Source organism: Bufo gargarizans, chromosome 9 (genome assembly GCF_014858855.1).
Source record: "Bufo gargarizans isolate SCDJY-AF-19 chromosome 9, ASM1485885v1, whole genome shotgun sequence".
In the NCBI taxonomy this organism is placed as follows: Eukaryota; Metazoa; Chordata; class Amphibia; order Anura; family Bufonidae; genus Bufo; species Bufo gargarizans.
Genome location: NC_058088.1, coordinates 168,785,696 through 168,857,784, shown reverse-complemented (window position 1 = coordinate 168,857,784; position 72,089 = coordinate 168,785,696).

The window sequence follows — 72,089 nt, the reverse complement described above, 5'->3', positions numbered from 1 at the left end:
GTGAGTTTCAACTGGTTGATTGTCGGGTGCCAGGCTGGACCTTGAAGCAGAAGGTCCAGGATCTGAGGAAGAATCCAGTACCTCTTCCTGGAGAGACTCAAAAGCAGGGGAAACCACGCCCTTTTTGGCCAATATGGAGCAATTAGGATTATGTGACAGTGTTCTTTCGCAATCTTCGTTAGGACCCTTGGGATTAATTGGATTGGTGGGAAGGCATACAGGAGACCCTGGTGGCCAAGGCCCTTAAAAAGCATCCACTCTCGTTGGCTTGTCCCCAAATGAGAGGGAATAAAATAGATCTGTTTGTTTGTTCTTCTGAGAAGCGAAAAGGTCCACCGTCGAATGTCCCCATTTGTTTCAAATTTCTAAAAAGACTGATCTTTTGAGGCTCCACTCTCCTGAAAACAATCTCCTTCTGCTCAGAAAGTCTGCCAGAATGTTCTCTTCGACTTTTAGATGGACTGAGGAGATTGACTATATGCGTCTCGGCCCAGGAGAAAATCCGGGAGGCAATCTGGCACAGAGCCCTGCTTCTCGTGCCCCCCTGTTTGTTTAGGTATACAACAGTAGTGCTGTTGTCTGAGAGGATTTTGACATTTCGGAAGCAAATGTCTGGTAAAAAGGCTTTTAGAGCCAAAAATACTGCCAGAAGATCTTTTGCATTTGAGGATAAAGGGAGGACGTCCGGGTTCCATGTTCCTTGTATCAGCTGTTCTTTGCAGTAGGCTCCCCAACCCGACCCACTTGCGTCTGTTGTTATGACGACTTGGTTTGTGGTTCGCCAAGGAACTCCTTTGTTCAAGTTTGGCATGTTCCGCCACCAATTCAGGGAGCTTTTCACTTTCGGGGAGAGGGTTCCAGTTCTCTACCTCATCTTCGAGTGACAGGAAACAACTGGAGAAGGTAAAGGGGAGGCGGCTTTTAAACTTTGTTCTCTACGTTGTTTCCTGTCCCTGGGAGGCGGGGTACCCTCCTGCTTAGTGCCGTTGGGGAGGCGTACTGGAAAAATGCCCCCTTTTGATGCTCCTCTGTTCAGCTAATGTCCCCATAGTGCCCCCATAATGTACCAGTATAAAATGCCCCATATGTAGTGCCCCAGTAGATGCCCTCAGTGTCCCCCATAATTTGCAAGTATAAAATACCCCTTCTTAGTGCCCCCTGTAGATAGCCCCATAGTACTCCACTCCCCCTTCCCAAAGTACCCACCATAACGTGTCCCAGTATAAAATGCCCCTATACAGAGCCCCATATAAAATACCCCTTCTTAGTGCCCACCGTAGATAGCCCCATAGTACTCCTCTCCCCCTTTCCCATTGTAACCATTATAATGTGTCCCAGTATAAAATGCCCATATACAGAGCCCCATATAAAATACCACTTCTTTGTGGCCTCAGTAGAAGCCCCCATATTGTTTCTCTCCCCCCTTCCCCCATAGTGAACCCCATATAAAATACCCCTTCTTTGTGGCCTCAGTAGATGCCTCCATAGTGTTACCCAATAATGTGCCAGTAAGAAGTGCCCCCATAGATGCCCCCATAGTGCCACCCAATAATGTGCCAATAAAAAGTGCCAACCAATAATGTGCCAGTAAGAAGTGCCCCCATAGATGAGCCCACAGTGCCCCCCCCCCCAATAATGTGCCTATCTGACAAACACAAGGTGCAACAGCACTCTACAAACCAAAAGTAGAGTACAAAAGTATATTACATTGCAAATACTATGCTAATAACTTAGAGATGCTTAGCAAATACATTTTGTACAAAATCATTTGAGCCCGTCTGCCGAACGCCAAGGCGACCTCTATAAGACGGGTCCTAACACTAAAACTCACCTGTTGGGTGCCATAACTGCGACCATGAATCCAGAGAGTGCAGGTCCCACATGCATGCTGGGCCCCCTTGATTTACGTCTATGTGGAGCCAAAATGGCCTTCATTAAATCCAGGGGCTACAAGTACCAGCATGCATGCTGAGCAGACTATATACTCAATCTAACTAAAATCAGCCTGCGAGGCGGAGGAGGGGCAGGAGGGAGTGCACGACCCAGCATACAGGAGTCAGCCACTACTCCTATATATAACACTAGAAACGCAAAAAGGGGGGGGGGTCAGCTCATCCCAATATGCAGGTGCACGTTGCGTGTGGCTGCAAATATACATATCTGACAAACACAAGGTGCAACAGCACTCTACAAACCCAATAATGTGCCAATAGGAAATGCCCCCATAGATGCCCCCAATAATGTGCCAGTAAGAAGTGCCACCATAGATGCCCCCCAATAATGTGCCAGTAAGAAGTGCCCCCCCATAGATGCCCCCCCAATCATGTGCCAGTAACAAGTGCCCCCATAGCGCTCCTCTCCTGTATTGTGCCATATTAAAAAAATAAACACTTATGCTTACCTCCATGTCATCAATGCAATGGAGGCCTCTTCCTGCCTGTGTCCTGCCCTGTATGGCTCAGGAGGCGCGATGACGTCATTGCGCCGCCTGCCCTGGCCTCTCATAGGCTACAGGCCTAGTACCTGCAGCCTATCAGAGGAACTGCCCCGCTGCAGCACATCCATCTGTATCGCTGTCCTGAGGACGGCGATACAGATGACTATGAAGCGTTCATTTCCCTGTGCCCTGCTGCCGTCGCCTCCCACTTGTCCCCAGAGTACACCGCCTGAGGCGATCTCCTCACCTCGCCTAATTGGTGTTGCGGCAGTTGCTGGCGCCCCCTGCAATTTTGTGCCCGGGGCAACGGTCCCCCTGCCAACCCCACACTCTACTCCACTGCACGGCACTGTGCTTAGGTGAACACGGAGAAGGCTGTGGCGCTACAGGAGCGCTGCTGCCTTCTCAAACTGCTAATTGGCGGAGGTCCCGAGTGTTAGACCCCCACTGATCAGATATTGATGACCTATACAGAGGATAGGTCAGTCATCAGTATTAAAATCTCGTAAAACCATTCCATCCCATTCCTCTCCTCTTGGTGAGAGTGGATTGGTCCTACTTCCTGCCAGGAGGGGGGTTCTACAGAATTCTAGGGAGAGTTAGCTCAACAAGAATGCTCCCACGCCAAGGTCCCTGTTACTAGAGATACAATTCATCTGTGAGGACCACAACTCCAGGGGGACTTCAAGGTTCCAAGCTATCAAAAGATCTGCAAGCTACACCATTTACAGTGAGCAGAATGATCAGCACTACAGCGATACAGACTCTGTTGCAGGTGAGAGGATAACAAGTTGACACCCATCACCAGTAGTTCATGACAAGCATACTCAAACCACAGGGAGCAATAGCCTGAGGGAGTATACAACATCTAATCAGGGCCACTACCACTTCCATCCTCTGCACCGGCTCCTCGCGGACTCAATGCATGAACACATCTTAAATTGACATGCTGCAGATTTAGTAACCACACCACAAGTCACGTTATGGGCAGATTTTGTTTGCAGCATTGGGATAAGATCTGTTAAAACCTTATACACTTTGCCCGTGTTAACAATCCGGATTTACCACATGCAATTTTGCTATGGAAAAGCCGGTGTTTACCCTACGTGTGTGTGCCCATACCCATAAAAATCAGGAGCGATGCTCTGATGCTCTTCTACTATAATGTCGCGGCACTGGATTGGCCAATTTCCGATCCAGCTGCTCCCTGTATAAAAGCCAAGGGCAAAACTTCTCCTATGCTTGTACCAGTGGTAGAATATCCCCTGTAGGTTTCACAACTTGAATACCCCTTTAAGGCCTCATGCACACGGCCGTTGCTCGGTTGTTCTGTGCATTGGGGACCGCAAATTGCATCAAAACATCTCTGTGGATTCCGCAGATGGATCCGGACCTATTCAACTTGAATGGGCCCGTGATCCGTCCGTACCACAAAAAAATAGAACATGTTTTTTGCAGTGCAGAGGCACGAAGAAAAATCCCACGGAAGGACTCCGTAGTGCTTCTGTGGGGTTCTGTGCCTCCGTTCCTTACCGCACCTTCTGGATTGCGGACCCATTCAAGTCAATGGGTCCGCATCCGTGATGCGGGGAGCACAAGGCCGGTGCCCGCATATTGCGGACCCGCTGTTTGCAGGCCGCAATACGGGCACGTCCGGGCAACGACCAGCGTGCATGAACCCCAAGTATCTTTTCTTGCACTTTAGAAAGCTACTTAGCTTTACAACAGCCTTTTATTTACAGTGAAGTGGGAGCGCCCCTTTAATTATTTTTTTTATCAGACCTTTACAAAGCATATACATAGCCAAGCTGAACGTACGAAACGTGTGGCACAAGAGCCGACGCTGAGCGCACACGCTAGGTGTCACAGCCGGGTTTCTGGTCGTGGTCTCCACAGGTCGGTAATATATAATAAAGTCATAGAGAGAGCTGAATCCATAACTTCATGTCCAGCAGATCAAAGTATCGGCATGGTAAATGAATGGAACTGGATCATACGCTTCCAGTGTCAGACAGAAGAGCGCTCATCATCTGCTGATTAATTCACCTCTCACTGGTATCGAGCTGCTGTGTACCAGGTCACTGGCCAAAAAATGACAAAGTAATTGACTTGCGCGAGCATTCGGATCACTCTTGATGTTGTAAAAGATAAATCTATTCCTGGACATGTACAGTAGACATTGTCCGATATGAAATATATTTTTGTACAGACATTGGGGGTCATTTATCAAAGACTGGCTTATTATGCTGGTCTTTGTTTCCCCCCCCCCCCCCCATGCACTAGCGGAGAAAGTGACTCCCCTGTCTTCATTTTCACTTGTACCCATAGAGTAGAGGTGATTGCAGTATGTAAATGCAGCCCTTATCACAGAGGACGACCAGGCAATCATTGGGAACATTTAGTTTGTTCCTGATAATTGCCTGATATATCGGTTTGGGTAGAAGGACGTTTACGTGCAGTAGATTTGTGAATTTACAGTAGCAGTGAAGTGTAGGAGATTTCAGAAATCTCATCCAGAAGCTGTGGATAAAACCTACAGCTTAGGCCTCCTGCACACGACCGCAAAAACGGGGTCCGTGGGTCCGTGATCCGTGACCGTTTTTTCGTCCGTGGGTCTTCCTTGATTTTTGGAGGATCCACGGACATGAAAAAAAAGTCGTTTTGGTGTCCGCCTGGCCGTGCGGAGCCAAACGGATCCGTCCTGAATTACAATGCAAGTCAATGGGGACGGATCCGTTTGATGTTGACACAATATGGTGCCATTTCAAACGGATCCGTCCCCATTGACTTTCAATGTAAAGTCTGGAGTTCTTTTATACCATCGGATTGGAGTTTTCTCCAATCCGATGGTATATTTTAACTTGAAGCGTCCCCATCACCATGGGAACGCCTCTATGTTAGAATATACTGTCGGATATGAGCTACTTGTGAACCTCAGATCCGACAGTATATTCTAACACAGAGGCGTTCCCATGGTGATGGGGACGCTTCAGGTTAGAATACACTACAAACTTTGTACAAGACTGCCCCCTGCTGCCTGGCAGCACCCGATCTCTTACAGGGGGATATGATGGCACAATTAACCCCTTCAGGTGCGGCACCTAAAGGGGTTAATTGTACTATCATATTCCCCTGTAAGAGATCAGGGCTGCCAGGCAGCAGGGGGCAGCCCCCCCCCCTCCCCAGTTTGAATATCGTTGGTGGCACAGTGTGCGCCCACCATCGCCCCCCCTCCCTCCCTCTATTGTAATAAATCGTTGGTGGCACAGTGTGCCAACCACCATCGGCCCCCCTCCCTCCCTCTATTGTATTAAATCGTTGGTGGCACAGTGTGCCAACCACCATCGCCCCCCCCCCTCCCTCTATAGCAGTAACATTGGTGGCAGTGTGCGGTCTCCCATTTCCCCCCCCCCCCCCATCATTGGTGGCAGCGGAGTTCCGATCGGAGTCCCAGTTTAATCGCTGGGGCTCCAAACGGTAACCATGGCAACCAGGACGCTACTGCAGCCCTGGTTGCCATGGTTACTTAGCAATAGTACAACAGTAGAAGATTCATACTTACCTGTTTGCTGCTGCGATGTCTGTGAACGGCCGGGAGCTCCTCCTACTGGTAAGTGAAAGGTCTGTGCGGCGCATTGCTAAAGAACTGTCACTTACCAGTAGGAGGAGCTCCCGGCCGTTCACAGACATCGCAGCAGCAAGCAGGTAAGTATGAATCTTCTACTGTTGTACTATTGCTAAGTAACCATGGCAACCAGGGCTGCAGTAGCTTCCTGGTTGCCATGGTTACCGATCGGAGCCCCAGCGATTAAACTGGGACTCCGATCGGAACTCCGCTGCCACCAATGATGGGGGGGGGGGGAATGGGAGACCGCACACTGCCACCAATGTTACTGCTATAGAGGGAGGGGGGGGGCGATGGTGGTTGGCACACTGTGCCACCAACGATTTAATACAATAGAGGGAGGGGGGCCGATGGTGGTTGGCACACTGTGCCACCAACGATTTAATACAATAGAGGGAGGGAGGGGGGCCGATGGTGGTTGGCACACTGTGCCACCAACGATTTAATACAATAGAGGGAGGGAGGGGGGGGCGATGGTGGGGGCACACTGTGCCACCAACGATTTATTACAATAGAGGGAGGGAGGGAGGGGGGGCGATGGTGGGCGCACACTGTGCCACCAACGATATTCAAACTGGGGAGGGGGGGGGGGGTCTGCCCCCTGCTGCCTGGTAGCCTTGATCCTCTTACAGGGGAATATGATAGTACAATTAACCCCTTTAGGTTCCGCACCTGAAGGGGTTAATTGTGCTGATCACGGCCCCCTGTAAGAGATCGGGTGCTGCCAGGCAGCAGGGGGCAGTCTTGTACAAAGTTTGCAGTGTATTCTAACTAGAAGCGTCCCCATCACCATGGGAACGCTTCTGTGTTAGAATATACTGTCGGAAATGAGTTTTCACGAAGTGAAAACTTAGATCAGAAAAAGCTTTTATGCAGACGGATCTTCGGATCCGCCTGTATGAAAGCAACCTACGGCCACGGATCACGGACACGGATGCCAATCTTGTCATATTTTTTTGATGGACAGGATACACGGATCACGGCCTCGGCTGCAAAATGGTGCATTTTCCGATTTTTCCACGGACCCATTGAAAGTCAATGGGTCCGCGAAAAAAAACGGAAAACGGCACAACGGCCACGGGTGCACACAACGGTCGTGTGCAGGAGGCCTTAGGGTCCATTCAGACGTCCGTAGTGTTTTGCGGTCTGCAAATTGCAGACTGCAAAAACACTGACACTGCACATGGCCGGCACTGTATAGAGGATTCCTATTCTTGTGTGCAGCTGCGGACAATAAGGCTACTTTCACACTTGCGTTAGGTGCGGATCCGTCTGGTGTCTGCACAGACGGATCCGCACCTATAATGCAAACAATGGTATCTATTCAGTGCGGATCCGTCTGCATAACAGGTTTTTCAGATGCGAGTTTTCACGATCGTGAAAACTCAGATTCGACAGTATATTCTAACACAGAGGCGTTCCCATGGTGATGGGGACGCTTCAAGTTAGAATATACTAAGAACTGTGTACATAACTGCCCCCTGCTGCCTGGCACCACCCAATCTCTTACAGGGGGGCTGAGATCCGCACAATTAACCCCTCAGGTGCCGCACCTGAGGGGTTAATTGTGCGGATCTCAGCCCCCTGATCGGGTGCTGCCAGGCATTAAAAGCATTGGTGGCCAGTGCGGCCCCCCCTCCCTCCCTCCCCAGTATTAAAAGCATTGGTGGCCAGTGCAGCCCCCCTTCCCTTTCTCCCCAGTATTAAAAGCATTGGTGGCAGTGGCCACAGGCTAACAACCCCCCTCCCCCCCCCATCATTGGTGGCAGCGGAGCGGCATTTCCGATCGGAGTCCCAGTTTAATCGCTGGGGCTCCGATCGGTTACCATGGCAGCCAGGACGCTACTGCAGTGGCTGCCATGGTAACCGATCAGAGCCCCGCTCCGCTGCCGCCAATGATGGGGGGGAGGGGGTTGTTAGCCTGTGGCCACTGCCACCAATGCTTTTAATACTGAGGAGGGAGGGAGGGCCGCACTGGCCACAGATGCTTTTAATACTGGGGAGGGAGGGGGGCCTGGCCCCTGCTGCCTGGCAGCACCCGATCAGGGGGCTGAGATCCGCACAATTAACCCCTCAGATGTCCACAGTTCTTAGTATATTCTAACTTGAAGCGTCCCCATCACCATGGGAACGTCTCTGTGTTAGAATATACTGTCGGATCGGAGTTTTCACGATCTAACTAAAATCCGATGGTATATTCTAACAGAGGCGTTCCCATGGTGATGGGGACGCTTCAAGTTAAAATATACCATCGGATTGGAGAAAACGCCGATCCGATGGTATATTAATAGGGACTCCTGACTTTACATTGAAAGTCAATGGGGGACAATCCGTTTGCAATTGCACCATATTGTGTCAACGTCAAACGGATCCGTCGCCATTGACTTGCATTGTAAGTCAGGACGGATCCGTTTGGTTCCGCACAGCCAGGCGGACACCAAAACGCTGCAAGCAGCGTTTGGGTGTCCGTCTCCTGAGCGGAATGGAGGTGGAACGGAGCCAAACTGATGCATTCTGAATGGATCCGCATCCATTCAGAATGCATTGGGGATGTACGGATCCGTTTGGGGCTGCTTGTGAGAGCCTTCAAACGGATCTCACAAGCGGAGCCCCAAACGCAAATGTGAAAGTAGCTTAATATGACATGCTCTATTTTTTTGCGGAGCTGCGGACCGGAAGTTTGGGGCCACGAACCAGAAATGCGGACATGTGAATGGACCCTTAGAGGGGTCTTCCAGGATTTTGATACTGATGGGCTACCCTCAGGATAGTACACTTATATCAGATCAATGGAAGTGCAACGTGCCAAGCGGAGTAGTTCTAGCACCGACCTCAGAAGCTACTCCTAAACACCTGGTGTCTGCAGGAGTGTGTGGTGCAGACCACGTTCGATCTGATATTGATATCCTATCCTAAAGATAGGCCATTAATATCAATATCCTGGTCAACCCCATTAAATTGAATTGTGCTGCAGTTTTGCAATTGCCAGCATGTCAGTTTATACAGCGGGTTTCACTCACAGCTTTCAAGCTTTGCTATGTAAAGGTTAAATGCAGCAGAAGACCTGCTGCGATCCCGGTAGGAATCAGTGGCGCAGCTATAGCTGTCGCAATTGCGACCGGAACCCTAAGCCGATGGGCCCACAGGGTATTCAGTCAGGTCACAGTGCAGCGTGGGCCCAGAGAAGACCACAGAACATGACTGCAGGTGGAGCAGGAGAGGTTCATTTATTTATTTTATTTCTATTGGGGGACTGATTTGAGGTCTGATGGGGGTCCTGTCCTGTCTCCAGGCGTAATGTTCTAGCCCCCCCATTCCCAAGTGGCGAGGACAGCATTAAAATACCCATGCAACAAAATATTATCACATGGGCGTATAAAAAGTTGCAAAATTGAGGTCTTGCGATTTATTTATTTTATGTCGTCAGAAATTGGCTTATGAATTTTAGTAAATTATCCCCCCCCCATGTATTTCACTGCTGAAAATGATTTCCTAAAGCATCTTCTAACTACGATCATTCAAAAAAATCACGGACCAAAACGGAGGATCCCATCTGTGTTGTGTCCACGGTTTTCATAGACCCACTAGGGGTCATTTACAACGGACGCTATGGCAGTTTTTTTTTTTTTATAAAGAAAGTTGCAAGCCCCCGTTTTGCGGCTTCTTAAATGCCTGTGCCATATTATTTTATACCGTGCTCGCTGCTTGGGAGTGGAGAGTACAGGAACATTAGGCGCAACACAGTTACTACCGTTTCCAGTCAGGCGGAGTCGTTTTTACTCCAGGTGCAGACAGACTGGCGGTGGTGTGCCTAATGTACGACCTGCGCAAATAACCCCCGTAGACTATTATATGTGAGGAATCCGTAACCGCAGACAAAATAGGACATGCTTCCGTGCTGTCACCACAAATACACACATTAAAGGCAATGGGTACGTGAGCAGACGCACGTGAGTCGCTGACGTGTGAAAGTGGCCTAAAATAAATGAGATGTGCTCCTTCGCATTGCACATAGTGGGAGTTGCTCCAGCAGTCGGGTCTAGTCAGAGGTAATGGGGGAGGGTTTGTCCTCAGCTGCAGCTTCTATAGACCCAGGCATTAATCAGGGGAAGTGCAGGAGGTCAGTGCGCCCCCTTCCCAAATTTCATGATTGCTAGTGATCACTGCTGGGGATGGACTGCCACAGAGCTCTACTTCCAGTGCTGTCTTGGAGAGGAGCAGTGGTATAATGGTCCCACCTACAAGACAGAATTCCAGAATGGAAGGTAAGTGCTTTTTAGGGATGAATGAAACATCCTAAGTCGATTCGCTCCGTACAGTATTAGAATGCATTGGCTCAGATGAGCCGAAGTTATTACTTTGCGAAGTTTCACGAGACGTCGGGTAATAACTTGCAGGAGGGCTCCAGCATAATGAAAACCGGACTGATAAGAGACTTCTCTCTGTTCGGTCCGCTGGTCATAGACTTCTATTATGACAGAATGAATAACGGAATGCCTCTAAAGGCATTCCGTTATGGTCCGTGGTAACGGAATCCATAACGCAATTCAGATTATATCACAACCCAAACCCGAACTCGAATTTCAAAATATGAAATTTGCTCATCATCTGCGTACAGTATATTACTAACAGTATAGGTTCCATTACACCTCAATAGCTTGCTTGGCCGAAAGCTGACTTCCCCATACACTGTCGGCTCAGCCAAACTATATGGAGGAGATGATCAAAACTGGTGTGAAGTAGAACTTGCTGAGTTGCCCATAGCAACCAATCAGATTCCACCTTTCATTTTTCACAGCTCCTTTGGAAAATGAAAGGTGGAATCTGGTTGCTAGGGGCAACTAAGCTAGTTTTAATAAATCCCCCCTTTGTGTTTTTAGTGGGGAGAGATGGAAAAATGTGTAAACGTTACCCATTTTCTGACTCTTTTCCGAAAAGTGGCTATCTTTTAGTGGGAGGGATGTGGCCTACTCTGGCCTGAAAGGTTTTCTATAAGTTACACCAGAAACTGGCATGTATTATAGCGCAAGTCTACGCCGGGTCATGGATTTGATATTCTCACACACAGGCAGGCAAAGATGCAACACATCTAATTAAGAGGCCTGCGCCTTTAATACATTTAACTCAATGACAATATAGACTAAGACTAGCATACGAAATGTCAATTTTTACTAAATTCCCCCCCCCCCCTCTCTAGTTTCATTTTTTTTTTTACTCCTCATACAAAAAGTCAACATAGTCTTCATTCTGTGATAATTCCAGACGAAAAAATTTCATGGCACACTCAAAAAGTTTAAGGCTAAGTCTACACGACGACATTTGTCGCGCTACATTTTGTTGCACCAATGTCGCGCGACAATTTTTATGGCAGTCTATGGTGTCGCACTGCAACATGCGACATACTGCGACGTGACAGTCGCAGAAAATCCATTCAAGATGGATTTTTCTGCGACTGTCGCGTCGCAGTCGCAACATGTCGCATGTTGCAGTGCGACACCATAGACTGCCATTATAAAAATTGTCGCGCGACATTGGTGCAACAAAATGTCGCACGACAACTGTTGCGCGACAAATGTCGTCGTGTAGACCTAGCCTATGAGGGTGATTTGGCATTGTTCACATCTTCCTGTTCCAACACAGAGCAGCTTGCTGGATCCCTATTTACTGCAATGAGGTCCGGCGGTGATCTGGCTGATTTCCGTTGCAGGGAACGTTTTTTTTTTTTTGTCCGGCTGGCAATTGTGTCGGACAAGTGCGGCGGGCCACCTACCCCTACCCCCCCCCCCCCTTCCTCAGGGGCAATCCAGTCTGAGTGTTTAGGGAATGCCAAGAGGTATGTTGTGTCACGGTGCTCCTACCTGGATACTGTCGCTCCCCGGGGTTAGAATCCATAGCAACAAAGGAGTTGTAGTTGGTGGAGTAAGTAGAGTCCAGACTTGGTAAAGTTCAACGGTTTTACTTGAATAAACTTGCAATAAACTTGTGTCATCTAAACAATATTAGATCTTTCTCTTGGCTCCAGCAGGCTAAGGGTAAACTGGAAGGTAAACTTGAATATTTTGCTTTATCTCTGCTGTGCAAATCTCTGGTTTCAGTCCAGCTACTGCAGGAATGGCCAACCTGAGGCTCTCCAGCTGTTGCAAAACTACAACTCCCACCATGCTTAGACTGCCTAAAGCTATCAGCCTGCAGCAGGGCATGTGGGAGTTGTAGTTTTACAACAGCTTGAGAGCCGCAGGTTGGCCATGCCTGAGCTACTGGATTTTCTAGCAGGTCTGGTACCTCCGAGTAGGATGCCTTTGACCGTTTACCCCCTTGTAATACTCCGTCTTTGAACTGATGGGAGCCATGGCGTCTTACAAGCTCCTTCCCGGGGCTCCCTTTGGACTCTAAAATTCAACTCCCTCTCCAGTTTCCTGCAACCTCTCAGCAGTGGGCTGCTCTCCGAGCTACTTTGCCAAAGCTCCTGCAGCAGGGAGTGGAAACGCTCCCTCACCACACCATTCTGCTTCACTCTCTCGCTCCAACTCTCAACTGCACACTCCACAAGCTATAGCTTCCTCCAACCCCTCCTTTGGTAGGAAGCAGCTCTAGCCCACCTCTTCCCAAATGGGGGAGAATGGAATGGAAAGTTCCATTCTATCTAAAGGTACTCCCTACCACATACACTGCCACCTGCTGGACAACCAGGCACATTATATGTAATAACAGTTGCATAACAATATTATTAAGACACAGTAAAAGAGTACCTGGAAATAAATACACAAATGTCATTCTCTGCTAGCCATTAGAGACAGTATATAGGTGTAAGAAAGGTAGTGCCCCCTCTGGGGTACTACACAAGCAGTCAGATTTCTGAAACTGAGTCGTGAATGCAGCCTAAGACCAGCTTTTTAAACCTGTCTTGGATTTTCCCCTGCATTCCCGGACGATTCCGCTAATTTATGACGAGGCGTGCGCCTCATTATAAATTAGGAAAATCTAGGGCAGGCAGTGTGCCTGGAAAGAACATTTTCAACAACATTTACATGATTCCAGTCGCAAATGTTAGTAAACGCACCCCGAAAACCAGCAGTGTGACTAAATATTGTTTCACAGCCGGTTAAAATAGTCGCAAGGCCCTTCATAAATGATCCCCTAAATGTTTCATTGGGTTTCTTGAGATACCATTATCCAGGCAGAGACCATATGAAACACAAGCCACTTGGTTAGTATTGAACGCTTCGGCACTTGGACCTTTTTCAGCGGTAATTAAATAAGATAATGCAAGAAATTTTATGCTAGTATTTTTAGTCAACTAAGGGTACTTTCACGCTAGCGTTTTTCTTTTCCGGCGCGGAGTTCTGTCCTAGGGGCTCAAAATCCGGAAAAGAACTGATCAGTTTTATCCTAATGCATTCTGAATGGAGAGCAATCCGTGCAGGATGTCTTCAGTTCAGTCTTTTTTACTGATCAGGCTTTTCAGAAAACCAGTAGCATGTTGTATTTTTACCTCCGGCCAAAAATCCGGAACACTTTGACTGAACACCGGATCCGGCTTTTGCATGTTAAACCCGAAAAATGTGCAAAAAAAGTTCATGTCCATAAATGGCGGATCCGTTTTTTCCAATGCATTTTTTCATTGTGATCAGAATCCTGATCAGGATTTAAATATAATCCATTTTAACACGTTTTTCCGGATCCGGCGGGCAGTTCCGGCGACGGAATTGCCCGCCGGATTCAAACAACACTAGTGTGAAAGTACCCTAACAAGAATAGGACATGTTTGCTAATCTCTCCATTTTAACATCAGTTTAAGGGCTTAGGAAGATCGCAGAGTGCACCTGTCCTTGTTGTGATTAGATTGTTATATTGGTCATCACATCCACATAATTAGTATTTTTATTCAACATGTAATATATATATGGTGAAAAATGGCGGCACCAGCTAAATGAGAAAAATGTGGGTACACGTTCTCAAGGAAAGAGACTTTTTACCCCAATAATGGTCCAGAAAATGAACGGCACTCCTTTTAGATGATAAAAAAATAACTCCTTTATTCACCCGTGCGGTGCAAAGGCTCAGCACTAGAGCCTATATATATATATAATATATACACACAAATATAAAAAGCCCCCAAAAAAATCCATTAGAGCAGGGGTCAGCTGAAATCTCTTACATTCATATCCACTTTGATGATACGACAGCATTCACGCCACATGGGAACATCCTCTTAGAACTGAAAGGAGTAGTATGTAGTGGCAGATAGACCTATAGAGTATGCAGCATCAGTAATGAGGCCGGTCAACATCAGTAATACAGCCACTTAATGATTCAAGGGGTATCACCAGCTTTGTACACCCCCCCAAACCCCATTACACCTACACAGAGGTGGTCAGTGCTCTGGAAACATCCGAGTTGGCTGTAACTAGGCTGTTTCTCTAGCTCACATGTATGGGAATGATGAAAAATAGATTAACACAGCGGGCTATGCAGACTCCACATTTTGCTAGTTACGTAAGCGTAGTTCGTCGCTTTTCCGTAACTGCCATTCACTTGTATTTGAGCTATGGAAACAGTGTAGCACAGATTCTTTGACTATTTCCATAACTCTAACTGCTTGTGACTAGGGATTAGCGAATCGGATTTGGATGAAACATCCGAAGTCAATTCGCATAATAATTTGTTTAAATACTGTACGGAGTGAGCGCTCCGTACAGTATTGGCTCAGATGAGCCGAAGTTATTACTTTGCGAAGTCTTGCAAGACTTTGCATGATAACTTCATGGATTAATTTCTACTTTTAAAAACCATTTCCCGAACTCGGGTTCGGTTCCAAGGCAAGGTACCACTTGGAACCAAACACGAGTTCGGGAAATGTTTTTTTTTTACAGTAGAAATTAATTTATGAAGTCTCGCGAGACTTTGCGGAGTAATAACTTCGGTTCATCTGAGCCAATACATTCTAATACTGTACGGATCGCTCGCTCCGTACAGTATTCAAACAAAGTATTATGCGAATCGACTTCGGATGTTTCACCCGAAGTCGATTCGCTCATCCCTACTTGTGACCATGGCATCCAGACCTGTGGATGTGCCATAAATGTATGAGGTGGAAATACCCTTTAAGGAATCAAGGTTACCAGGGTTCACCTTTGTGGTGGTCCACATCGTAATAGCAGTAACTATTGTCTTTGAGCTTCACTACTAGATGGGCAATATTTGCAAGTGGAACCCTTTAGGGTCCATTCACCTGTCCGCAATTTCGTTCCGCAATTTGCGGAACGGAATTGCGGACCCATTCATTTCTACGATGTGCTGCCCGGACACAGAATTGTGGACACGCACTTCCGGGACCGCAATTCCGTTCCCAAATAGAACATGTCCTATTCTTGTCCGCAAAGAATAGACATATATAATTAGTGCTGGCAATGTGCGGTCCGCAAAATGCGGAACGCACATTACAGCTGTCCGTGTTTTGCGGATCCGTAAAACACACGACGGACGTGTGAATGGACCCTTAAAGGTAATTAATATGGCCCTACATGAACACTGCTATTTAACAGGGGTATTGTGTTTAGATCATAACTATGCTTGGTTCTAGAAGTGGGACCTGCAGGTGTGTAGGGGCGCCAAGATGCAATCCTAGTCCTTTTAATACTTTCCGGCATAGTAAAAAGATGTCCCTGTGCCGTGGATGTGAAACTAGAAGGGAAGGACCTTTCAGACCATCTTATTCACAGGAGACAAGTCCAGTACCAGAGAACGTGGTTATAAACTGAGTTGCTTCTGGTAGGCCTAATGGCCTTGATGTCCTATATACCTTCTTAAAAGGGGGAGCCTACCTCCAATTCTGCTCTATGGAGAGGAAGGAGATGCTGCTGCTGCAAGCTAGTGCTGTAGTGGAAGATAATGACCTGGACTGAAAACAAAAGGAGAGTAGTCTGTGAGGGAGAAGGAAATCAAAGGGAAGAGTCTCTGTGAGAGAGATAGAGGGACCATGTGGAGCAGTTAGTGAGAAGATGAGGCCATGAGGACAAATCTGTGAGAAGGGAGCATGGGGAAGCAGTCTGTGATAAATGCAGGACCACGGAGAGCAGCCTGTGTGAAAGAGGGGGTATGCTATGGAGAGAAGTTTGAGACAGGGGCCATGGGGAGCAGTGTGTATGAGAGAGAAGGGGCCCTGGAGAGCAGTCTGTAAGAGAGTAGGCCTGGGGAGAAATCTGGAAGGCATGGGAAGTATGCCAGGGTATTACCCAAGACCTTCTTGGCATTAGAACATGTCTTATTTGGCAAACACGTCACATGAGAATTAAAGGAGTTGCGCAGGCCATAAATATTGATGACCTATTGTCAGGATAGGTCATCAATATCTGATTGGCAGGGGTCCGACACATGGCACCCCCACCGATCAGCTGTTTGAAGAGGAAGCAGTGCTCCGTGCGAATGTTACTTCCTCTTCATAACACTGCCCTTCGTCTAGGCTTCGTTTCGGCGGTAAAGTGTAATGACAAGTACTCACTTCATTCACTTGAATAGAGCGAGTACTTGTAATTACACTAGACCACCATTCCAGAGGAGACGAGGCGTAGTGTAATGATCAGGAAGCAGTGCTCGCATGGAGCAACGCCTCCTCTTTAAACAGCTGATTGTGGGGGTCCTAGATGTCGCACCCCTGCCGATTAGATATTGATGACCTATCCTGATGATATGTATGGCCTGCACAACCGCTTTAAATAGTACAGAGATTACATCTCTTGTAGACTTGGTGGACTACCCCTTTAAGGCTGATATGAGTGACCTACAGCGGTGATGTGGTCAAAAGCAGCTTCAGTATAGAACCCACTGATCCTCACTGACTATAGGATCCTCACAGAACACTTATGAGCATTGTACTCCTATAGTACTCCCTAGATCTTAATTCATTTGTGCTGCTGTAGATGCTGGAAATGGCAGCAGGAACAAAAGACGTCCCAGCAGGAAACTCTGCAGTTCAAGCGAATGACTCCAGTCTAGTGATGAGTGAATTTCTTGAAATTTTTTTTTTTTTGATCCGATTAGCTGAATTTCTCAAAAAATTCCGTTCTGACTTAAATCGATTCTCTGCGAATGAGAAAGACCAACATTTAACACTTATATTAAGGCCTATTGCACACGACCGTATGGCTTTTTCAGTGTTTTGCGGTCCGTTTTTCATGGATCCGCTGTTCCGTTTTTTGTTTCCGTTGTGTTTCCGTTTCTGTTCCGTTTTTCCGTTCCGTTTTTCCGTATGGCATATACAGTATACAGTAATTACATAGATAAAATTGGGTTGGCCATAACATTTTCAATAGATGGTTCAGGAAAAAACGGAACGGAAACGGAAGACATACGGATGCATTTCCGTATGTGTTCCGTTTTTTTTGCGGATCCATTGACTTGAATGAAGCCACGGACTGTGATTTGCGGGCAATAATAGGACATGTTCTATGTTAAAACGGAACGGAAAAACGGAAATACGGAAACGGAATGCATACGGAGTACATTCCGTTTTTTTTGCGGAACCATTGAAATGAATGGTTCCGTATACGGACCGTATACGGAACGCAAAAAACGGCCAGTAAACGGGAAAAAAAAACGGCCGTGTGCAATAGGCCTAAGAGACATACAAACCCATTTTCCTTCCAAAAAGGTCAAGAAAACTATGTCTCACACCAGTAGGTGTAACATAGCTATCAAAAGTCAACACTTATGCTTTACAACCTGTTTAAAAGGCTAACTTCACTAATTTGCAAATAGATCTGATATGGGTGACTGCTTTTTATCAGTTCAGAGCAGAGAAAATTGGCTTAACTAGGTGAGAGGCCTTTCTTGGGGTCTGGTAGGGGTACTCTTTTTCATTATTGAGAGCGCCTAGTATGCGTGACGAGTACTCTAGGCCAGGCAGCACGGCTGTGGGTTTCTGGGAAAATATATGCAAATTTGCATTTCTTACTTCTGCTTTCTTTTCTTTTGGAAGAACAGCTAATTTGCATATTTTTCGGTTTCTTGAGAAGATATTCAAATTGGCTTTCCTTCCAAAAGGAAAAGAAATCTAAGCCTCTGGGGTGCCAGCAACAGTAAGAGTCACTTGTGAGTCGCTGGATTTAAAGGGGTTGTCTGGGTTCAGAGCTGAACCCAGACATATCCCCATTTTCACCCAGGCAGCCCCACTGATATGCTCTCCCTTGCCCTGCGCTGTTTATTTATCACTGGCACTGATGGGCAGGCTTTAGTGCTAGGGCTAGGGCAGCTCTAAAGCCCGCCAATTAGTGCCGGTAATGTCACTAGGGTTACTAATAGGCGGAAGCCTCCACCTAGCTTTACCCATGGAGAGCCCAGTACGTCACCGAATCTCCAGAACAATTATCCAATGCTCGAATAAGGGGGTCCAGAGGGGTGAACATAGGGATATGTCAGGGTTCAACTCTGAACCCGGACAACCCCTTTAACTGTACTGTAATCACCTATATGGTCAGCAGAGCGCTTACGTGGTGTACTCACCATGGGGGCAGACCATGCATCAGCTATGGGTCCCCTGGTGAGAAAAGGCCTCAATTTGTCTAAAGTGTGTTATTTTTTCTATTTCCTCTACTTCATTCAAAATGTACAAATCTCACTGTTGGTTACTGAGTTTTTCTACAGGGCATTAGAACATTTTTACATGTCCCTGACTACTCTATGGTCATTGTATTGTGGTATCTCAAAATTCCTTTTCCCGCTCCCTATTGTATAACCATGCACATTGAGTTAGCGGATAGCTCCACCTTGGCTGATGGATCTGCCTTGACTTTCCCAGACCCTATAGCTTGGGGAATTTTTTTGGGGTGATCAGTTCTTATGCTATGGCTATTGTGGAGCATCCTTGTGTTTCCATGCATGGTGCTATCAAAAAGCTTTCTTGTTATATAACGTAGCCTAAGAAGAATATTAAATTGTAAAATGATATAATGCCATACTCTAATTGTTGGTCAGCAAGCGGTAATACCTCCAAGTCCAACATCTCCAGCAGTCCACCTCCCGAGCTTATTATACGTCATACCCGGAAATATGGATTAAAGATGAATGCTTTTCATTAAACATTTCAAACCTATGTAGCCGTGTCTGCTGAAAGGTTACTTTATCCCTGGCTCCTGGGTAACAAATCATAAAGGCTATATAATAGATTACAAGGCAAATGCTACTTGTAAAGCACAGCGCTGTACTAAAGTAGCCCAATGAAGACTCATCTGGGATCATTTATCACCAGTGTTAATGCATGTGATAACAATAATGTATCTCGCTCATAAAGGATACACAGATAACACAAACACACTTAGATGCCTTGAAATATGTATGTATAAAAAAAGGCATAAAGCATATATACACAACCTAACAATCACCTTCCCCGTATACATGTTTCGGAAGCAGAGCTGTTTTTACACGGTTATAAATCCCGTTAATATTTCAACCCCCAAAAAAAAAATTTAAAAAAAAACAGCAAAAGATCAGAATATCTGTCTTTATCTGCAACAATGTCATGAATATTTCATCCCCGGCTGAACTTCAAAGCCCACTCAACGAGGACAGGAATGGAGGGAAAACTGCCGAGAGAGGGAAGGAGAGAAAGAGTGAGAGGAATTCTCGAGTATGAAAAAAAAAAAAAGGGGGGAGATGATTAAAGAACCTTATTAAAAGGCTGCTTGTAGGACCGGCTACATGAAAGAGAGCGCATCGAAGGGTTTATCCTTCTAAATGACAGCGTGCTCTCACCAACACGCCGAAACCTGATTATACTGACAGGGCCTGAGTGATACTGCAAACTTGTTAATAGCATCAAAATTAGAAGAGCCTCATGCAAAGACGGGAGATTAATTTTCGCTGGGGTAGTTCTCTCGCAAATTGCAAACTTGTGAATATGTTCTCAGATAATGAGCATCCGCAGTCCTCAGCCTGCCTGTCATTTTCTGTAATTAATGTTAAGGAAGACTCTTTCCTGATGCGCAGAATTAGTCATGTAGCAGAAAAATATCTTCCGAGAAATAATTTCCATTTATTACCATCGCCCTGTTTGTGTGCTTTACTCTGTCGGAAGAGGAATTTATGGCTGGGCTGTGTTTTTTATTTTTTTTTGCTACCTTCCCTTTGATTAGTCGGTGATACATACACGTATGTAGACTACTAGGGGCTGTGAATTCACGCATAGATCAAATGTCTGCCAGCGCCTGCTTTGTAACCTTATTAGATTCTAAAATGAATGTATCATACAGCTATAGGCGCGGGTGTAAGTGCCGTGCCGTTTCTCTACATTTCCGCATCAAAATCCGCTTGTCCTGATCTTACCCTTTGCATTGGAAAAAAAAAAAAACACACTGAAAATCTTCAGAAACGATTGATTTCAAAATCCGTACGGCAGGTCAATTTCTGCCCAGGAAAAAAATATGCAAAGTGTACATGAGATTTAGAAAATCTCATTCAGTTTGCTGGTACGGCATTGCACTGCGTTTTTTCTGGACGAAAATTTTAATGGAAAAAACGCACGTAGTCTTCATGTGTCACAGACAACAATGTAAATTGGTGCAACGCTGAAAAATACTAATACTAACACTAGATAGATATATTATAGAGAGGTTTGGTACTGTAGATGAATAGGGTTACTGTTGGTATAGATGACTCTATGTATAGTAATGTGTTAGAGGAAACATACACCGTACTGTATATAGTGTATATAGATATACAGTAGGTAGATTAATAGATTAACTGTACTTGGACAGACAGGTATACTGTATATAGAAAGAAAGAGATATTGGGCAATAGATACATGGTATGTAGATTAGACATGAGCGAAGTATTGGAAAATACAATTCGGCTGCTTCGACGAATTTTACAAAAAAATAAGCTTTGTGACGAATTACTTCATCACGAAGCGCATTTCTTCGTAAGTAGTGGGTGCAATGACAGGGAGAGGAGATTGTGCCTCTCCCCGTCATTGTACCCCTCAGATGCCGCGTTCATACATGATCGCAGAATCTGATATAAATAAGAGTAGAACATAAAAAAATACAAATCATACTTACCTGATCCAGGCTGGCCGCCGCCATCTTGCTTAAAAATCTGGCGCGAAATCTCACGCGGGCGGTGTGGGGACGTCATACGTCACCGCGCATGGGATTCCATGCAAGATCTTCAAGCCACATGGTGGCAGCCGGCCCGTCGCAAGCAAATGGATCAGGTATGTTTTTTTGTTTGTTTGTTTTTTTTTACACTATTTTCAGGTTAAATCGAACAGCAGCGAATCGAATTCATCCTGAAATTCAGATCGAAGTCCACTTTGTGGACTTTGATTCGGTCAACACTAATGTAGACGGATAACGTTATATCGTATGTACAGTCCCAATTCCCAAAAAGTTGAGACGCTGTGTAACATGTAATGCTTTGCATAGAACCATAATTCATTCCCAGTAGTACACAGAATATATGTCAGGTGCTGAAAGTGAGACATTTTACCATTTTAAGAAATTAAAAAAACTCATCTAGAACTTGATGGCAGCAGCGCATCTCAAAAAAGTTGGGACAGGGGCAACAAAAGGCTGGAAAAATAAGTAGTGATATAAAACAGCTTCAGGAGCAATTTGCAAATAAGTCACATGAGCATGTTGGAGAGGTCTTCAGAAGCAAAGATGGGCAGAGGTTCACCAATCTGCGAAAAACTTTATAAAAAATTGTGCAACAATTTCAGAAAACTGTTCCTCAAAGCACAATTGCAAAGACTTTGGATTTCCCAACATTTACAGTACATAATATCAAAAGGTTCAGAGAATCTAGAGAAATCCGACAGTCAATATTGGATGCTCATGATCTATGGGCTGTCAGGCAGCACTGCATTAAAACAGGTATGATTCTGTACTGGAAATCACTGCATGGGCTCAGGAACACTTCCAGAAATCATCTCTGCACACAGTTCTCTGTGCAATCTGCAAATGTAAGTTAAAGCGGTATCATGCAAAGAAAGACCTATGTCAATACGAACTTTTTTGGAGATGCATTGCTGCCATCAAGTTCTAAATGAGTTAATTTTTTTTATGAAATGGTAAAGCATTTGCAAAGCTGATTGCTCAGCTGCTCTATTCCTATGTGCTAGTGTTTCTGACTAATGGAGCGTCTATCAGGTGCTGATCCAGGAACTCGGCGCTCTAATCAAACCCATTCCTAGCCATACACCAGTGCCAGTGATGGTCTTTTTTTAGGATCACTAGCTAGGATCCTGGTTCTTGTTCCTGTGCGGATTTGGATTGCTCGTGTTTTTGACCTCAGCTCGTCCTTTGACATCATTCAGTCTCTTGTGATTCTGACCTCAGCTCGTCTTTTGACCACTCTTTGTCTTTCGTATTTGTACTGCGTTGTCCTCCTGGTTCTGACCCATGCACGACTCTGTCTTCGTCATTTGTCTCTAGATATTTGTCTGTCTCTGCACCTTAGTAGCATTGGGACTGTCGACCAGTTGCGGTTTTGCTACCTAGGGCTTGCACTGCAAGTAGGTAGGGAGAGCAGGCTGGGTTCAAGGTTAGGGCTCACTGTCTGTCGCTACCTACAGGCATTACATGTGCGCTGTATATAGATAAATGTATATTGATATGTTAGAAAAAAAGGGATTTCAGCTCACCCACCGCCCTCCTTCGCCATGCACGGATCCCGGACCAGGAATCGATCAAAACTAGCTATCCTTAGTTATACTTCTCTACCACATCTATTCATTAACCTCTTCCGGACACAGGGCGTACAGGTACGCCCTTATGTTCTGGTACTTAAGGACACAGGGCGTACCTGTACGCCCTGTGTATTTCCCGATCACCGCCGCACAGCGGGTGGTGATCGGAAGCCGATGCCTGCTCAAATCATTGAGCAGGCATCTCGGCTAAATGCCTGGGGGGGTCCCGTGACCCAATTCAGACCATCGGGTCCCCATGCGGCTGTAGGGGGGACCCGATGGCATGGAAGGCAGCGCGATGTCTGAGGAAGGCCCCGGAAGCTGTATGAGTAATACACACAGTATTACTCATACAGCCAATGCATTCCAATACAGAAGTATTAGAATGCATTGTAAAGGATTAGACCCCCAAAAGTTCAAGTCCCAAAGTAGAACAAAAAATTAAGTGAAAAAAAAAAAGAAAAAAGAAAGTTTTCCCCCCCAAAAATTAAGTTTCAAGTAAAAAAAAACAACTTAATTTTCCCCAAATAAAGTTTAAAAAAATTGGTAAAAAATAGGGGGGAAAAAAAGTATACATACTAGGTATCGCCGCGTTCGTATCGACCGGCTCTATAAACATATCACATTACCTAACCCTCAGATGAACAATAAAAACTGTGCTAAATAAACCATTTTTTTGTCACCTTACATCACAAAAAGTACAACAGCAAGCGATCAAAAAGGTGCATAAGACCAATCTAACGGTCACCTCATTCCGCAAAAAATGAGCCCCTACCTGAGACAATCGCCCAAAAAAAAAAAACTATGGCTCAGAATATGGAGACACTAAAATTGTCACCACCAGACATCTGAGAAGCTCTGACAGACGTCCTTCAGAACCTCCTCCTTGAGGTTCCTTTTGTTTTGCTTTCATTTTCTCATCTCGTTAGCCTCTCTCAGCTGTCATGTAGTTGCACTGATTGCATCCCTTTAAATCCCTCCCCATACTGCATCACTTTGCGGTTTATATTACTTCCTGGAGTGTGTGCATGCTGATCCTACTACTGAGTCTTCTACAGATAAGTTTTGTTCGTTCATTTGTGTTTTCCTGTTTGCTGGATCCCAGGTGACCCTGACTCCCTCCGTATCAAGTGTAGGGAGCCGGTGGTCGTGTCCCCTCACTATTATAGGGTGTTCAGGTGTTATACAGTCGAGGTACGAGGATATGCGATCATCTACCATTGGGATTTTCGCATAGGCTGAGCAGTTAGGGAGAGAGCCAGGTCTGATGCAGGGCTCTCCCTTTTGTTCCTTAGTTTTGGATCCAGTCAGTTGGATCTTTATTTTGTGTCTTCTAGATTTCTGTACACCTTCCGTGACAAAAATATCTTTTTTTTGTTTGTTTTAAAGAAAGCTGTTATTGTGTAAAACTTACATAAATAAATAAAAAGTATACATATTTGGTATCGCTGCGTTCATATCGACCGGCTCTATAAACATATCACGTGACCTAACCCCTCAGATGAACACCGTAAAAAATAAAAACTGTGCTAAATAAACCATTTTTTGTCACCTTACATCACAAAAAGTGTAATAGCAAGCAATCAAAAAGTCATATGCACCCCAAAATAGTGCCAATCAAACCGCCATCTCATCCTTCAAAAATCATACCCTACCCAAGGTAATCGCCCAAAAGCTGAAAAAAATTATGGCTCTCAGACTATGGAGACACTAAAACCATGATTTTGTTTTTGTTTCAAAAATGATATGATTGTGTAAAACTTACATAAATGAAAAAAGTATACATATTAGGTATCGCCACGTCCGTATCGACCGGCTCTATAAAAATATCACATAACCTAACCCCTCAGATGAACACCGTAAAAAATTTAAAATAAAAACTGTGCTAAATAAAACATTTTTTGTCACCTTACATCACAAAAAGTGTAAGGCCCCTTTCACACGGGCTAGTATTCCGCGCGGATGCAATGCGTGAGTTGAACGCAATGCACCCGCACTGAATACCAACCCATTCGTTTCTATGGGGCTGTTCACATGAGCGGTGATTTTCATGCATCACTTATGCATTGCGTGAAAATCGCAGCATGCTCCTCTTTGTGCGTTGCGGTGCGATAATCCACGCAACGCAGGCCCCATAGAAGTGAATGGGGTTGCGTGAAAATCGCAAGCATCCGCAAGCAAGTGCGGATGCGGTGCGATTTTCACGCACGGTTGCTAGGAGACGATCGGGAAAGGGAGACGATAAGGGAAAATAATAGCATTCTGAATACAGAATGCATAGTAAAATAGCGCTGGAGGGGTTAAAAAATAAAATAAAATTTAACTCGCCTTAGTCCACTTGCTTGCGTAGCCGGCATCTCCTTCTGTCTTGATCTTAGCTTTTTGTAGCAACAAGGACCTTTTGGTGACGTCACAGTCATCACATGATCCATCACATGATCTTTTACCATGGTGATGGATCATGTGATGACTGTGACGTCACCAAAGGTCCTTGTTGCTACAAAAAGCTAAGATGAAGACAGGAGGAGATGCTGGCTACGCGAGCAAGTGGACTAAGGTGAGTTAAATAATTTTTGATATTTATTTTTTTAACCCCTCCAGCGCTATTTTACTATGCATTCTGTATTCAGAATGCTATTATTTTCCCTTATAACCATATTATAAGGGAAAATAATACAATCTACAGAACACCGATTCCAAGCCCGAACTTCTGTGAAGAAGTTCGGGTTTGGGTACAAAACACGCGCGATTTTTCTCACGCGAGTGCAAAACGCATTACAATGTTTTGCACTCGCACGGAAAAATCGTGGGTGTTCCCGCAACGCACTCGCACATTTTCCCGCAACGCCCGTGTGAAAGGGGCCTTATAGCAAGCGATCAAAAAGTCACACGGACCCCAAAATAGTGCCAATAAAACAGTCATCTCATCCCGCAAAAATAATACCCTACCCAAGGTAATCGCCCAAAAACTGAAAAAATTATGGCTCTCAGACTATGGAAACACTAAAACATGTTTGTTTTTTTTTGCTTCAAAAATAAAATCATTGTATAAAACTTACCTAATATGTATACTTTTTTTTATTTATGTATCGCCGCGTCCGTGACAACCTGGTCTATAAAAATACCACATGATCTAACCTGTCAGATGAATGTTGTAAATAACAAAAAATTAAAACTGTGCCAAAACAGCTATTTCTTGTTATCTTGCCTCACAAAAAGTGTAATATAGGGCAACGATAAATATCATGTGTACCCTAAACTAGTACCAAAAAAACTTCCACCCTATCCCGTAGTTTCTAAAATGGGGTCACTTTTTTGTATTTTCTACTCTAGGGTTGCATCAGGGGGACTTCAAATGGTACATGGTGTCCAAAAAAACAGTCCAGCAAAATCTGCCTTCCAAAAACCATATGGCTTCCTTTCCTTCTGCGCCCTGCCGTGTGCCCATACAGTAGTTTACGACCACATATGAGGTGTTTCTGTAAACTACAGAATCTTGGAAATAAATCTTGAGTTTTGTTTGGTTGTTAACCCTTGCTTTGTAAAAGTAAAAAAAATATTAAAATTGAAAATCTGCCCAAAAAGTTAAATTCTTAAATTGTATCTCTATTTTCCATTAATTCTTGTGGAACACCTAAAGGGTTAACTATGTTTGTAAAATCAGTTTTGAATACCTTGAGGGGTGTAGTTTCTTAGATGGGGTCACTTTTATGGAGTTTTTACTCTAGGGGTGCATCAGGGGGGCTTCAAATGGGACATGGTGTAAAAAAAAAAACAGTCCAGCAAGATCTGCCTTCCAAAAACCGTATGGCATTGCTTTCCTTCTGCGGCCTGCCGTGTGCCCGTACAGCGGTTTATGACCACATATGGGGTGTTTCTGTAAACTACAGAATCGGGGCCATAAATATTGAGTTTGGTTTGGCTGTTAACCCTTGCTTTGTAACTGAAAAAAAAAATGATTAAAATGGAAAATCTGCCCAAAAAGTTAAATTTTGAAATTATATCTCTATTTTCCATTAATTCTTGTGGAACACCTAAAGGGTGAACAAAGTTTGTAAAATCAGTTTTGAATACCTTGAGGCGTGTAGTTTCTAGAATGGGGTCATTTTTGGGTGGTTTCTATTATGTAAGCCTCGCAAAGTGACTTCAGACCTGAACTGGTCCCTAAAAATTGGGTTTTTGAAGATTTCTGAAAAATTTCAAGATTTGCTTCTAAACTTCTAAGCCTTGTAACATCCCCAAAAAATAAAATATCATTCCCAAAATGATCCAAACATGAAGTAGACATATGGGGAATGTAAAGTAATAACTATTTTTGGAGGTATTACTATGTATTATAGAAGTAAAGAAATTGAAACTTGGAAATTTGCTAATTTTTACAAATTTTTGCTAAATTTTGGTATTTTTTTTATAAATAAAATGATTTTTTTTTCTTACTTCATTTTACCAGTGTCATGAAGTACAACATGTGATGAAAAAACAATCTCAGAATAGCATTGATAAGTCAAAGCGTTTTAAAGTTATCACCACTTAAAGTGACAGTGGTCAGATTTGCAAAAAATGGCCTGGTCCTTAAAGGGGTTATCCCATCTTAGACAATGGGGGCATATCGCAAGGATATGCCCCCATTGTCTGATAGGTGCGGGTCCCACCGCTGGGACCCGCACCTACAAGGAGAACGTAGCAGAGAAAGTGGAGGAGGGCGCACTGCGCATGCGCAGCCGCCCTCCGTTCATTTCTATGGAGCCGCCGAAAATAGCCGAGCGCTGGCTCGGCTATTTCCGTCGGCCCCATAGAAATGAATGGGAGCGTTGGCCGCGCATGTGAGGTGCGCTCCCATTCACTTCAATGGGAGAGGCGGGGAGCTGTGCCTGGTGGTAGTCGGACCCTTGGAAACCCGGGTTCCTCCAGCCACAACTCTCCCCGGCTCCGTTCTCGTTGTAGGTGCGGGTCCCAGAGGTGGGACCCGCACCTATCAGACAATGGGGGCATATCCTTGCGATATGCCACCATTGTCTAAGATGGGATAACCCCTTTAAGTTGAAATAAGGCTGTGTCCTTAAGGAGTTAATCTATATACCATACTCATATATAATATACAATGCCTTGCAAAAGTATTCACCCCCCTTAAGTTCAATGTTTTGTTAATCTGAATTTTATGTGATGGATCAAAACACAATAGTCTAAGTTGGTGAAGTGAAAAATATATAAATAAAACTATTGTTTAGAAATAGAAAACACAAAATTGGCATGTGCGTATGTATTCACCCCCTGGGAAGCCCATAAAAAGCTCTGGTGCAACCAATTACCTTCAGAAGTCACATATTTAGTGAAATGATGTCACCTGTCTGCAATCTAAGGGTCACGTGATCTGTCATTACATATACACACCTTTTTTGAAAGGCCCCAGAGGCTGCAACACCTAAGCAAGAGGCATCACTAACCAAACACTGTCATGAAGACCAAGGAACTCTCCAAACAAGTAAGGGACAATGTTGTTGAGAAGTACAAGTCAGGGTTAGATTATAAAAAAATATCCAGATCTTTGATGATCCCCAGGAGTACCATCAAATCTATCATGACCAAATGGAAATAACATGGCACAACAGCAAACCTGCCAAGAGACGGCCGCCCACCAAAACGCGTTTCGACTGTAGGTCTTAATCATGACCACATTGTGTTATCACATATTCTGGTTTAAAAATCCTCTCCTTAAACCAGAACATGCGATAACACAATGTGGTCATGATTAAGACGTACAGTCGAAACGCGTAGACCTTGCCTGTCTGGTCAGCCTATGGATCTTATAATGAAGAAATAAAGAATATATATATATATATATTACACTCACCTAAAGAATTATTAGGAACACCATACTAATACGGTGTTGCTGATAGCATTCTTTAGAAATGTTGGCCCATATTGATAGGATAGCATCTTGCAGTTCCACCACATCCCAAAGATGCTCTATTGGGTTGAGATCTGGTGACTGTGGGGGCCATTTTAGTACAGTGAACTCATTGTCATGTTCAAGAAACCAATTGAAATGATTCGAGCTTTGTGACATGGTGCATTATCCTGCTGGAAGTAGCCATCAGAGGATGGGTACATGGTGGTCATGAAGGGATGGACATGGTCAGAAACAATGCTCAGGTAGACCGTGGCATTTAAACGATGGCCAATTGGCACTAAGGGCCTAAAGTATGCCCAGAAAACATCCCCCACACCATTACACCACCAGCCTGCACAGTGGTAACAAGGCATGATGGATACATGTTCTCATTCTGTTTACGCCAAATTCGGACTCTACCATTTGAATGTCTCAACAGAAATCGAGACTCATCCGACCAGGCAACATTTTTCCAGTCTTCAACAGTCCAATTTTGGTGAGCTCGTGCAAATTGTAGCCTCTTTTTCCTATTTGTAGTGGAGATGAGTGGTACCCGGTGGGGTCTTCTGCTGTTGTAGCCCATCCGCCTCAAGGTTGTGCGTGTTGTGGCTTCACAAATGCTTTGCTGCATACCTCGGTTGTAACGAGTGGTTATGTCAGTCAACGTTGCTCTTCTATCAGCTTGAATCAGTCAGCCCATTGTCCTCTGACCTCTAGCATCAACAAGGCATTTTCGCCCACAGGACTGCCGCATACTGGATGTTTTTCCCTTTTCACACCATTCTTTGTAAACCCTAGAAATGGTTGTGCGTGAAAATCCCAGTAACTGAGCAGATTGTGAAATACTCAGACCGACCCGTCTGGCACCAACAACCATGCCACGCTCAGAATTGCTTAAATCACCTTTCTTTCCCATTCTGACATTCAGTTTGGAGTTCAGGAGATTGTCTTGACCAGGACCACAACCCTACATGCATTGAAGCAACTGCCATGTGATTGGTTGACTAGATATTTGCATTAATGAGAAATAGAACAGGTGTTCCTAATAATTCTTTAGGTGAGTGTAGATATATTTATAATAAAAAAAATTAGTTTTTTTATTAAATTCTTTTTTAAATTGTGATCCCTCGGGTTAACACACAGTGATAGAATTAGCTCTGCGATGTGTGTGTGTGTGTGTGTGTGTGTATATATATATATATATATATATATATATATATATATATATATATATATATATATATATATATAATTATATATACAGTATATACTTTGTTCATTGACTGCAGGCGCTGGACGAGGACACACCCTGATATAATCCCAATCTTAATACTTTTTATTACTCACAATTGTCACATTGTACACTGCATTAAATTCAGTATTGTCGTCGTATTTCTGTTCCCTGGGTGACAAAAAGTGAAATTGAAAACCTAGCTTTAAATTATTACGAAGGTGGCACAGGATGCCTGCTCCGCACACATCCCAACCTTTATCCTGTTAATAATTGCCACTACCTCCCAAATAAATTGTGAGAGGCATTTTTACAATGCAAAAAGAATCGAACAAACATCTTTAATGTTCTTTGTTTGCTTTTTTTTTTTGCTCCTGTAAAGGCTGATTTCATGCGCTTATTTTGCTGCTCGGCACCTTACTTGCCGTACGACAATATTTCATTTTGCTCACCCCCCCACCCACCCTTCGTTCCCTCAGTTAATTAAAGTCACACTCCATCAATAGGGTTCGTGTGGCGCGGCAGCGTGATGAGCTACAAAGTGCCAAGTGTGCTTCACAAAACCTATTAATGACCCTGTGGCGCAACTCGGCACCTAGATGGTTAATTAAAAATCTGCTTCTTAAAGGGACACCATTTTGGTTGATCGGTGGCAAGCCAAATAATTAGATTTATGTAAATGTTCCTTGAAATGGTTTTTATGGGATAAAAAAAAATACTTGGCTGCTCTATAGAAGAAACTGTCACTCTTATGACTATAACTAAATGGAGTTGAGTTGCAATACCAAGTACAGCCTAAAGACAAGAGAGGTGCTGTTTCTCGAAGAAAGCAGCCATGTTTGTCTTTGTACAAAGTAAGTCTTTCAACCTCTAGTGTAGGTAGTGTACTAAATTTCCTTAAAGAGACCAGCTGTTTATGAAGACTTATCGGCAAATCTCCATGGGTACATAATTAAAGGGGTATCTCCCAAGGAAAAAGAACCATCTTGCTGGTGCCACCTTGTGAAAGTGGCTCCCTATGAGTCAAAATCTGACTTTTTAACAAGCCTTTGGACATGACAAGGAAAAATAGCCAAGGCAAAAATCCATCCGTAGACAGTTGTTTCCGGGTGTTGGGTCCTCATCTATACAGAGTAGGACTCTGGCTGGCTGAGTGGAATGCCTTGGATGCAGCTTAGGCAGTGTGGTTGGATAGGGTTGCACCAGCAATGAGGCCAGGTGAGGTGATCGCCTCAGGCAGCACCAGGTGAGGGCAAGAGAGGGACAGCTGAAGGGCCATAGACTGAGGGGAAGGGGTTAAGTGAAGAAATTGGCATTGGGGAGGGAGGGGCGCCATTTTAGTTTTTGCCTCAGGCAGCAGAAAGGCTAGGTGCACCCCTGGTGGTAGGTCTCCTTAAAGAGACCAGCCCTGTATGGAGACTTATAGGCAGGGGTGGACAGACTATAAACACTACAGGAAAAATTCCCAGTGGGCCACCAGGGCCACTTTAAATTCCAAGTCCAACCCTGTTTGTAGACAATGCTCCATGGGAAAATAAGCTACCTAAGCTGCATCCAAGGCATTGCACCCAGCCAACCAGAACCCTACTTCATACTGACGAGAGGCAAGCACCCGGAAACAGCGGTCTACGGATGGATATTTGGCTTGGCTATTTTGCCTGGTCATGTCCCAAGGCTTGTTAAAAAGTAGGCTTTTTAAAAAGATGGTTCTATTTTCTTTGGAGATTGCTCTTTGCATATTACCTCCAGTGTGATTTAGATTTTATATTGAAAATGAAATCCTACATTTGGTCCTCCTTCCCCAAATTATGTAGCCTTGTTTGCATTTATTACTAATATTATGTTTTTCTATGATGTAGGCTCTGTGGGAATAGGCTAGAACAGAGGTCACCAACCTTTGGCACTCCACCTGTTTTGAAACTACAATTCCCAACATGCTCCATTCATTTCTATGAGAGTTTTTAGAAGAGTAGAACCAGTATGCATGCTGGGAGCTGTCGTTTTACAACAGCTGGGGTGCCAGAGGTTGCTTACCCCTGGACTAGAACCACAAAAATGTAAACATTATAGTATATACCACCAACAGGAGACACATAGCCCGCCCACCAGCACAAACTGCTGAATTACTGTGTAACTCAAGAGGAGCAATCATTGGTCAGCCCACTATAAAAGGACTCGGAAATAATCAAACTGATGTAAACCTTATAAATCCCCCTTAATTAGGTTCATACATTTTCATTCTATGAATTTCCCTATAAATGGTTTAACACCCAAATATTCAAACTTTTATTTTCTCAGCTTTCGAGCTTTAGGAACTGTTCCGGAGCTTCATGCTTCCCGAAACAATACAGAGCAGGAAAAAGAGCAAACCTAGTTTAATTAACCAGAAATGGGGAGAATAGTCATGGGGGTGGTTCCCTTCTGCCTTCTACCTCCCAGTTTGGCTTGATTGAAGCTCTCTCCCTATTTGTGTAATGGTAGAGAGCTGTCAATTAAGCTATCCAAGGCAGGAGAAAACAGTGGTGGACCAAGCCTGTGACTATTTTTCCTCATTTTCGTCTCCATTTGAAAAAAAGTTCCCCTGTCATGCTTTTTTGACTAAAACCCTGTTGTTTGTGTTGCTAGGTTTTCACAATTTTTTTTTTTTCAACTTGCTTAAATTAGGGTGGGGTCCAAGAAGGGTGTGTGGCTTAAAGGGGTTGTCCACTTTCTGATTACTTGTGACGAATGTGCATGTAAAATGACTATATGGCACTTACTAATATAGTCTTTCATATTCTGTGCAGTTTTCTATATTTCATGAGCCATGTCCCCCTGTAGGCAGACCTTCTGTGTGGTCTGCATAAAGGGTCCTGTCCATAAGATGGCCACTGATGGGGTTATGTGACCAGACAAATCACTCAGGCCTTCTCCATTCTAACACACTGCAAAGTAAGCCAACAATAGTGGTTATAGAACTAGACAAAAGTTTGTGTCCTAGCACTACATTTATCATTCAGGCTCAGCCACTGTGGTAAATCTGGTGCAGGTCTAGACATCCAGTCCAAAGGTCCTTTTACACGGACCAATAATTGGGCAAATTATCGGAGTTGACCATTTGAAATAGAAACGTAATCAGTTCCAACATGTGGGTCTTTATTAAAAGAAGGACCATTTTCAAACGTCCAGTCCATATGAGAAGGTTTCTGAGATACTTCTGAACCCTTTTAGGTTGGAAGTTATGAACAATAATTCAAACCATTGATGAAAGATTGACTATAAGCCATAATAAAGGACGTTTTCCCAGTAACGCGGTCTTGAGGCTCCAGGCAATTTGTCTTTCCTAAATTAGAAAAACCTCTTGTTTTATGCGAGATTCACTTTTAAATTATATTTCAGCAGAAATAAAATATCTTAATAGCTGATTACTATATATAAGCCCTTGCCTAATGAAATGGCAGCTTTCCACTGATTACTGGAATAAGTCTGACTATGTGTCTGCAGAGTAACATATATTCAGTTTCACTCACTGGAACGCAGTCTTTTATTGACAGGACTGTTCTGGCTCACTAAAAAGTCTCAAGTAGTCAATCACTGGTTTCCTATTACATTCAGAGGCATTACTTCTCCATTATTTTAGCTTGGCATTGAGTGACTGAAATGCTACAGCTGCTGGAGAACGTTAATTTTAGGTTGATCAAATGGTACTTTTCCAATGTGAAACCCACTCTCAAGGTTACTCATTAATAACATTTACTTCAGGGAAGAGGATAGTATGGCATGGTTAATCTTGGTGTCACCATCAGCTCTTCATTGATGGAGATCTTAATTCAGTGGTCACCATATTATTACACTTTTATACCAGAACATGATATAAAAAATGGCCGTAAAATTATGCAAAGGGCAAGGGTCCACATTTGCATCATGTCTTCTGTTCTACCAAACGCATGACCATTTTTACCTAACCATTGTCTAATAAATCTTCATGGTTCGAATTGACAACTTGAATAGAGCAACATACTACGCTATTCTTGCCATTAAAAAGGCAGCAAAATCCCAGGGCAATGGACCACAATGGTGGTATGAACATTCTAGATAATATACCAAATTAAGACAGATATCTGATTGGAAAACAATCAATCAAGACAGAAGACTTTGGAACTTTGATTTTGGGGATGATTTATGAGAACAGTGTTCATGTTAAAAAGGGATTGTCCAGCGGGAGTCAACAATGACCTGGTAAGCGCTGGGGCGGCCGTTCCGGAAGTTAAGTGAGGTGATGCTTTTGTTTTGTTTTTTTATCCATTTATCCTACCGCACAACCTCTTAGTCTCGTATGACTAAGATTTAAAAAAATGTAAATCTGACATCTTATAGTACATAATAATCTCTAACTAAGATAGAACCAGCCCTGTACCTGACATGGATCCAGAGATATCCCCATTCTTTGTTCTGCAAAATTTATATCAAGTGTAAGAAGGTACAAGGAATAATCGTGGATGATAGGTACTTGTCACCGAGGTTCTTGGCATCGGTGGAGTAAGAGCTGGTTTTTATGTGTCAGCAAAAGTTGCTGTTTGACACCTTGATACTTAGTATGGCTATAATAGCTGATCCGGGATGGCTCTTACTGGGAGTAGTTAAAGTGCTGGGTGGGTGACTACTCCCCATCAGTGATGGCCAGTTCGCAGTGTTGGCCGACGAACACATGCGATTTGCCATCTTCACTCCCAAGTCTGGCGATGCAGAGGTAAGTCCTTACCTGTGCCTGCGGCGCGAGCCGGTCTGAAACACATGCGGTCACTGGGAGCAGGCAGTTCCGAGAACAGCCTTCACCGGGCTGTTCTTGGAACTGCCTGCTCCCGGTGACCGCATGTGTTTTAGACCAGCTTGCGGCGCAGGCACAGATGAAGGATGACACTGAGCATATGCGGCCATCTCAGTCAGCAGGACAAAGAAGTAAGGAAAATAACAAACAGCAGGTTGTGCTATACAGATACATTTTATTGTTTAACTCAGTGGCTATGTTAACTTTTTAATTACATGCAATTACAAAAGTATTCAGATGCAGGTGCTGGTTTGAAAACTGTAGAATAGGTTTCATGGGACAACCCTTTTAAATAAAACAAGGTAAACTATCACCCCATTTCTGCATATCAAAATACTTTTTACAATTATGGTCACCAGTAGTATAACTTGAAGGCACTTGAAGCAGGGTGGTAGGTATCATAAGGCAGCCAATGTCTCTGCTGTGGTGCCACCAGTGTGAGAATGCCCAGTCATGTTGCTTCCATTACCTTTGTTAGTGGGTGGTGAAAACCAGCGAATGACAGCAATATTGGCAAACAAGGGAAGGGGAATTGGTCTAAGGGTCTTGAAATAGGGTTGGGAGGGCAAACAAATACCGTAGTCCTTCTATCCTGGTTGGGGTCCTATTTAATTCTTGTTATGGAGCCCTCCTTTTATCTATGTAGATCCCTGCAATGAGTAATAAAAATATTATTCTAATAATGGAAAAAATAAATACTTCTAAAACGGGTGATGTAATTAGAATATGATGATATTAGAATATGAAAAAGGTCCTACATGAATGAATTGCTAAAAAAAGAAACTGTTAGATGTTGTTCTATGGCTACTAATGTTCTTCTTTGTGTCGTGCTCTAGTGATTCTACTGCAATTTTCTTGCATTCAATGGGAATAATGTGCCCTTTTCATTTATTTATCGCTGCTGTGCTATTGCAGCTCATGTCTATGGTGATGAGTATAATAGTCATTTTTATGAGAGGTTTCTGGGCAAATGGGCTTTTGTGTGTAGATATTTTTACAGAATACATGATTTAGCGGCTCACACCTCTGAGTTACAGAATATAAAGCTAATATATCATACTTGCTACTTTTTGGATGGTTTGCTCTCCATCTTTTGGGTGGAAGTCTTGAAACCATGAAGCATCTGGGACTGATCAGGTTCAACATCTGATGACCAATGTAAGTTGAAATGTATATTTTATTATGTAAGGGTGCATCTTTTGGGTTCTTTTCATATAAAAAATAAAGCAGGTATATAAATTACTTTTGCAGTAACACAGGAAAACTTTACTTAAGTCAACATATTAACAAGCTGATTAGAGACATACAAGTAGTACACTTAATGGTTGTAGTCTCTGAGGCAGAGAAGTTACATGCTCTGCAGTCCAGAGGCCCAAAAAGCAATTTTACTCGCATAGATATACAGTCCATATGCTACTACCCAAAGGACCTTCCTGCTTCAGGGACGATGTTAGACCTTCAAGTCCAAGGTGCCTAGATCGGGGTCTGCACTCACTCGAAGTTTGCAACACTTTTCCAGGGCATTACTACTCCCACTGCTCCAGTGTTCTCAGGGCCTGACACACCGACCAGGGCTTTGGCACCTGTTCCTACTGCTTCCTCTTAGGAACCCGGCACTCTGGTCATTTTTGTGATTTTGTCCTTTGTGTCTAATCTACAGTCATCTCAATTCTGGTTGCAATATCACAAGCACAATGGTAGCCCTCCAACATCACTGGCTACCCTGCCACTTGCGGCACTCTGGTTGCTTCCTCAGGCACTGTTGAGACTTGTTCCTAGCCAGGGACTCCATTTTGTCCCTTAATTCCTGTGCAGCCGCCAGCGAGGTGGGAGCCATGTTCCGAGCTGCTTTAAGGGCCTTTGACCAAGCTACAGCAGCTTATACAGTGCTCACCCACAGAATGGTGAGTGCACAGCATTCCCTGTTATCAGGTTCCTGCATACTTTACTCTGAGCGAATGTGCACTACCCCAGAAGGATTACTGCAAAGGGTTACTATTAACAGAGTTAGGGCTCATTCGCACAACCGTTGTCGGCAATTACCCGTATTGCGGCCCACAAACAGTGGGTTCCCACTATACCGGCACTGGCCGTTTGTGCACCGCATCATGGGTCCGCAATCCAGAAGGTGCCGTGCAGAACAGAGACAAGGAATCCCACTAAAACACTACTGAGTGCTTCCGTGATTTTCTGTCCTTGCCTCCGCACCACTTTTTTGTGGTGTGGCCTGTCCAATGCAGTTCGAAGACCCCATTCAAGTGAATGGGTCCTGCGTCCACATATGGCGGCCCTACGGTCAGTGCCTGTGCATTGTGGACCTGGCTGGCACATGTGTGTGTGCGAGCCCTTAATGCAATGTTTTTTTTTAGTTAGTTTTTAAATGTTTGTTCTCTACTGTATATGCACTTAATAGCACAGTATAGGCAAAGTATTATTAACAGATTGGCAAACTGTGTTAAGTTGTTAGTATGATGGAGGAAGACAGGTGTGAGAGACCGGCTTTTGTCTCTTAGCCTACAACTGCCCAGAAAGCAGCCATACTAACAAAGTACTCCAGAGAGAAGGAGATTAGAAGGTCTAGAACTCGTAAAACCCTGCACTGGATTGAGACAGTGCTGTGCAAGTGTTGTGTAGGTGTTGTGCTAGTTTACGACAGAAGGCTTAGCTGCTCTTAAAGGGAATATTGCTAAAGCATCCCCAATGCTTCGTGATGTATTGGTCACCCGTTCTGCACCCCTCATTCTGGGAACTGCAGAAGGACTTAACAAGAACCTTATTGCATTCATGGTTGCTGTCTATATGCTGTTATTGGGAGAAACACTGTAATATACTTTGGGACTGTGCCTTGCTGCTATTTGTACTGCAATCCCTATCAAAGAGAGACTTTATTTATCACAACCAACAGGCCTGATTATTATCTCCAGTACCCACCAATCCTGCCTTGGACGTGGACCCAGCCAAACATCCAACAGGCACCCCAACTAATACCAGGCAGAAGCCCCACGGCCATGGTGTGCAATGAGGGAAGAAAGGGTGCACAGGCTTAGGGAGTGGAGATTGCTGCCATGATCTGTGAATACTACCACCACCCTCAGAGCCCTGACTACCACTCCCATCCTTCACACACTTCTCCTGGGCCACTACACATGGAGGTTTCCGGTAATTGTTGATTGGTCCCACACATCGACTTGGAGGAATTTTTGTCCATTCCTCCATACATAACAGCTTCAACTCTGTTATGTTGCTGGGTTTCCTCACACGAACTGCTCTCTTTGGGTTCAACCACAACATTGTTTTGGGATTAAGGTCAGGACTTTGGCTTGGCCAGTCTCCTTGGTGACCTTGTGTGCTTCGGGTCATTACCCACAGCCACATTCTCTTGAAATTCAGCTGTCCTGATATTTTCCCTTAGAACTTGCTGGTATTATTCAGAATTAATTGTTCCATCAATAATGGCAAGCCGTCCTGGCCAAGATGCAGCAAAACAGGCCCAAACTATGATACCACCACCACCGTTTTCCACAGATAAGATGAGGTTTGTATGCTAAAATATAGTGTTTTCCTTTCTCCGAACTCAAAGATCTTTGAGATTCTTTCAGTTTCAGGTTGCAAAAACTTCAGTTTTTCTTTAAAAAAAAAAAAAAAAGTTAAAACTACCATTATAAAAGGATGAATTCTATATAATATTTTTTTTTTTTTTTAATTTTTTTTTTTACATCCCAACCCCTGTAGTTCCCTCACAATATACATAATCACCCCATAATGCTACTTAGACATCAAATGGCTCCCATAGCGCACTCCAGTATGATTAATGGCCACTATTCGTGCCCTCCACCATGATTAATGGCCCCCTTTGTGCTCCCCAGTAGGAATAATGCCCAATCTTAGTGCTCCCCAATTGAAACAATGCCCCCTCTTAGTACTTCCCAGTGGAAGTAATGTCCCCCTTGTAATAGTCCCTATTCTGTTTCTGGGGGGGAATACCTACGGCATCCACTTTAACACATGGGGACACTCGCTCTTCACTGAAGTAATCAGGACCTGACACTTAGTGTGGTGATGTCATCATGCTGGGAGCACAGGTTCTGCTGCATCTCGTGAGGAGCCAGTGTTATTTTTACTCTTAAAAGGCCAGTAAAAACGGTCCAATTGATTTTGGTTGGGTTCTGTGTGGCCATGAAAACGGACAAAATTAGGACCTGTTTTTTGATGGCCGCTATTCACTGGCCATTAAAAAAGGGCCATGTGAATACCGCCATAGACTTTAATGGGTTCTAAAAACGACCATGTGACGTCCATTACAAAAGCTGCCGTCACGTGGCCTATTTTTCACTGCCGTGTGAATGTAGCCTAAGGACTTCGGATGTAGTTTTAGGTTATGTTCATGCAGAAATCTAGAAAATATACGATCCTTTTATTTTCCCATCAACATAATCTCATCTGGCCTCGCACCTCATTACAGAACTCTGGATGGCATGTGCTTGGCGAGATATTAAGACTAGGCCTGTAAATCCCTTTCATAAACTATGAGCAGTCTGATTTTGTGCTTTACAGCTGAGACATTGACAGTCTGCCACTCAGCTCCTGACAGGCTGTCTATGCCACACTCAATTTTAGGTTAAGCCTAACCCATACACTTGTAGCTTTCTTCTAACTCACAGCGACAGGCCAGATCTTGCATATTCTATGGCAACCTCAATTGCCGTCAGGCTTTGCTGATGCAAATTGACAACCTATGTTTTATCACTCACTGTCAGATGGCGGATGGCAAAGCCTCCTTGACTCACTATCGGGCTGTTAAATGTACTCGCTAGCAAGCATTATGTGACTTTCTATTTGTTAGCAGGGCCTTGCGGTCTGATTGCTACGTAAAAAAATTATCCTTTTAGATTATGCATTCTATAAAATATGTGGAATTTATGAACCTAGACTTAGAGCCCTTTTACATGGGCCGAGGATCGGGCAAAATATGGAGAACAATTGTTGGTACATATGGGGCCTCTCCCAAAAACTGGCCTGTGTAAAGGTGCAGCGGTTCATTTGTCAACAGATTACATCAGTGGTATAGCTAGAAATGACTGGGCCCCACAGTGAATTTTTAAAATTAAACGGGGACCCTCTCAGCAACTTCTTTACAACCCCCTCTTCTCGTGCAACCCCCCCACTCCTGTGGCTAGTCAAGATCTCGCTCTCAGATAGGCCCGGCAGCTGCTCCGTCCGTTTCCTTAAGTGTCAGTGTGTATAATGTAATTTCATAATACTGTTGAGACGGCCCTGACAAAAAAAATCTTTTAGTCCTCCTCCTGGGTGGGCCCCTTCTGAAATCGGGCCCCAAAACAGCACCTTCCCCATAGCTATACCCCTGGATGACATCTTTTTTGCTCCACCTAAAATCATGGATTGTCTGCAGCATATGGCCCTGTGAAAACGGGGACTGTGCTGGCAAAAATATTCAAAGTGAATGGGGGGAGGAACAATCGTAATAATGCTAATTCATCCCCCATTTGTTTAGCATCAGCTGTGTGAAAGGCCCTAACATTTTATGAAGAATTGAAGTCTTAGATATAGTCTAGGATTTGAAAGTTACTGTTTCAGATGATCCATTCCAAAGTATTTAATCAGCCTTGAAGAGAGCCTCAAAAATTGTCACCTTTTTGTTACGAAAAATATTTCCAATCCACTCTTTACAGGGGCTGTCCTGCAAAAAATATTCAACAGTTTTCAAATCAGCACCTGGATCTGAAAACTGGTGTAATTACATGTAATAAAAATTTTAGATTTCACTGAATAACTCGGTGGCTATACGATCTGTAGAGCGCCACCTGCTGTTTGTTCTTTTTCTACTTTTTCTGTCCACCACACTGAGGTAGACGCACATGCTGAGTTAAATCGTTCAACTGCCACTAGCTGCAGCAGAAAGGACACACTCCCCCCACTGAGTTGCCAGTTTGAAACAAATCTATCGGGGCAATTGGAGCAATGAATGGGGAGATCTCTGGATCCATGTGAGGTGCAGGGCTGGTTCTAGCATCGTTAGAAAGAGATTGTCATGTACTATCCGATCTCTAATTTAAATTTTTTTACATTATTCATGGGATGACCCCTTAAAAGAAAAACGAATACAAGGAAAGCAAGGATTAATAAAATACAGCAATGTATTTGATCTGAGACAGCAGCCACATGAAGAAAAGGTATGCAGTTTGAACTGTTAAAGCTGGTACCAGCTGCTTATTTTATGTTCTACACCTGGATATAGAGATGACGGAAAATTAAATATGTTGTGTATTATCCCCTTAACTCAGGGGTGTAATTATAGGGACTGCATAGGTAGCAGTCGCACCCCAGCGCTGGAGCCTGGGAAGGCTTAACAGCCCCTCTGCCACGTAAGAAGACGCCGGTATTATAAATGGCATATGCTAGGTGGAGGCCCTGTTATAGATTTTGCATTAGGGCCCAGGAGCTTAAAGGGAACCTGTCACCAGGATTTTGTGTATAGAGCTGAGGACATGGGCTGCTAGATGACGGCTAGCACATCCGCAATACCCAGTCCCCATAGCTCTGTGTGCTTTTATTGTGGAAAAAAAATGATATGATACATATGCAAATTAACCTGAGATGAGTCCTGTCTCTGACTCATCCCATATACAGGACTCATCTCAGGGTAATTTGCATACGTATCAAATCGTTTTTTTTACACAATAAAAGCACACAGAGCTCTGGGGACTGGGTATTGCGGATGTGCTAGCGGCCATCTAGCAACCCATGTCCTCAGCTCTATGCACAACATCCCGGTGACAGGTTCCCTTTAAAGTTACACCCTTTACACTCTTACCAGACCATAAACTTTAATTTTTGTCAATTAAAACTAGATATTGACACGCTTTCTTTTTTTCCTAATCTGCTTTTATTGTAGATATTTTATTCTACTTTCTTACCAGGATTATGGGAGCCGCCATCTTACCTGAACTGTTCTTAACAGCTTGCCAACAGTCCTGCGAAAGTGGGCATTTTGGGGTGTTCCTGGGTGATCCAAGAGGGCGAACATAAATGTCTCGAATTTCATTTTTACAAGCAGCTCACATGGGCCATAGACACAATAGGAGATTAGTTTAGGGGAGGCTCACTCTTTGTTATTATGGTTTGGTGCTCTTGTCTATTTGGATCACATTCTCCAAAAATAGAGATGCGCAGCAACTAGTTATTAGACAGGAACTCAACCAACTGGAATCATATAGAATTCTCATTAAGAATAAAACATTTTTAATATAATTAAAATAGTCAATGAAAATCAAAATGATAAAATAATAAAACTAAGTGCAATAGATTGCCCATAAAATAATGGAAGTCCAAATGGTACCGATCCGTGTGGTTTATTGATCGTGTGGCATATCACTTGGATTGTCACCGGAACAATAACAGGGATCAGTATCTCAGGTAAGTTAAGAAAAATAGAATAAAACAATGGTGACACTCAGTGCACATGTATAATCATAAATCGAGTTTGAATACCCTTCTAATATTTGCAGTAACAATTGGTGCATGTATAAGTTCGCAGAAACTATCAAATAAAATTGTGTTGAATTTCATGCAGATGATATAGAGTCCTGAGACAAACAGTATCTGGTATAAGGTCCTAAAAAGGGGGGTCAAAGTTGGTCCAACTTTGACATATATGGTGGAATTAAAGGAACTTCCAATTATTCATTTCTTCCTAAGGGGCGCTCTTTGTTGGCACTATTCAATACAATAAAGTACAATTGGGAACGCATTTATTCCTTCATAATGTTTTCTGTTATTTATTTCCCTTAATATTCACTGTTTGATTATGTAGTTCCAGGTGATGGTATAATCAACATACGGTAGTGTTCACTGTTTAGTTGCACAATCCAATATGATGATATAATAATAAGGGAGTAATGGTTTCGTTGATTCAAGAGTCCGTACTCACTGTTTGAACAGGGCGGTATTCCACTAGTGGCGTCCCACGTAGCTATTGATAGTGTGTGCTTACCTCCGTTCATGCAGTGTTTAACTTGGGAGATAAAGTATCACCGATGGGAGCGGGTACATATGGCTGGAGTGTATGGATAGCGTGCGCTGGGCGTCCCACGTGTCTTTGGGATTTCGCTCGGCGTCCCACGTGTCTTTGGGATTTCGCTCGACGTCCCACGTGTCTTTGGGATTTCGCTCGGTGTCCCACGTGTCTTTGGGATTTCGCTCGGTGTCCCACGTGTCTTTGGGATTTCGCTCGGCGTCCCACGTGTCTTTGAGAATTCACTGTCTTCTATTTCCACAATCACGCGGTAGCTGTGTCTATCTCCAGTCAGCAGATAAAAGACTGGGTGAATTCCCAAAGACACATGCAAAGCGTTTTAATGCGTTTTGCACGCGCGTGAGAAAAATCTGCATGTTTGGTACCCAGACCCGAACCCGGATTTCTTCACAGAAGTTCGGGTTTGGGATCGGTGTTGTGTAGATTTTAATTTTTTCCCTTATAACATGGATATAAGGGAAAATAATAGCATTCTTAATACAGAATGCTTAGTAAAATGTCCATTGAGGGGTTAAAAATAGTAAACAAATTTAACTCACCCCATCCACTTGATCGCGTAACGGATCTCCTCTTCTTTCTACTTTCTTCAGGATCTAGCTAAAGGACCTTTGATGACGTCACTGCGCTCATTACATGGTCCATCACATGATCCATTACCATGGTGATAGGACCATGTGATGAGCGCAGTGACGTCACCACAGGTCCTTTTTATCAAAAAAGAAAGAAGACATGCCAGGCTGAGCGTTCAAGTGGATTAAGGTGAGTTTATTAATATTATTATTATTTTTTTTTTTAAGCCCCTCCAGCACTATTGTACGTATGCATTCTGTATTAAGAATGCTATTATTTTCCCTTATAACCATATTATAAGGGAAAATAATAATGATCGGGTCTCCTAGCAACCATGCGTGAAAATCGCACCGCATCCGCACTTGTTTGTGGATGCTTGCGATTTGCACGCAGCCCCATTCACTAATATGGGACCAGCGTTGCGTGAAAAACGCACAATATAGAGCTTACTGTGATTTTCATGCAACGCACAAGTGATGCGTGAAAATCACCGCTCATGTACACAGCCCCATTAGAAGTGAATGGGTCCGGATTCAGTGCGGGTGCAATGCGTTCACCTTACGCATTGCACCCGCACGGAATTCTACCCTGTGTGAAAGGGGCCTAAGGGTATGTTCATAGTTGCAGGCTCTTCCGGTAGCCTGTTCAGACATAAATGCCTGCTGTCAGCCGGACAAAATATTCTGCATGTGTAGCGGCCTCCTGAGTAGCTGAGGTAGAGGATAGGAGTGGTAGTGGCCCTGCTAGAGTGTTGTGTCACAGTGAACTCCCTCAGGCAGTTGCTCCCTGGGGATCGGTGCAATGGAAATGTAGTACTGAAGTACTCAGAGTTCAACTTAACAAAGTCCTTTTTATTAAGTGCAATGTAGAACTTGAAATAAGCACAGTAGTAGCAGGCATTAAAGGGAACGTGTCATCAGAAAATGACCTATTCTTTAAATCCTGTTTTTATGTTAAACACTTAAAAAAAAAAAAAAAAAAAAAAATTTAAACAAATAACATAAAATCTTGCAGTTTTCTCACTGGCCACTAATCCTAATAGGCGTGACTTCTTGGTCTGTACAGATCACTTTACTGCAGTTATCTGGTTAAAGAGCTGAACCAGGACATACCTCCATTTTTACCCAGGCAGCCCCCCTGACTTGAGCATCAGAGCCAGTAAAACGGCTAGGGCAGCGCTAAAGCCCGCCCATCAGAGCCAGTGACATCACCGAACACACTGCCGGGCAGAAGCTTCCGCCTGGCAGTGTGTGACTGTAAACAAAATGGATAAAAAAATCTGTAATGAGAAAATAAAAGATAAAAAAAAATTGTAACTATCTGGTTTTAACTGGCAGATAAAATTTTGGTGACATGTTTCCTTTAAGTGCAGTTCTTCTCTGGCAGGCAAACATATGGAGGCAGGTTGGTTGGTAGAAATTCAGCCCTTGGTGATACAGGCCTAATAGTTTGGTAGTGGGTGACTTGGCTATAGTCCCTCACCTTACAGCAGTGTCTGTAGATGCAGGTGTTGCAGGTCACTGCTGGCTGAACTCTCAAGGCTTTACTTGATGATGAAATGGAGTGTTCCATGGAGAGTTTGGTGACAGATGCAGGAGCACTGTGTACCATATATCGATCGGCACAACGGTAGGTTTGGAGTGTCGGTGCGCGTATCCCAGCGTCCCGTGGAGATAGCAAAAGGAGGATCGGCACTCGCTGTTGGTATATAATATTGCTCTGTTTATTGCCACATAATAGTGACGCGTTTTCGGCACACTGTGTGCCTTTCTCAAACTGTGAATATACAAGCAATCTTATGCCATTTAAATAGCCCGCCAAATCACAGTAATTACGTCCAGTTACCATGACAACCAAATAAACCAAAAAAACGGAGTGCACATGTGATTACCAAAATTAGTAAGTCCATAAAGAACATTGTTACTCCAAGAATGGGTAATGCATAATCAATAATTCAGGCCAAGTCCGCCGTAGAAAGAATAAATATATAATTGGTGACATGATTATAAAAAACTATTTAATGCATAGTCACGATTGAGTCCTCTAGGCTCCAATGTCTGGAGTCGGTGAATCCAGTAAGCCTCCCTTTTGAGCAGAAGTTTGTTCCTATCTCCTCCTCTGCGTGGCTGTGAGACACTATCAATGATTTGAAAGCGTAATTGCGCAATTGTGTGTTTCTGCAAATGGAAGTGATATGGTACGGGTAACATTACATTTCCTTTTCTTATGGCGGACTTATGTTTAGAAAATCTGTCCTTCATTCTGGCGGATGTCTCTCCCACATATAGTAAGCCACAAGGGCATTTCAAGATGTATAGGATGAATTGACTATTACATGTGAATGCACCTCGTATGGGTATCCTCTCTCCTGTATGTGGGTGAGTGAGATGTGTACCCCTTATCACACTGGAGCAGTCTATACAACTTAGGCCTCATGCACACGACAGTATTTTTTTGCGGTCCGCAAAAAGGGGTTCCGTTCCGTGATTTATTTCAGTTTTTGTTTCCGTGTGTCTTCCTTTATTTTTGGAGGATCACCAGACATGAAGGAAAGTAAAAAAAAAAATCTAAGTCTAGTTTGCCATGCAAATGATAGGAAAAAAACGGACGCGTATGACAATCTTGTGTGCCTCCGTGTTTTTTCACGGGCCCATTGACTTGAATTGGTCTGCGAACCGTTGTCCGTGAAAAAAATGGGACAGGTCATATTTTTTTCACAGACTGGAAACACGGATCACTGATGCAGATGACAAACGGTGCATTAGCCGAGCTTTCCACGGACCTATTGAAAGTCAATGAGTCCGCAGAAAATCACGGAAAACGGAACAACGGACACGGGACACAACAACGGTCGTGTGCATGAGGCCTAAAACAAGGAAAAGTACCTTGTCTTGGAGCAGAAAGCGTGCTTTGTCTGGATAACCCTCTATTACTCCCAATGTCAGCGCAAATTATTTTGCTATTGGCTCTTTTGTAACAGGAGCACTGGCAATGTGCTTCCTGCCCACACTGAGGCTCCTTTGCAACTCCCCCTCCTGGCAGGAAGTAGGACCAGCCCATAACTACCAAGAGGGGAGGAACAGGGTGGTTACGGCTAGGAACAAACTGTAAAATACAAAGCATAACAACAAACAATTTGTAGCACCCCGAAGTCTGGGGTACTACCGATGCGCAGGTATTTATCTGTCTAAAACCCAACATTTAGCGAATGGATCACCACCAGATCCCCATTGACTATAATGGTAGAATCCGGCAATGCCGGATCCAATGAACTCCGGCAGGCTGTTCCCTGGTCCCCTGGTGGACCAACCTATCAGATCTGAAACTACAACTGTACCCTAACCAGGAGGGCACCTAGCCTTTCTGCTGCCTGAGGCGAAAACTGAAACGGTGCCCCCTCATGCCAATTTCTTAACCTAACCCCTTGTTTCACAATTAAAAGCACTCATTGCCCATGGCCCTTCCACTGCCCCCCTCTCGCCTCTACCTGGTGCTACCTGAGCCTCACCTGGCCTCATTGGTGGTGCACCCCTAGAGCCTATCCAGTGCACCCCTAGAGCACTTCACTGGCCTCCTTTTTATAAAAGTCAAGGATCCTCCACTATTAGGTAGAACAGAGCTGATTGTAGAGTGAAGTGTAGGAGATTCGGTGGCCTGGAAACAAGTCTTGGTTTGGCTCATGTGTCCTCCGTCATATCAGGAACATCTTGCTTAACTTCATTTGCGACAAAATGAATAGGATAATGACATGATAACTGCCTTAAAGTTTGGCAGGTCAGTGATTCACAAAGAACAAGATGGAAAGTTCTGTTCTAGAATTTAAAGGATGCATCTGCATTTAACCATTTTGCTGCTGCAGAAAAGATGAATGCAGCTAGCAGGTAGATGGTCTCCACAACGCAGCCTCCATCGGGCGGGGTGAATGGCTTATTGTATTTTTCTGGGAGTGATTTTATCAATGTCGTTAGAACATTCATTGAAGTAAGTGAGAAATCCATCACCCGCTGACAGCTCCCTGCTCACTAATGGCTGTTAGATGGTAATCATTTTAATATGGTTTTTATTTCACTTAATTTCATATGTGCCTGACAAAAGGTCCTGTATCATCGGGGCGCTGTGTGGAGCCGCTAATAGTCTCCTGTGATGCTCCATTACGTCTGGAGTCACTAAAAAGACACTGAGGATGGAGATTTGAGCGAGAAGTATACAGCCGAACTGAGGCTGGTAGATCCACGGAGGAGACGTCCAGCAAGGGTTAAACAATATGTAATCTGTGGTGGATTATAATCTGAAGAAAAATAACGGAGCATGCACAAGACCCCTGTATATAGTGTGTTCAAAGGCAGGACTTCGATATTGCATGCAGGGCACAACACTCGCTCATGTAGACATTTTGCATTGACTAGGTATATGCATAGAAGGCAATTAAAGGGATTGTCCAGAAAAAACATGGCTAATTGCTTCCAGACACCTGTCCATTGATTGCATCTAATATTGCAGCTCCAGGAAAATGAATACACCTGAGCTGCAATACCACAAACAACCTGTGGACAGGTGTGGTGCTATTTTGGGCCGAAAACAACTATGGGGGTCATTTACCATCAGCTATACGCCAGTTTTCTGGCGTATATCTGTTGCATATTGCGGCGCAAAGGTTGCGCCACAATCTGCAACTTTTCCCTACTCCCTACAGGGAAGGGGACCCTCATTTATCCTTTTCTACGCCTGTTTTAGGCTTAGAAAATGGTCTAAGTTTTAGACCGGAGGTGGATGCGCCAAAGTTATTTAGAGGCCGGTCTAAAACGTCAGTCTTAATAAATTACCCCCTATGTTTTTCTAATTGGGTGTTAACTCTTTTATCATAGCTCATCCATATTGCATTATAAATAACATAATAAATAACTGAGCATGCATAACACTTCAATTTATTCAAAGTAGGACTCTATAACCCAGTTTGGTGGTTGGGGGGGGCATGCTACCCCATGCAGATTTTTTGAGTTGGTCAAGTTTTTGGATAGAGATATTGCATCTATAGAGTCTCAATGGAGGATGAGCTAATGAGGAGTGAAGCTTTAAAGTAGTACCTCCAGCTATCTCCCACCCAACCGGGCATCAGGGGTGAAAAGAAACTACTGCTGTGCAACTGTACAAGGCCCAGAGAATATTGTGCACGGGTTCTATTATCTGGAATAGAATGCAAGCGTTACCATTTCCTGGGCGTCATACGGTTCCCAACTGCAATGTCCAGTGTTGACTTCTCTCTATCTTAGGTTGGATGGGAGATCACTCCTGGAGGTACAATTTAATAGATGGTATAATAGTAAAAATATTGCTATATGCAACCAATTGCTAAAAGGGGAAATCCAACGAAAAATAGTTTTCTGGTGTAATAGGTATATAATGTGTCGTAAGATCAAATTGGTGGAATTTGTGAGCTCAGACCAACTGTGAACTGCAAAGTGCGTGGGCTTTGCGTGCAATATTTTTCGGTATATAGTAGGTTAGAGCTCATAGATTCCATAGATGTGATCCTCCTCACACACATTTATGACCCTTCTACAGTTCTTTTTTACTCAGGACTATAATTAGACATCTACGAGAGCAAAGGCTTTGCCATTGGCATGAGGCGGTTAGGTACTCTTCACTATATGTATTCTAGATATGCTGCTTAAGGCCTCATGCACATGGTTGTGCTATGGAATTGTGTTGTATGAATCACAAATACTTAAATACTTGGCACATAGCCTACTATGGGTGTAATCTGTATCTCCAGTTTTTTTGTATGTAGGCACACTGGGTGGCATGCATCATCAGACGCTGTTCTAGAAAGCACTGCTTCTAAGACAGTATACAGTGTCCTTCTAAGCCTGGAGTGCCTACAGGCCCATAATTGGATTTCTGCTACTCAAGTTCCAAAAAGTTTTCTGATCCAAGAGCATTGATATGTCTACATGAATATATGAAGTTCAAGCATTGAAACAATTTATTCTGGAAAATGGTATGGATTGGATGAATAGATACTGAATCTGGTAAAGTGGCCAGTCAAATCTGAGTCAACTGCACATGTGTGAAGGAAGTTGGGAGTATTATACATGAGAACAACTAGACAAGAAGAGATTGGTTGGGAAAGCAGTTGACATGGAGAAATTTAAGAATGTCCATCCAACAGCTATCATGTTGAACTTCAAGGAGTGAGTAAGGTGCATTCTGAAACCATGGGCACCAAAAGAACTTGTCCTGCCCCTACCATAAATAAAAAATGAAATGACAGATAGTGGGTCTTGGACCTGTACAGGTTGCACCCTCTACTGTACGACCACACAGGTGCCGTTCTTATGATGTCGGGGACGTGGCCGTGCTATGATCAAGAACCACACAGCTCAATCGGCCACAGGGGTTCTTTATTGCAGCACGCCCACATCCCAAACACCATAAGACTGTGCCCCGTGTGGTTTTACACGTAGAAGTAAAAGGTGCAACCTGTACTGGTCCAAGAGCCACCATCTTTCATTTACTTTTTATTTATGGTAGAGGCAGGACGATCCCCTAATACATTTTATGGAATCTCCTATTTCGGCTTGCCTATTACCAGCTATGCACAACTGAATCAGGTTAAAGTGGCTAGTACCCTATTTTTAAACTTTTGCAGAGTTAAAATTTTATTTTACTGGCAAAATAATACAATAACTTGTCTCACACATTCACCAGCCCCTCTGATCCAACTCCGCTACTCCATCCTGGTCCCAAGGCTGCAGCCGGTAACATAGTGTTGTGGCTGCAGTGTTGACATCCTGTATACTGCTGCAGCCAATTACTAACCTCAGCCTTGGTTTCGGGCCATGAACAGATGAGGCCAGTAATTGGCTAAAGTGGTATAAGGGAAATCGCAGATGCCACCACAATAATATGTCACTCACTGCAGCCCTGGGACTAGGAAAGAGCAGCAGCGTTGAATCGAAGGGGACTGGTGAATGTGTGAGGCAAGGTATTTTATGGTTTTACCGGCAGTAATAAAATTTTAACTCGCACAACACTTTAATTTCCCCTACTATAAGATTTTTAAAGAAAACTCTAGGTTCTAGTACATAAATGAACATGAGAAGTACAAAACTCCCTGAAGCTCTTTTTTAGGGTCGCACTAATTGCTTGAAATTGTTTTATTATTTACTTCACATAACCATAGAAATTGAAAGACTAAAATAAAGGCAGAAAGTTAGTAAAAATGTAAAATTCATATGCTAGGGAGTAAAAACTTCTTAAAAATATGTTGCCCCCCTTTAAGCCAAAGTGGACTTGAGTCACTCATATATTATGCATGAATGACCTTAGCCCTTCAGGGTGTCAGGAGCTAGACCTACAGTATGACAGTACACTGCTTGCCATGGTACTCCTGTCTTAAAGGAAATTTGTCACCTCCCAATGTACTATTATGTACAGTAATACGTTCATAGTATTGCTGCCCGTGACTCAGGATCGCTAATTAATCTGTTTATACCTCCCCCCCACCCCACACTGTGCCGCCACGAACTGCCACTAGAATAGTCTGAGAGGACTTATGGGCTTCTGTGTGAGCTCAGAAGTCCTGTCAATGTATTCTAGCAGCAGTACCAAAATTAAGATAATTAATAAGAAAAGTAAGTGTCCTCCTGACCTGAATCTCTTGATAAGAAGCTGCTTGCTGTATATGACACTTGCCCCTAATGCTCTAACAACCCTTAGGTTAGGTGGTATCCTGTACTGAAATTTTTAGGATACTTCTTCCTTGGGCAAGGACAAAGGAATTAGGTCATCAATATCATAGGGTGGGGGGGGGTGACACTTGGAACCCCCACAATAAGCTTTTTGGAGCAGCCATTGGCCCCAGCAATTATGCAGTGCAGCCGGAAATGGAAAGCTCCATCCATTGTGTAGTGCATGGGAGTGGAGCTGCAGAACCAGGTTTGGGCCTGCAGCTCCACTCCCATGCAAGTGAAAGCGAGTTGAGTTTCAGTATGCTGGCAACGGAAACTACACAGTGGACGGAGCTTTCTACTGTACTTCTGGCTTTCACCCTGTGTATAGTTTCTTGTGCCTGCCCAAAACAGCTGATCAGTGGGGGTGTTAGCTTTGAGGTCACTAGTATCAAAGCCCTGGAAAACCCTTTAAATTTCATGACTGGTCTAACCTTTTTTATTTTTTTTCATTATGATTATCCCAGTGTTGACATCCAGTCAGATGCAGTCAGAAGTACCGTAATGTTCTGCCCAGCAGGGTTAGAATATAATTTTAGCTCCTAAGCCAGAGCCTTGGTAATTCTGAAGTGTTTAATGTGGTTACAGCACCATCTAGCGGTGTTAAGTTGTATTAGCCTTTGTTTTTCCCGTTACAAAGACTACTGCATTGTGGGTGGTGCACTGCATTGTGGGAGTCAAAAGCATCCTGGAAAAAAGAAGTCTCCAGTCCCCAGGACACATCAGCAGAGCTGTCCTTTTGCATATCTCCTTTTCAAACTCCACCATTCCTTGTAAAAGCATATCTGGTGAGAGATCTACCTTTTGTTTCAGGGACACATGTTATGCAGAGCTGTTCAGCTAGTTCTAATTGTTACTCAGGGAGTTATTACTACTGTTAGCTAGACATATAATCTTATGTATAGGCAGACATTTTACCATGTTCTTCAGTGTTAATGCAAATGTTGTAGTACATGCTATCTATCCTTTATACTTATACATGCTATTTGTATTCTTGTAGTTTTACCAAAAAATGCTGTTTTACCAATAAACAAGTTAGACTACAAAGAACAGTCCTCTTATTTGGAAGACAGGAATGATTTATGCTGAATGACAGAGCTGCACACTGTGTGAACGTGTATAAAGACAGAACACTTTAAATTTGGATGCAATATGATCTTTAGAAATCAGTACCAGGCAGCTGCCGCCAAGACAAACAAATCATGGTATGCACCAAAAGGGACCTAAATTCACATGGTGAGAACATAAGTACAAGTAAGGCTACTTTCACACTAGCGTTCGATCGGATCCGTTCTGAACGGATCCGCTCATATTAATGCAGACGGTGGCTCCGTTCAGAACGGATCCGTTTGCATTACCATGAACAAAAAAAAAATAAAAAATTTTTTTTTTGTTCATGATAGTGCAAACGGATCCGTTTTGACTTTACATTGAAAGTCAATGGGGGACGGATCCGTTTGAAAATTGAGCCATACTGTGTCATCTTCAAACGGATCCGTCCCCATTGACTTACATTGTAGGTCTGGACGGATCCGTTTGCCTCCGCACGGCCAGGCGGACACCCGAACGCTGCAAGCAGCGTTCAGGTGTCCGCCTGCTGAGCGGAGCGGAGGACAGACGGAGCCATACTGATGCATTCTGAGCGGATCCGTATCCACTCAGAATGCATTAGGGCTGGACGGATCAGTTCGGGGCCGCTTGTGAGAGCCTTCAAACGGAACTCACAAGCGGAGCCCCGAACGCAAGTGTGAAAGTAGCCTTACTTACTATTTTATACAAATATCAGCTGTAGTGCTCAAGAGTGTTAAAGTCCCACGATTAAGGTAAAAAAAACGAAAATCAAACATCGAAAAGTATATGACAAATTCTAACAAAGGTAGAACTAGTCCTGTACATCCTATGGATCCAGAGCTCTCCATTCATTGCCCCAATTGTTCTACTAGATTCTCTGGCTTGTGGAAGTTGAAGGATGTATCTGTGGATATGCGTCTAACTCAGCGAGGTGTACAGAGAAATAAGAAAAACAAAAAACAGCAGGTGGTGCTGTAGAGATATATTTTATTAAATAATTCAATGTCTATACAAAATTTTAAATTATATGCAGTTACAAATGTCTTCATATCCTAGTGCAGGTTTCAAAAAAGTTTAATATTTTTTGTGTGAAAACAGTTAGTGGTGCACAGTCTGTTATATTGTTATGATGCAACATCTGGTTAAAAGCATAAGCAAAGTGATTGGACTGATGGATAAAAATTGGATTTCTAGCTTTGCCCGCAAAGACTGGAAGGTCATCGTTACCTCTGCTAAGTTTTATTATTTGGATGTGAGAGAGGAACAACAGGATAAAATATGGCTGGTCTCTAGGTCCAGTTTCATGCACTAGAGCATAACATGATTTTGATTAAGCTATGTCTCTATGGTCTTGGTGTCAGTTCTAGTATGGCTCTAAATATTATGCTAGATAAAATTTATTGCTTTATCAGCCCTGATGTACTTTGTATTCCTTAAGTAGCTACCTGTTTAAGGAGTTCTTGATACATGTAATCAACAGAATATTACTTATAGCTCACAATAAATCTTGATGATCCCCCAGCCTGACACATGTGCATTGCCACCGGTTCCATGCTGTGTGCATTGCTTTAACTGTATCTGTGATATGAAGGTTGTAGTATTAACAAATTGGAACATATCTATTGTAGAAATTTAAAGGGAGCTTTTCAGAAGGTATGGGCTACCCAAAGCACCACCAAGACCAGACAGTTCTGCTCATCAAGTCTCCAACGATGCTCTTATTAGTCCAAAGAGGTGCCACATTATACTAAAAAAGAACTTTGACTCCAAGCATAGTAGCAAATTAGGTCCCTGAGGTCAAGAAGGTATCAATGAAATCAAAAGCAGTCAAGGTCTCCACGCCCAAATCCTGCCCTTCCTGGTTCAATCAACATACTCGAAGACAGGGAATATCATTACAAGCTGGGGAAAAAAATCTTGTGAATGCGCTTCTGTTGTTCATATTACAGACGAGTAAACCTTTTAGGATTCGATTTGCCAAATTTTTTACTCATTCAAGTTTTATTAAAGTTTTCAGAGTAATTATTTTTTATTCAATATCATAGGATACAATCCCGTAATAAACATACAGTACAGGTGAGCACAAGTAACTTCCTGTGCTCATAATCGTAAATCATGCAACAGCATAGTCAAATACAAGTAATCAGACATAAAACATAAACATTGGTAACATGACTAGAGAGAGAAGAAAAGGGAGCATAGCTGAAAGGAAAAAGAATAAGGAAAAGAAACAAGAGACGGCATGAGGGAGAGGGAAAAAAAGAGAGAGATAAGGAGGGATACGGAACTGAATGTTTGGTTCAGAGCTGTATGTTGCGAAATGACTGAGGAGCGGAACGTGTCCCAGGGACCACAGGTTTTTATAAAACGGGGAGGAATCTAAGGGTGTCAGGGTTATTAGATCTTCCATTCGCTGGTAAAGGGTAATCTCTTCAAACCATTCCTCCAGCGAGGGTGGGGATGGGGATTTCCAGTGTCGTGGGATAACTGCTTTTGCTGTTTGAATCATATATTTTAGGAGCGATTTATTATATGTGGGAATGTTAAGATCAAGTACAAATAGTAAAAGAGATTCAGGGGATTTTGGTACAGGGATGCCCATCACCTCTCGTATTGTTTTGTGTACAGAGTTCCAAAAAGGGCGCAGGACATCCCAGCACCACCAGATATGGATCATCATACCTTCCTCCGTGTGACATCTCCAGCAGCGGTCTGACACCATAAGGAACCATCTATGGCGAAGCGTGGGCACCCTGTACCATCTGGAGATGATCTTATAACTGGGCTTTAGTGGAGATCAGGGCTTTGTGGGCTAGAAGAAAGCTCCTATTCCACTGAGAAGGGGTGATGTGTATACCCAGGTCACGCTCCCAGGCCTAACAGAAGGGGGGAGGTGTGAAGAGCGTTGGTGTATTAGTAGCTTTTATATATGGTGAAATATTCCTGAATATCTCAGACGGGGCCATGCATATCTGTGAGAGATTTCAGGATAATGTGTGGGTTTTGCGAATGGAGGAGTAAAAGTGCTGTAATTATAAGTGTTCAAAAGAGTTTTGTGCTGAAGTGTTTGGGATCTCCAACAGTAGGGATAAAGGCTTCAGGGAAGATCCTGAGAGAACATGGCAGAACCTGAGAGGGCGTATTTTCGTGCCTTGTAAAAAAGACTTAGAGTGTCCTGGGGGGAAGTACGAGTGATCAGTGACTGGGACGAGGGGGCCCTTAGGGTCGATAAGAGGGGTGTGTCGGTTAATGGATGCTAGTATCGCAAAAGTATGGTGGGCCGTGAAGGACAGCTTAGGAGAGGTAGAATGTGAGGTGCCTATGAGCCATGGGAGTACCGTCCGAGCACAAGAGGAAGAGTCTTTCGCTATGTGTACCCAGGACTTAGAGGTGTCAGTACGCAACATGTCTACAATCCTAGCATAGGCGGTAGAATGGTAGTATAGAGACCAGACAAATTTTGTGAAGCATTGGCGCATTTGGGACCAGAACATTGACAGTATGCGGAAGGGGGTGGTCTGCAGGAGGTAGAGTCATTTCGGTAATAGGTTCATCTTTAAGATGCTGATTCTACCAAACCAAGAGAAGTCCCCACGGTACCAGGAGTCCAAATCTTTTTGGAATTGTTGAAGAAGAGAGGAGAAGTTTAATCTAAAGAGTTGTGATAGGTCAGCAGTAATTCTTTTACCCAAGTATGTAATCATGTTTGATTGCCAGACAAAAGGAAAGGAGGCTTTGAGAGAGGAGACCAAGGGGTCGGGTAGGGAAACATTTAAGGCTTCAGACTTGGTCATGTTGATCTTAAAGTTAGCCCAATCACCAAAGTGAGAGATCTCATGGCAGCAAAGATGGTAAGGAAATGCGAGGATTGGTTATATAGAGCAGGAGATAATCTGCAAAAGCCGCGCATTTGTATTCGTGACCTCCTATTTTTACTCCTGAGATGTCCTGGATTGTTACAGATGGAGGATATAAGGTGTTCCATAACCAAGACCTAAAGCAGGACAGACAATGGACAGCCTTGACGCGTACCATTATGAATAGGGAAGGGAGAGGGTGCCATTGACTTTGACTCGCGCTGAGGGTTGTTGGTACAAGCTGAGGATCTTTGATAAAAATCCTGGACCTATTCCTGCATGATAGAGGGCAGAGCGGATAGAGTTCCAAGAAATATGGTCGAAGGACTTTTTCAGTGTCTAGGGACAGAATCGTGAGAGGGATGTTTCTTGTTTTTGCATGATGGATAATATCCAGTGTTTTCAGGATGTTGTCATGAGCCTCCCATCCCGGCACGAATCCTACCTGGTCAGGGTGGATAAGTGAGGGTAAATAGATGTTCAGTCTATTAGGCAAATATTTTAAGATCTACATTTAGGAGGGAAATAGGCCGATAGCTGGCACATAAGTGTGGGTCTTTACCAGGCTTAGGGACAACTACAACATGGGCCTCAGTGGTCTGTGCCAGGAAGGGAAGCTCACGAGACACTGTATTAAAGACCCGGAGCAAGAAGAGGGAGATGGAAGTAGAGAGCGACTTGTAAAACCTAGCTGTAAACCCGTCAGGGCCTGAACTTTTGCCCCCCAGTAAGGATTTGAGAACCGTTTGGAGTTCAGTCTCCGTTCTGGTTGCCCTAGGTCAGAACGAAGAGGTTATAAAGCTCAGAGTAGTAGTGATAGGAAGAGGCAACATCCCCTGAGGTATGGCCTATGTGATCTTTAGCATTTTTGATAGCGGGGATGTGGGAGGTAACCAGTTTCCCCCTGAGAACTCTTGCCAGCATACAACCACTCTTGTTGCTATATTCATAAAATTTACTACAGCATAGTTGGATCAGGAAGTCCTCAAATGATGGGGTTAGGTGGGGATCCTCGTCTGTGACCAAGTGGTCGATCCAGGAGTCTCGGCGCAAACTAGTCTGGGAAGGATGAGGTCATCCTGATGATGCAGAAGCAGATAAAAGAATAGAGGGCGAAGGACCCACGTCGACCGGTGGCAGATCCAGTTGTTGAAGGAATTGTGGTAGGTCCATGGGGTTGTGGAGAGCAGCAACATGTCCTTTGGGGCCCGCAAAAAGGGCAAACGGATAGCCCCAGCGGTAAAGAATTCCACAATCTCTGAGTAGGTCAGTAGAGACGTAGCGCAGCCCGCTGTGACAGAGTATGATGAGAGAGGTCTTGCAGCAACATGATGGGGGACCCTTCGTAGGACAGGGAGGTGGATTGTCGAGCTTTATTCAGGATTTGTTCCTTAATTGCGTAAAAGTGGATTCTGTAAATGGCCTCCCTTAGTGTAGCGCCATCTGGGTTAGGAGGTCTGAGGCCTTGGTGGGCTCTATCAATTTCTATGTGAATCCCTGGCGGGTGGTGGCCTAAGATGACCTCTAATTCGTATATTGTTGCAGCGACTGCGGTTCTCTACATCGTCTAGGTGTGGTTTTAAGACCTAGTTGTGCATCGTGAGTTTGAGTCTTATCTTGTTAGGCTTTAACAGTCGCAGACAGGGTTTCTTGGTCTTGTGTGACAGAGTTGACTCTCGTGTCGATTGTGGCCAGCTCTGAGCGAATCTGGGAAAATTCCTGCTTACATTCTTTTAAGATGCTGGTAGCAAAACTGGACAGGTCTGCCTTCGAGGGTAGCGAGCAGATTAGGGTACGCAAGTCTGCCATAGTGAGCGGTCTAGAGTCAGCGTCAAATAAATCTTCAGAAGATGAGTCTTAAAGCAGGATGCAAGGGAGACCCTTGGGGTGGTATGGCTGCAGGATCGATCACGGTCTTGAGATCAGGTGGCACCGATCCATGCATCTGTGGGTGGGATCCATCCCATGAGGAGCCCGTGGACAAGTGGGGGGATGCTGCCAGGGAAGGTCCAGGGGAGTGAGAGGGAGGAGAGGATCTTGTGGAATATGAGAGGAGGGGACATGTGTGGGCATGTTGGGGGACCATTGCTGGTGGTCCATGGAGTACCCTTGTGTAGAGTAGTGGCTGGACAGAGGAGGGCACCTGGTGGATATCTGGGGCATTTGACATTGCAGATGATGGCCTTCTGGGCCAAAAAGGTTGCGCAGAAGGCCTCAAGAGACACTCCACTGGGGTGGCAGGCCTAGAGGCCACTACTGGTAGAGATAGTGAGGCCGGGGATGGGCCCCCTGGACTGACCTGTGACGCCCTGGTCTGTAGTGGCACCGCCGAGGTCAGCAGAGGTTCCGGTCAGGGCTGAGAGAAGAGGACACGGTGCACATGTGGTGAGTGAGACCTCGATGATGACAGAAAGAGCCGGACGGAACCCTGGAGCTGTTGCTTGATGCGTAGCAGGAGGAGGTAGGGAGGGCACCAATGCGTAGCGGCGTCTGTAGGCCTGTGAGGCAGGGCTTCCAGGCACCTTAGGCGGTGATTCTTGGGAGCGCATGGCAGGGTCCAGGGAAGCAGATTGCCGGGTGAAGAGGAGAGGGAGATCCCCTTCCGAAGATGTCAGGGGAGCCGATGGCCAGGTTTACCCTTTCTGACCATTTTGCCCATCAGTAAGGGCAAAAATGTGGAGAAAATCACTAGGGATGTAGCGGAGCTCCTGTAAGCACTGTCCTCACACTCTCATGGTTGGCCGACTTGCTAAATTTTTACAAATTTGATTCTACCCAAACCAAAGTGGGAGAGCGAAACCTGTATGCTACTCTGTTTCTTGGCAATATATGTGTAATTTCTTGGGGGTACTCGTTCTCATTATGGAGAGCACCTAGTACGAGTAGTATGTGTTCGGAGTATTGTAGGTCAGGGAATGACCCTTTGGGTTTCTGAGAAAGATATCTCTCTCTTTCCAAAAATTCGGGTTAGTTAGAATCCAAAATGTTGGGAAAATTCAGGACGAATTCCGAACTGGTAGAATCGATTCGCTCATCCTTAGTTCATATCATCTTGTCTTGCAATGACGTTCCCTGTCCTCAAGCCAGAAGGGGCGATCTTGAAATTTTTTGACTGCATTCCCACGCTTCAGTGCTCTAATTTGCCTATAGCATGCTGGAAGCATCAACGTTATCTTTTAACATAATGAGGCACACTGTTAGGGACTAGATGAGCAGAACTGTCAGTTACTGGTGGTGGTTTGGGGGGGGGGGGCACATACCTTCTGATGGGTTCCCTTTAAGTAAAACGACAGATAATACACTTCATTGAGACCCAAGCAATCATATGTTCTTGTTTTGTTAAAATGTGTGATATAAATGATCAAAAATGAAACGTCCAGCTCAACATTTTTATGGTTTTAAGGTTTTTAAAATACTAGAAATGATGCAGGTTTACAAATAGTCCTGTTTAAAAATTACCAACCATTTTTTGTATACAGCTACTATGGAAACCTATGTGTCCTATGGTTACCAGCTCAAAAGTCTATGTGTAGATTAATCCTGCAGATATTAATTTCCTTCCTCTTGCTAACCTATGGCAGTAGTAGAAGAAGAAGATGAATGGAAGTAATACATGAGGCTTGATTGTAGTCCATAACCATAAAAACACATAAGTGTGCATAGAAGCGGTATACAAAAATTGGTAGGATCTTTTAATATGCTAATAGCCCATCAATCACTAGTTTTGCCAATAACTGAGAAGCGCTCTACTAAGTCATGGCTTTCCTTCAAGGAAGGAGAAGCCCTACATTATTTGTGGCCATAAGAGTCCTTGCCTGCTGCCTTGTCACTGTGGCCACTAGGCCAGGGTCTATCGAGTGATTCCAGCCTCTGAGAAGCTTCTAAATGTCTAGTATTTATTTAATTTGTAGCAGTTGTCTTTACTATGCACTCTGCTCAGCTAATCCATGCTTTTACTCCCTTTGCCTGGTTCCAGTGTCAGGTCCTAGCAAAACCTACAGCTCCAATGTACAGCCATGTCTGGTTGCTAGGCAGCTGCATGCTTCTTTCCCTGCTGCTCCTGTTCCTGTCTTCTGCAGTTGCCCTGCACTGGGTGCACAGTAGTGTCAGGCTAGCACTCGAAGACTGCTTTGTCCTGACATCCCTAACCTTGATTGAGGTTCTTTCCCTTTCCTGACTCTTGTTCTTTGTGCTTTTGATCCTGAGTCTTGTATAGTCCTGACCTCAGCCTTGTTCTTAGATATCGCTTCAGCCTCACTTTTGGGAATGTTCATTTGCTACCTGTTATTCTACTCTGCTTCTGACCCTTGGCTCTATTCCTGCTCACCTATGGATCTTTGGCTTGTTACATCCTGATCACTCTCCTGGTGATGACTATATATATGATCTTCCTTTAGCAAAATTGAAAACTAAAAGCTGAAATGGAGGATGACCACTAGTTGATTTGCACTGCCAACACACTTTGTGTATCAGTTGATTTTCAATGGAACTGGCAGACCATCTAAAGTGTATGGTGTCCTCCCAACTACAGTGCCATATGGCATGAGAGATTAGGATCTGGCAATTGGATTTCAAATACCCAATTCTTTTGTTATCAGCGAGATAAGCCACCACCATAGATGTATTGGAGCAGCTTTCTCCCGCTCCTCAGTTACAAAACATACTCTTTTATCTGGGTGTGGAGCATTTGCGAGAGACAGCCAAATTGAACCACTGTTTGGTCAACAGCTAGCATATGTTTGGCCAGACTTACAGTAGATACTGATGAAGTAGACTTTATTGAATTGATTGTGGTAATGGCTGAGACTAAAACGTAGGATAATTATTACCTTACAACATGATTCTGATTGAGGCCACTTTCGAACTACTATACCAGTGCATTTTAGCATGTGTATTACTTCCTCAATACCTGTGGGTGCCATGTTTTTAATGATCTAACTTGGATCTCCATGGGATCTACCCATCTGGTTTAAGATCTGAAAATTACTAACTTAAAATGTATTTAATTTCAACTCCCACTTTTCTCTCCAGAAATCTCTACTACATAGAGATCAAAATTATGTTTCCAATCTTCCCAATAGGAAATATCTCAGTGTGTGTGTGTATGGAGCATTTTGAAGAGATAACCAATGACCGAACAAGCAATTGGCTAACAGATAAATCCCATGTGTGACCAGACATAGGGTCTATTGACCAGTGAAGTAGGGTCTATTGACTTGACTGCAGCAATGGCTAAGACTAAAATGAAGGATGAGCGCTACCTTGCAACATTATTCTGATTTACGCCACTTTCAAAACATCATACCAGTGCATTTTAATGTCTGTATTCTTCAATAGCCCATAGCTGGCAGGGTTCCACTGATCTAACTCAGATCTCAATGAGATCTACCCATGTGGTCTAGGATCTAATGACTACTAACTAGGGATGAGTAAACTTTTTTGGCGTACAAGGTTCTGGTTCAAGTTATCTACGGATTCCGTTATGGATTCCGCTACCACAGACCATAAGTTATGGTCGGTGGTTAGCAGACTCCATAACGGAATTCTTAGATAACCCGAACCTTGTACGACGAACTTGAAAACACAAGTTCGCTCATCCCTACTGCTAACTTACATATTCATTTTCAACTCCCACTATTCTCTCCAGAAATCTCTACTCCATATACATCAAAACTATCTCCCAATCTTCTTTGAAGGAAATATCTCAAAATTTCATAAGAAGAAGTGAAACAGATAATCATTCTCATCAGCCAGTTAATGCTAAGCCACAAATGTAATGTTGTAGCGGTCTAATAATCGGAATGAAGAGCATCGACTTCACCTCCTGACCTCCAACCCACAAACCATTGACTTGGGATTGATCCTGTGGTTACCGTTTCCTTGCCAGAAACCATTAAAAACAATCCTCTACACTTCCAAAACGTTAAAAACCTTATAAAGCAATCAAAATACATTGGGTATTTCCTGCAAAAGGGAACCTGTTCTGACATGTGGAGAGCAGGGGCTGAATGGAGTGAAAGGAAGAAGGGGGGGGTGCCGGGGGTGGGGGGTAAAAAACTGATGAGAAATGAGAAGAGACAGGGCTGGATGGAGCTGCTTGATGGATTGCAGACTTATCAATTTATGAAGGCCAGGCTTTCAAGTGCAGCAGACTCAGTGAAATTTACATTATTAATCTCTTGTAATAATCTATGACTCAAGCAGGCTGAGAACATAGCAGCAGAGCACTGACCAGCCAGATATAAATAACGTCTCTCCGCTCAATTTAATTGCACTTCAGTGAGAGTGCACATCTCGTATCTCCCTAATTACTTTAGTTTCATTAGGTCTTGCCGAGAGAGAAGGGAGAGAGAGAGAGAGAGAGAGAGAGAGAGAGAAAAAGAAAAGGGGTGAAAAAAAAAAATCCGGCGAGTGAGGCAACAATGAAAAATTCATATTCTCCCTTTTTTTTTCATTCTGTGAAATATTTAAATGTTAATAGCCATTCACACTTGACACGCTATCTCTGCAGCACGGAGTTAAACAGAAAATCTATTTAATCTTAAGGAATCTCATTAAACGGTCATGGCGAGAATAAGGAGGGTTCCTTGGGTACAATAGGAAGGGGGGGTTGGGAGGGATAAGGATGGAGGGCATTTTATAAGATTCTTTAATTTAATTTATCGTCGTGCATGAAGCAACAATAAAAAAAAAAAAACGCGTAAGGACATCGGCGTGTGCACCTCCATTTGAGTAGATAATGATTAAATGTTTTCTATTGTGTTACAGCTGGTATATATTATTACGGAGGGAGTGCAGAAAAAACACTAACCCTCAGCGGTTTTGACTCCTTTCCAAATATTAGCTCCTTTTAAAGCCATTAAAAGATTATCACTGATTTAACCGAATGTCTGTTTAGAGCATTAGCAACAGACTGCATTCTGATTCCCACAATGCTGCTGATCCCGGCTTCCTTTTCTATTATCGCATCCACCCAGCAGTATTTAATTTCAATCCATGAATATGCAATGAATTTAATTTTGAACACTATTTTCATCTGCTCCTGTAATCACAAAAAATGCTGGTGTAATTAGTTTCTAATTACTTGCTTTAATTGTTGTAGTAATCATTTTAATTACCCAAATGCGCAGACATCAAACGCTAAAAGGAAAATAACCCCGGCGAACCTCCTACCTTGTCGTTTTGCGCACGGAATATGATATTTAGGTTGTAGCACGTGTGACCTTTGTGGAAGGGATGGGGGGGGGGGTTCTTTTGCATGGAGTTGTTGCGCTTGCATGGACTACCCTTAGAATTGTTGCGCGAGCCGCAATCTGCTCGCTAGGAAAATTTGCATGCCCCAAAAAGCCATTAAGTTAAAATATACAGTTATTGTACCTTCCTGGGCACGCTGCCATGCAAATGCTTATTGCCTGTGCTCAGAGCCTGATGGAGCAGATGGTAAATCATGAAATTTTATGAAATTATTACGCCGGCGAGGTGTTTTGAAAAGGAGCAGCTGTGAAAGAAATGGGACCTTACAAAACTCACAGGTGTTCTAGCTTTCCTACCGCCAGCCATAACATAAAAAATTAAATTATAAACAAACAGGCAAATGCTGTAATTCCTTATGCAGACACACAACTTACAGGGCAAATTGCTCCGAGTAAGCAAAAGAATTCAATTTTGATTCGCATAAAATATTTAGCGAGGATGGAGAATCGGGGAAGGGAGGGGGGAGTAGGGAGGGGAAAGAATCTGGCACGGGAGGGTTGGAGCTGCCAAAATGGGTTCCCTCCCTTCCCCGAAAAAAAAAAAACGAGCGAGGCCGTGGTTAGGAGCAAAAGGAAAAGATGCGAAAGGGTATTAGGGACGAGCCTCTCAGGGCCACTTCAGACAGGCGCATATGGACGAGTGTAGCTAATCGGAGAGGGACGGGTGATGCCAATTCCTCTAACCAGATTGTTTTTCTCATTAAGTTTTTATTTCTACCTAAACCGGCAATTAGGCTCTTAAAGGATTTTTCTTTTTTTTTTCATGGAGGGGCCATGTGGAATTTGTAGCCGCTCCAGCTCTGAACAAATTTCGGAATAGGCCCACAGTGGTTGATATTACTTTGTAGTTAACTCAGTCCGTGCCAGTGCTGAAACATGACTGTACGGCTGCTGTTCAGAATTTTTGGACTGAATATTGTTGAACTGATCTGGGCTTGCCTCTCAGTGTATCGCAATAGGTATACAAGATAAAGAAGGTATAGATTGGACAGTCATGTGAGAGTACTATGTAGCCTAATGTATGGCGACAAGGTGCCCTCTTAGGTAACATATGTTATGCTATGTTTGTTCAATCTACTTCTCATTGTGTGATAAAAAGCCATAAGATGATATAATATAATTTGATTAGGTTACTGATGGTGTACTTATTGTCTAAAGGCATAGTTGGGTTCCTATACAATATTAAAGGCTATGGACGCCTTTTTTATTGATGTCTTTCGGGTTCAAAATTTCTGTAATATGTTTTTGTAAAAAAGAGATTTGCCTTATTTGGCTTCTATGTTTCACAGTACATAGCTGCTGCAGTATACCACTCATAGTGAAATCCATTAAAATGACTGTCTAACATCTTTGCTCTCAAGTCCCTCTCCTTAAATGATGTCACCTAATTTATGACCTAATCAAATCTGGATTTGTTCATAAACCAGTTTAGAAGATCGATCAGGAGAGGAGACTGAAACAGTGTGACAGATTTCACTGTGAATGACATTCTGCAGGCTGCTATATATTGTTAAAGATAGAGGCTGCAGAAACCAAACAGCATTTTTTATAACAATATATTGCAAACTATTTTTTAACCCAAAAGACATCTATAGCAATAAATACAAATGTCTCAAAGGTCTCCTTTATGTCTCAATGTGTTGTAGAATGAGCATGGACATCATGGAGGTAATTTACAGTAGAATATAAAGGAATAGCATAAGGAGCAATTCTAAAATATAGAATCCCTCTTGCAGAGTAAGTGATATGAATGTATAGCATGGCCGTCGGAGCAATTCAAATTTCCTGTTGGTTCCCTGTCAACCCATAAGCAAACACTAGGCCATTGGTCAACTTGTGTATAATGGGGACCTTCAATGCAGTCCTTGATTCTATCAGAGTTGCCTACATCTTACTTACCAGGGGTCAGGCAAGGGGTTGGCACATGGATATGCAGGAATCTCCTGTGGAAGTCAGTTCAGTAATATGTGTGGGGTCTTCTATACCCTCTTGGTGACCCCCAGCCCTCTTTTGAGTAACATGCACCCTTTTAGGGAATGGTTCTTACCCTACTATCATTCAGTTATATTTTTGATACCAGTATTATTCTGGTGAGCTTAGTTGCTTATTTGATCTGTTTTGCTGTATAGTATCTTTTATAATATTGCTATTTATTTGGGAAATAGGAGTTGTTCTTTTTGGGGGAGGCAGCTGCCAGTACAATTTATGGACGTGTGGATCTTGGACTTGGGCCTGTTGAAGTTTATATGTGCTTTAAATATTTAAAGTGAATTGTGATTGATATATGTATGTGCTGCCTTTTCTTGAAACAGTGGAATTTTGTGATCCATCTTGGCATACACAGTACTAATTGGGTGGTGTCCACATGAAGAATTTACATACATTACTCAGACACACAGCCATGTTTGCGGTTTGTGTTCTAACAAAAACTGGATTGGACTAGAACACAGAAAAAGGAAGACTTTTCAAATAAATATTGCAAGAGTGCACCGTCTGCCAATACGCACTCCGGTCATTCTAGTACAGTGTATTTGCAGGTCATTGGGAAACTTTAATGGGTTACATAGTTTTCAGAAAACTTTGTCATAGAGACATATCAAAAATGTTGATTGGTGGTGTCTGAGACTGGCTAGAACGAGGACAGAGAAGTGCGTGCGTATCACCCACTCCTCAAGATGGGCCCATAAAATTTCAATTGAGTCCATCTTTCTTCCTCTCCTGCAGTGAGGAGAGAGAGCACAATATGCAAGTGCTTCACTCTCTTCATTCTGGCGATCGGTGGAGGTCTCAGGACACGGACCCCATTGATCAAAATGTTTTTGTGTCTTCTGGCATATCAAAAGTTTTATAAAAACTCAGTGACCCTTTAATAAGAAACAGGCACTGTCCATAGGGGACCAACTGACACTGTTGCCAAAGGGGACACCTCAACCAAGAGCTGGCCTTGTACTTTATTGTTTCCATCCATCCTGTATAACTTTCCATCCACAAAGAACTGTCTTCTGTATTCTGTCAGGTAGCCATGAATATTTTCAGCAAAATTAATACAAAACATTACTTACTTGGGTGGAGATTGAGAAATGAATGAATGAATCATGTACGGTAGGTATCATGTACCTATGTGTAATAAATGGTTACACCAAAAAATTAATCATTGAAGTGTAACTATTAAAGGGATAACTCCACTTATATCATGACACTGGCACTTCTCCCATTTGTCTTGGATCATAACTGGTTGGGAGCCCATTTAGGTCCTTGACATTCATATGTAATTGAATTGTAAAACCAAGGGAATATCCTTTTAATAGCTCATTTGAAATATCATTTAGGATGATTTGTGTCTATCAGTCTGATAGGCACATTTCTTCTAATAATGCAACAGGTCTAGACAAATTTAAAGACAATGTCTGCTATAGGATATACATTTCTCTAATAGGATAAAGCAGAAAGCGTCTTCCAGCTTGGATGACCATATGTTTTATTGAATGTTGTAATACTATGTTTACACTGCATATCCTCAGGATTAGTCTTGAGCAAATCGAGCTTCGGATCATCGATCCAAAGTTGATTTGTTCAAGAACTTCAATTTTAATGCTGTCTCCGTACAGCATTCAAATGTATTGCCTCCATGGAAGCAAAATTTATTTTCAGCTGAAGTTGCTCGAGACTTCGGTGAATCCGGTATTCATTTCTGCATCTTTAAAAACATTTAAAATTAGTAATTCCAAGTCGAATTTGGTGCCACTGGTACCTCTGTACCAAGCCCAACTTGGAATTCCTAATCTTAAATGTTTTTAAAGATGCAGAAATAAATACCGGATTAAACTAATTTTGCCTCCATGGAGGCAACACATTTTAATGCTGTACGGAGGTGACATTAAAATCAAAGATTTTGTCCGAATCGACTTCTGATCGATGATCCGAAGCTTGCTTCACTCAACACTACTCGGGATATACCATAAATGTCTTTAAGCCCTTGGGCCCCTATTGTACAATCTGTAACAGAGCCCTCCTCCTACTATGTGGCATTTATAACATTGGTGTCCTAAATAACACAGGCTTCAGTAACACATTTTCAATAGGTTCTGCGCCTTGGAATTTAAAGTAAAATGTAACATTTTTTTGCATAAATAAAAAAACTCCATGGTGTAAATAAAAGTTAAGTTTTATTTTAAATTCCAAGGCGTTGGACCTATTGAAAATGTGTTACCGAAGTCTCTCAGTGACCCCAGATCCAGGGGATTCATCCTTTCCGCCTTTTTCTTCATATGACGGAAGTGTCTGAATTATGCAAATTGAGGGTGAGCTGTGCAAAAAATGTTTGTTTTTTCTTGCTATAGAACACAGGGACTTTTTGCCCCCTAAGGCTAACCACACATGTTCAATAGCGGTCAGCTGGTCTCTTCCAGCTTTCTGTACACATACACGTTCATCCAAGCATGCATGTGTCCTGAACTAAGAGACTGGAGAAAGCTGCTGTCAGACATCTCCCAAGAACAAAAGGATTCCTGAGTTGAAAACCAACTACCCAATCCTTATCCCCATATATGCCATCAAGGTTGAGTTGTAAGGCTCCCATACACATTAAAGTGGTGGCTTGGGTTGACATTTTTGAATGTGTATTCCCTGCTGCAAACATACCTGAGTTTTCTAAAAAATAAGTTAGTAAAATGGCTGTGCTTCTTTGTACAACTGTGAAGGAACTGTTTTTTGTTGTTTTTTTGCTTCCCTAATGTTTTTTTCAGCCATATGATTTAGTTTCAGCTGCACAGCTAGATGCATTTCTCTCACAAACAGGGGGCATCTACCTTCTGTGGAATCTGCCAGCACTATACTTCTGTGACATCCTTTCCCTTACTTCCCACTATGCTTGTTTTCAGCTCTGAAGCTCAGCATAACAGATAAGGAGGGGAAAATCATACAGGCACACAGGAGGCTCCTCAAAAGCTGTGTAGAAGCAGTTCTTTGATCAGTCTCAGGAGTTCAGCTAGCTCTGACACACCCCTATTTCCTGTGAGCGGTCTTCTGTGTCTCTATTACTAAGGATGGATCTTGCCTGACAACAGGCAGTGGACTGCAAATTAGGAGGAAGTGAGTTCCCTAGTGGCCATGACCCATAGCTACGTCTCTCTGGGGCACCCACATTTAGGAATAATGGGGGTGTTCTAACCCTCATGAACAATCCACAGATGGAGATCTGGTCATACGTGTGTGTGTGTGTGTTACTCTCTTAATTGTAGACACAGTTACAAGACCAGTCGAGTGCTTTTCCCACCTTCAAATCCAAGCTAAAAATTGCAAGCTTGGCCGTATACAACCAAAATAAGCTCAAACTCTATTGGGTTGGTACCATGTGTGGTCTCGTTCTTGTAGGCCATATTGTTGATGAGCGGCATGGGACACAGTGCTCAATCCTTGTCAAATAATCAGTACGAGCATAAATCTTCTAAAGTTAAAAAGCTTAGTCAGGCAAACTTAAAAAAAATTAATAAAATCAGCTGAAATCACTGCTAATAAGGGTACCTACAATTTTCAGGCAGGCAGTAAAACTCTTAAACATTTCCTACAGTGCGAACTCCATGCCCTCCTCCTCACTTCATTAAATATTTTTACCACATTTTACATTCTTAAACTCATGGCGACCGTGGGTGCATAGAGGCCCATTACAGCTCTGTGATGCTTTATGACATCAACAGCACAACAAGGACATTCTCCTGTTGTTAATTAGGCCTAGGAAATAAATGCTTTGGTCCTTATTAATTGGATGTGCTTTGTTTTTGCTCATTAGAAACTGGTTCACAGGGAGAAGGTTAGAAAAAGCAAACGTACAAAATTACAAAGACAGCAATGTTTTCCATTAATTTTCTGGTAAATTCTTCAAACATCCCATCCAGTTAAATAGTCCTTGGAGCAAGGAAGGTTAAGGAACATACACTTAACTGTTTCCTTAACGAAGATCTCAATGATTCCATATTGCAAATGCAATAATTCCATGTTAGGGCAATTCGTTTCTTTATGGGATTCTGGGTTTTATGAATGCCAGTAGGTTCTGCAAAAAAACATCTTAATTACACCTAACACATCTGTAGAGGAAAGATTGTAATATACTTACCGTTCCGAAGTTGTGTGAATCGGCCTCTCAGGAATTCGGTTACATAATGCTCTTCTGAAAATCCAGCATCCACGAATGTCACTTCCTTTACCAGATTTCCAGCCTGGGCTGTGGATGGGATTTCACTTCTGCTGTGGATGGGGCCAGAATCTAGTCATGTCCATGGTGAATGCGCAGATGAGGTGGATTCATGAGTTTGAGCATGCACCAAAGAAAGTATTAGTTTTTGCTTGACCACAGCGAAAGTGAGGTCCTGCCCATGCAGCCATCCAGAACGGCAGGGGCAACACGTGAGGTGCACGGTGGGCCTATGAGGGGCCAAATAATAACACAGTTCATCGGTTTACTCACGTTTAGCAGAAAGCCTTCCTGGGCTGGCAGCACAGTGTTGAGGAGGACAGCACGAAATCCTCCGAGGCACACTCTGTGGTAGGGAAGCACCAGCCTAGATGGAGGTCGAGGTGCCCTTGGTGGCAGTGGTGTTTAGGGTGCTTGTGGTGGCTGGGTCCCTTGGTGTTATTTGTCGTGACGCCAGTACCGTTAATGGCGGTACAACCAATTGTAGTGAGGTTGAAGAATGAAGTAGACAGTGGTAGGATGCAACTCACAACTTTTACTGATGTTGGTTCCAGTTGCGGCATATACATCAGACAGAAAACAGTCTTTTGCAATTTAAAGGAATCCTGTTGATCCACTGTTAATAGGTTTGGCTGGGTTTAGCTTAGCTTGAAGGTTCTGTATCAGTAGTTCTGGTAGGTGACTTTGCTTCAGGTCCCTAGTAAATTTTTAGTTATTTGGTGAGGTTGCCTGTAAGGGCCGCTTCACACGAGCGGATGCCGTGCGTGGCATCCGCTCCGTGAAAGAGTGCCAAGACCCGCTGCAGACTGCAGAGGCACGGAGCGGTAACATGACTGTTAATGCTCCGTGCCTCTCTGTGATCTCTTTACTACGAAATCACAGTGACAACTGTGATTTCGTAGTAAAGAGATCACAGAGAGGCACGGAGCATTAACAGTCATGTTACCGCTCCGTGCCTCTGCAGTCTGCAGCGGGTCTTGGCACTCTTTCACGGAGCGGATGCCACGCACGGCATCCGCTCGTGTGAAGCGGCCCTAATGCTTATTTGGTATGCTTAGTCCTTTTGTTTCTGTGTCTTCCAAGCCCTTGAACAGGTAGCTAATCTGAATTCTTCAATGTATGGTGAGGCTGCCTGTAGCTAGATTGTCCTCCACCATGTGCAAAGGTGCCCATTATGCCTTTAGTAATGGCTGTTATCACCGATGTCTCTCTTTAGCTTGGTTATCTTCTTCCAGGGACGAAAACGCCATCCTTTGATTATAGGATCTAAGAGGGTCACAGAAGGAAAACGCTCTCCTGCGCCTCATACCTTGGCTCTACCTCATTTCTGCAGCTGGCTTCACCCACTAATCTGTGGTGTGTAGCCTCAGAGTAACCATTGACTCTGCTCTAACTCTCCCACTTTATTTCTACTACCAACTGACTACTCCTTCCCCCTTCTCATCACTACACTAGGCCTGACCTAAGTATATATATATATGACCTAAGTGCTATCCCCATCTAGTGGTGGGATGTATAAATTGCACCATACCAGCCTATGAACAGGGATACAACAGGTGTTGCAATACAAAATGACATGCAAGATGATAATGCCATTTCACAGTAATTTTGCAGTTCCCACGTGTCCTGAGTGGGACGCTGCACCCATAGCCCAGGCTAGAAACCTGATAAAGGATGTGACGTCAGTGGAATCTGGATTTTCAGAAGGCCGACTGGGATCAGAGGCCGATCAACGTAACTTCAGATAGTAAGTATATTAAAACCTTTCTTACAGTCCCTTATTTATAATTAAGGTAGGTTTGGAGGGCCTGGAAAAACATAAATGGAATCTGTCAGTAGGTTTGGGGCCAGTAAACCACCACTATGTTCTTATGCAGTTGGGCTTTAATGTTCCAAGCCTGCCTATAATGAAAACACCTGTTACTGTGTTAAGTTAAAAGGGTTTTCTACATTATTGTAGCAGCTCCTGGGGTGGGGGGGGTTGAAGTACTGTGTGTGTGCACTGGCAGGCCTGGACTGTAATGGATGATGGACACATCCGCCAGACTTGGGCCCTGTGTCTGTCATCCATTGCAGCCTGGGCTCTACTGCTCAGCTCAGAAGGCGAGATGCGCCTGCTACTGGGGAAAGCATGATTTGCTCATTTTATCGGAGGAACGGAACTAGGTGAGTATTACTTTATTTTAGTAACACTACAAGGGCTTCACTAATGTAAGGGTAGCACCAAGAGCCAGAAATACTGTAACGGAGGAACTAAGAGGGGCAGCATTACTGTAAGGTGGGAACTAAGGGGGCATAAATAGTGTGTGGGGGCACTAAGTGGCTATTTTGTTACATGGAGCACTAAGTGGGAGATCACTACTGTGTGAAGGTACTAAGGAAAGATCCCTATTATGAAGGGGGCATTCTATTGTGTGGGGCCAAAATATAATATTATAAAAATAATAGTCCTTGTAAAATGTAACCGGATTATCAACCAAGGCCACCAAATGTAAATGCTGCAAATATGAACTGCTAAAGATAGCCACTTCCCTCTATTTGACCCCCTACTGTCCTCTTGTATCATGGAACATAATGCTCAGTCTGAGTTTTACTATTATCATCTAGAAAGGGTATTGGACATCTTTTAAAGCGGGCATGCTCAACCTGCAGCCCTCCAGCTGTTGCAAAACTACAACTCCCAGCATGCCT